Genomic DNA, 72,089 nt, shown 5'->3' with positions numbered 1-72,089 from the left:
GCGCTTCAAAAAAAATAACCCTGGCCGATCCAACACCGGGGTGTATCAGGTTTTTTTTAAGTAAAACTCCTTTTCGCGTTGGCGGCCTTTGGCCGCGCTTCAAAAAAATAACCCTGGCCGATCCAACACCGAAGTGTATCAGGTTTTTTTTAAGTAAAACTCCTTTTCACGTTGGCGGCCTTCGGCCGCGCTTCAAAAAAATAACCCTGGCCGATCCAACACCGGGGTGTATCAAGTGTCTTTTAAGTAAAACTCCTTTTCGCGTTGGCGGCCTTCGGCCGCGCTTCAAAAAAATAACCCTGGCCGATCCAACACCGGGGTGTATCAAAAATCTTGATATATCAAGAAAAAGGGCAATGATTTATGTATTTGGGGTATAGTCCTATTTTTTATTCATTTTTATTCGTTTGATAAATGTGTAATTATGGCAACACTTATTATCTGTCAACACGGAATACTTTTGTTATTGTGCATGGAATGAAAATTGTGTAAAATATAAAATGCTTATTTTAAGCAAATAACTAAATAATTACTGGAAAAAAATAAGTAGAAACAATGTAGTGAAGTGTAAGTGCATAAAAAGTGCATAATATGAATTAAATAATTACTAGCAATCGAGAAATTGCAAGATAAAATTTGCAAAATTTTCATCTTTAAATGCAAATATCTCGAAAACTATAAGTTTGCGGCGGCAATAATTATATATTTTCTTAATCTGGAGCATCAGCTCTATCCAACCATACCACTTTTAACCCTGAAATCGTGGGATCGTATACTAAAACCGACCCCAAGAATGAATTAATTTTTAGTTAAAATTTTAAGTTTAATATTTTTTCGGTAATCAATTGAAGTATTCTATCCAAGTTAAATATGAATTGTTCATTATAAAATATTATTATTTTATATTACAAAATTACGTCGTACATACAAGTATGTACATTCGTATGTAGCATGCGCTACTTCGTGCAGCATAAACCTACTTATTCGACTTCCATTTCTGATCGTTGATTCGCTTTGTCACACAGTAAATGCCGTTTGGTTGTGGTCGTGCCCATCCCTGATCATAAGCCAGTGGTCGGCATTTCTTAGCACAATTGTGCAAACTAACTTCACACGTACGCTTACTCTCTATCGTTCAGTCGTTGTCGAGCCAGCCATGGATAAATTGATCCGAAACTCTTTGATTCGAGAGAGCGCTGTCAAAGTCCACATTTTTTATAACATTTGCCAATGATGCCACTATGGAAGAAATGTGTTAAGGAATTTTTAGTAAATGTTTTGGGAGTTTGTAATTTCCACACCACCGTACGCTACTCCAAACAACATATTAAATTGGATCTATTAAATATTACAATACTATTTACTAAATTACATTACATTTCGCAAGTATGATATATTTTTTATCATGCAATAAATTGCATCTAAAACAATATCAAAATAGGCACAATTTATGAAAAAATATTTCTAAATTTCACTAAATAACCATATTTTTCTACTAATTAAAATTATTTACGAACCTGGATCCATCCTTCTTCTTGTTGGGGAAATTGAAAAACCGTCGCGCTCCTACGCATCCAGCCACACACTTATTTTTAGTTCTCGGCATTTTCCTATAATACTGTTACAAAAGTACAGTAGTATTAAGTTGTATTTGTATTGCTATATGCATCCCTTATTATGAACAATAGCTGTAGGTATATGGAGTAGCATTTGTCTTGTTGTAGACATCTGGCGCCGCGGCTGTCTGCTTGTCGAACAATAGACATCAGGCGCCGCAGCCGTCTGCTTGTCTACTTAAACAATTGCTGAGTCTGGCCCCCAGCTGTCTGCTTGTCTACTTAAACAATTGCTGAGTCTGGCGCCGCGGCTGTCTGCTTAGCTGCATTTGGCGCCGTATAGCATTAATTATGTTCTTGTAATTTCCAGACGCAATATTCTAGAAGAACACGTCGGCATCAGCGAGAAGTGCGTGGCTATATAAGCCGTGGCAGCGCCAACGTAATCAACCAGTGCTAAGAGTAAACTGCTATAGTGTAGACGAGTTGTAAAATAAAGAGATTTTGTTGAAGTGAATTAAACGGCTTTTGGTTTAATTAAACCAAAACTAAAACTAGCAAGGAGTAAATTCGCAACAATACGTTAGGAAAACATAATATATTTATATACATGTATTTACGATGGCTTTAATAATACACTTACCAACTTTATTTTTAGTAAAAACACTTATACACTGTATTTTTAATAAAAAAACCTAAACACTATATTTTCATAACACAATTACTTATGTACTCCACAATGAAAAAAACGAACTGATTTTGTCAGTCATTTTTAACGGGATTTTGTCTGGCAGTTCATTGTTTTGCTTGTCACCTGATTCGTAGCCCATGAACTTTCAGTATTGCCATACCAAACCGTGAGATCATGGGCTCTCTCGAAGCTCGAGAGGAGTTTCGGATCAATTTATCCATGGAGCCAGCAACGAATTAACATCACGCAAGGCTATAGCGCAAAACCAAATGTGCCCTGCGCGAAATGTTTTATGATTCTAAATGCCTTTGGTTCCATGCAATGTCTTTTATGTTCCCAATCTTTTAAAGATAATAGGGAATATATCCTTAAAGACATTTTGTTAATTTTCATTATACTATTAATTATTTGGATTAGATGCTTAATTTTAATTCCAATTTCTCACTGGGCTACTTTTTTTCGTGCTCACCAACACGGTGACAGATCCTCTCATGCCGACCACTGTCATAAGCACACAAACAATTCGTGCATACTTACATATGTAAATAGCATTGATCTGATGAATGAAAAACATTCGTACACGCTCAACAGCCGAATAATCACACTGTTCGGATCAGCCGATCAAACTTGCATGCGCTCACATTTTCGTTGTTGATTTTAAATTCACTCGCGTGTGTGCGATTTTTTGTTTCACTCCGAGTTTGTTCGGCTCGTCTTCAATATAATGATTTCGGACGCTTGCTCATTCGGTTCAACAATCATTGTTTTGAACAAGAACAACACTCAACTCGCAAAAATCAACTCGTATGATTTTACTCATGCGCGCAGCGAGCGGCACTTTTTCTGCACAGATGAAATGTGAGAAGAACGAAAACAAAAACAAGCTACAACAACAAGCTGCAGTTCGTGGAACGCATGGGGCTTGCATAGAAATTGTTACTGTACATGCACGCTCACATCGTGTCGTCTTGTCGCTAATAGTTTACTCATAATCGATCAACTCAAATTGAACCGAATGATGCTTTCGTCAACGCATGCTCATTTTATTGAATGGTGACTTTTGTTCTGTGAGTTGAATTGAGTGAGAAATTTTGAACCGAAGACTCAAGATCCTCGGAATGATGTGTACGGCAAAATTAGTTGATTTTTACTCATCGCTCTGTTTTTTTCAGTGAGTTGGGTTGAATGAAAAAGTTCGCGTATGAGTAAATCAAGAAAATAGTGATTTTTGCAGTTCTCTGATAAGTACCTACATACGCATGTACAAGTACACGTATTAGGGTGTGCCTAGTTCCGCAACATTAGGACATAAGAAATATTACTTAATTAAAGCAAAAACCAAATTTAAAGTAAAATTGATTCTATCGCAAGTATTTACTAAAGCTAATAAAACTAAAATTTTTTGTAAAATAATCAATATTCAAAACTCTATTTACTTAAAAGAGTATTCGGTTTGAAGCAATACCCTATCGCCTTATTTAAATCAATTACACTGAGTGGGAAAATTTACAGATAAAAAATTTAAATAAAACCAAAATGGTTAATAACGCAACAAATAAAATACACCTGTAGGAGCTACACGCTCAAAACAGGTTGTTTAATTCATTTCCCAAAGTGACAGTTTATTAAGATACTGCACTAGATTTGCCTCTTCACCGATTTTTGAAAACTCTGAATCGTTATTAGAAATCAAAATTCAAAATCTTGAAAACTTTTGGACTCTCCTCCAAGCGGCTCACGACGCCATTCTAGATTCTAACGATTCAGATATACATAATTTTAAATAATCGGTGAAAAATCTCAAGCTTTTTTGAGAAAACTGATTAATTGGGAATGCGTGAACCGAATATACGAAATTGCCTGTGCCGAGGAGAAAATGAAATAGCGACCGCTCGCGAATGTTCTTCTTACACAATTGAATTCTTTATTCCAGGAATTTTATGACTTAGCCTAAACCTTAACCTAACGGCTTAAACTAAGGGGACGCGTAAATATGTTTTTATAAAAAAGGGGTAAGTAGAATTCAATTCGTTACATTATGGTAGAAAATTATGGTGAGTATATAAACAGTATTATTAGGGTGAGTATAATATAATATAAAATAAACTTTAACATTTTAATTTAAATATTTAATATAAATATAATTCATATACATTCGTTTAGTATTATATTTAAAAATAGTATTTATGTTTAAAGGATGTCGCTTGACGCAACACCGGCCGCCTTGACAGGATCATGATCCTTCAACGTTGATGGGTAGCAGGGCGAGCTTATGAATGGGCCGCTTGATTGTGCCTGCTTTCGTTGCCACGTCTGCCACTCGCACCTTGCCGTCTTGCCCTTCTACGGTTGCGGCGACTCGTCCTAGTACCCACTGCTGCGGTGGTGTGTTGTCTTCGTGTACGAGGACGAGGTCGCCGGCCTGCAGATTCCGCTCCGGATGTAACCATTTGTTCCGCTCTTGAAGGCTCGTGAGATACGTTTTGGACCACTGCTGGCGTTAGAGCTTCTCCATCGTTGGGGTCTTGGCTCAACGGTGCTAGTGGACGCGAGTTGAGAATGGCTTCCACTTCGGCTAGTACTGTTGACAGCTCTTCTGCGGTGAGAAGAGCGTTGCCGAGTGTGCGAACTACCAGGTGTTTGGCGGATTTCACCGCGGCCTCCCATAATCCGCCGAAGTGCGGCGCCCTGGGTGGTATAAAGGTGAAGCTGAATCCTTCTTCTGCGGCGAATTCCTTCACTTCCGTTGACTGAGCTAGAAATGCCTCTTTCAGCTCGCGCAGCTTGCGGTCGGCGCCGACGAAGTTGGTTGCACTGTCGCTGTATATTTTCTGCGGAATCCCTCGGCGACCAATGAACCTTTTGAGGGCGAAAATAAATGTAACGGGTGATTTTTTTGAGGTTAGGATTTTCATGCATTAGTATTTGACAGATCACGTGGGATTTCAGACATGGTGTCAAAGAGAAAGATGCTCAGTATGCTTTGACATTTCATCATGAATAGACTTACTAACGAGCAACGCTTGCAAATCATTGAATTTTATTACCAAAATCAGTGTTCGGTTTTTTTTTTTTTTCGGACAAATTTTGTTCAGCGATGAGGCTCATTTCTGGTTGAATGGCTACGTAAATAAGCAAAATTGCCGCATTTGGGGTGAAGAGCAACCAGAAGCCGTTCAAGAACTGCCCATGCATCCCGAAAAATGCACTGTTTGGTGTGGTTTGTACGCTGGTGGAATCATTGGACCGTATTTTTTTCAAAGATGCTGTTGGACGCAACGTTACGGTGAATGGCGATCGCTATCGTTCGATGCTAACAAACTTTTTGTTGCCAAAAATGGAAGAACTGAACTTGGTTGACATGTGGTTTCAACAAGATGGCGCTACATGCCACACAGCTCGCGATTCTATGGCCATTTTGAGGGAAAACTTCGGACAACAATTCATCTCAAGAAATGGACCCGTAAGTTGGCCACCAAGATCATGCGATTTAACGCCTTTAGACTATTTTTTGTGGGGCTACGTCAAGTCTAAAGTCTACAGAAATAAGCCAGCAACTATTCCAGCTTTGGAAGACAACATTTCCGAAGAAATTCGGGCTATTCCGGCCGAAATGCTCGAAAAAGTTGCCCAAAATTGGACTTTCCGAATGGACCACCTAAGACGCAGCCGCGGTCAACATTTAAATGAAATTATCTTCAAAAAGTAAATGTCATGAACCAATCTAACGTTTCAAATAAAGAACCGATGAGATTTTGCAAATTTTATGCGTTTTTTTTTTTTAAAAAGTTATCAAGCTCTTAAAAAATCACCCTATATTAGTCGATAAGTCAGAAACTAATTCTAAGTGTACTGCTTTCGAAGTAAAGCACACAAAAACAGCAATATAAGTTTTCACGGGTGGTCGACCACGTATTTTTAATGTTGTATATATTGGACCACAAAAATCTACGCCACATATAAGGAAGGGTCGTAGCGCTCGAAGTCTTTCTGATGGCAAGTTTCCCATTATTTGGGTTTGCAGCTTCGGCTTGTAATGAAAGCAGTGTGTGCAGTTTCTTACGGTTCTACTGCATGCTTCTCTTGCATAAATCAGCCATATACATTCTCGAAGAAGCCCAACCAGCGCGTTTGCTCCAGCATGGTGATTTCGAAAATGCAAGAACTGTAAGTAAGTCGTAACGAAGTGCGAATTTTTATATAGCAATAGTGGAAATTTGGCATCGTATGGGAGAGGTGCATTTAAAAGGCGACCTCCTACTCGGATTAATGTGAATGATAGCGACATGTCCGAGTACTCATGCAAGAACGGATTTAGTTTTTGCAAGTTTGCCGGTAGCGTGGTGTCCTTAGTCAGTTTTTGGATTTCATTTGCAAATTCCGAATTTTGAATCACTTGAACAATTTTCAAAAAACTCAAGTGCAATTCGTTAGATGTCAGATCCCTACCCTCCGTAGGCATTTTTGGTCGTCTGATCCATCGTAGTAAATATGCGACCACACGAAGCAATTTTCTATTAGAAGATAATTTTTCAATGAGTTCCAATATTGGATTTTTCTCTGTGGTCGAAATTAATGTAAATGCATTTTTCTTCTTCTCTAACGCTTCGTCTTCTGGTGAGAGCTGGAAGTGGGTGTTAATTGGCCATAATGCAGGGTCTTCTAGGAGGAACTGTGGACCGCCAAACCATATTGAATTATTTAATTCGTCCACGTTACAACCCCGAGACACTTGATCCGCAGGATTTTGTTTCGTTGGCACATGTCGCCAATGTACTTTGTCGGTCAACTCTTGGATTTCGGACACTCTATTTGCGACGAATGTTTGTAATGAGGAAGGATGTGTTTTTATCCAATGTAAAACAATTTCGGAGTCTGTCCAGAATGTAATTTTTTCGAAATGTCGATTCAACATAGGCGCAACTCTTGACCATAATTTTGAAAGAAGATGTGCTGCCGAGAGCTCAAGACGCGGAAGAGATTTGGTCTTCAGCGGAGCCACTCTAGACTTTGCAGTAAGCAGCATACATTTAATACCACTAGCAGTTTGGCTTCATATATATGTATATGCAGCATCCGTACGCTCTTATTGAAGCGTCGGAGAAGCCATGTATTTGGCAGATGGCACTCGTTTCTACGTTCACGTAACGAGGAATGCTAATTAGGTTGGCTTTGAAATTCTGCCAGCTAGTGTCGAGGCGCAATGGAATCGACTCATCCCAATCTAGTTTCTGAATCCAAAGCTCTTGCAATAAGATTTTTGCTTTGGTAACTAGTGGGGCTAATAATCCAAGAGGATCGAAAAGGCGAGCAGAAACTGATAATATGTTTCGTTTAGTGGCTCGCAAATCATTAAAATTGTCGTCTAGGACAAATCGAAACAAATCCTCTTTCGGCAACCAATGGATTCCCAACGTTTTTGTAGAATTTTTGTCATTGAAGCTTAATGACTTTTCAGTGCAATCACTGCCGAAAAATTTAGGGTGGTTCGAAAACCACTTCGTTAAGGTGAATCCTGCCGAGTTTAATATTTTAACTACTTCACTTCTTATAAGATCTAGAGACTCAAAATTTTCAGATCCTGTCAATAAGTCATCGACATAAAAGTCTCTTTTAATGGCCAATGAACCGAGTGGGTACTTAGTTGTATTAGCATCGCTGAGCATTTGCAAACACCATGTTGCGAGAAATGGTGCAGGCGCAGTGCCGTAAGTGACGGTGTTAAGTCGAAAAATTTGAATATGCTCTGAGGGATGCTCTCTCCACACAATAAGCTGACAATTTCTGTCTTCTTCGTGCACCATTATTTGGCGGTACATTTTAGTAATGTCTGCCGTTAAAGCGTACTTGTGTAAACGAAAACGAAGAAGAGTTGAATACAACTCTTCTTGGATGGTTGGGCCTACCATCAAAAGTTCATTCAATGAAATTTGAGATGAAGTACGACTCGAAGCGTCAAAAACAACACGTAATTTGGTTGTTGTGCTTTCGGGTCTTAAAACGCATTGATGCGGACTGAAATAGTGTGGCTCACTAGGGATCTTATTGTTTGTTGGGCTCATGTGATCCAGTGCTTTATATTCATTCATGAAGTCCAGATACATTCTACGAAGTTCTGGATTTTTCAATGTTTTCCTCTCCAGGGCCTGAAACCGCCGAACTGCGGTTTCATAGGAGTGACCGAGTAACTTACGGTCAGATTTAAAGGGCATTCTGACTTGAAGCCTTCCTGAAGGCATTACTCCAGTTGTGTTAACGAAAAATTTTTCACACTCTTTTTGTTCAGGTGCGAACTTGTTGCCATTTGTTTCTGAAGGAAGTTCCTCCAGAGCCCAGAATTTTTGGACTACTGAATCTATGGACGTTAAGTCGTCTTCAGTTTGGCATAATGTGCTAGTTGCTTCGGGAGGAGGACTAAGATTGCTGACATATTTGCCAGACACAATCCATCCCAAAAGAGTTTTCTGCAGCGTTGGTTGATTAGGGCCAATTTTAATTTGGCCAACCGCTAACAGATCAAAAAAGGTTTCTGCACCCAATAAGATGTCAATCTTTTGGGATGTGTGGAATTCTGGAACCGCCAATTCAATATTGCGCGGAATTTTCCAACCATTAACATTAATGGTATGGTCTGGATGATTAGCAGAAATGCATCGCATAATCCAGAATTCCGCCGAAAATTCATAACTATTAACGCGTGACTTAATAAACGCGCTTAATTTGGCCCCGACTTTCGTACTGGAATTTCCAATTCCTATAATATTTGAGGTCCTGTTTTGGCGACGAATCCGCAGTTTTTGGGCCAAATCCTCTGTCATAAAATTGACTTGTGACCCTGAGTCCAGTAAGGCTCTTGCAGGTAGGTACGCTCCACAGCTGGTCCTCACCAGAATAACTGCTGTTGCCAACATTACCCGATCCGGCATACTCGATGTATGCATTGCATGTGTAGTTGTTGTTGGTTGCGGATGAGATTCAGCAGCAAAGGAAACGGGATACTGGTGAAGCAACGTATGATGGGATCGATTGCACACGCGGCATCGATCCGCTCTGCACCTGGAAACCGTATGTCCCTTACGCAAACAATTTATGCATAAGGGCACCGATTTGACATACTCAAATCTCTGTTGCACAGAGAGAGTTTTAAAAGTGGGGCAAGCAGATATGTAGTGGTCCTTTGATTTACACTGCTGGCAAAGAGGCTGCTTTGTATTTGTAGCTACTAACGACGGTTTGGTCCTGTCCGATTTGGTTCCTGTCATGTGACTCGCGCTGATTGCAGCTCCGGGTTTCGTTCTCGAACATGACGCTCCTTCTGCTGATAATTGCTGAAATCTTCTATTCAGGGTGGCTTCACAGTCCTTCCATAAAGGTAGCTTGTCGTAATCCAGCTGTTCTTCCCACTTTGATCGGGTGGCAGAATCCACTTTTGTCATGACCATGTGTATGATAATCGCATTTGTAATTTGTTTCTCATCGCCCAGCGATAGCAATGAGTCATACACAGCCGACACTTCATCGATCATCGCTCGCAATGAGGGTGCCGGTGGCTTTTGGATAGTTGGCAACTCAAAAAGTTTCGAAATTGTTTTGAAAAATATCAAACATTTATTATCGTAAACTTTCTTGAGGCTTGCCAACGCCTTCGGATAATTTTCATCCGACATTTGAAACGCTTTTACCGTACCCAGAGCCTCTCCAGATAGACAATTAACCAGATGGTTAAATTTTTCAATATCTAGGATATTTGGATCATTGTGAACCAGACTCTCAAATAAACTCATAAAATTTTTAAATTCGGAATACTCTCCTTTGAATTTCGGCAAATTCATTTTTGGGAGCCTTGAGCTGTGAGATGTTACGAAAGATGTGTCCGCAATAGACGTTCTACTTTTTGCTAAAATTGTTTTAATTATAGATTTTGTTTCTACAATTATGTCCTCTAACTCCCCTCGGGCCATGTCGTCTTCATCAATCTCTTCAATTTTAGATTGACACTTCATCAACTTTTCACTGTGTGAGTTTAATATGTCGAGACGACATTCCAACTCAATTGGATCTAACGACATGGTTTTTTCCAGAAGGCCCGTCTTTGTACGCAAAATGCTACTTTTCGCCACCGTCCTTTGACGCTTTAATGATTTTAAATCGATCAACTCCTTACTTGGAGAGAGGTTGGCGATAGTTGGCTTTGGCTTGCTCATTTTTGTTTGTTGAAATTAAAATTTCGAAAACGAACGATAAAGGTTGGCAACAAATATAATAGGAATCGATTACGAAAACGAAAAAAAAAATATCGATTTCCAATTATACGAAAGCCTAACCGATAATTTTCGTAATGAGCACAATGTTTTTTGAAAACGAGAAATTGAAAACTGTGTGAAAACACTGACCGAATTGTAATTTTTTTTCTTTGCTTTTGCAAATTATTAAAAATTGCACCTTAATGTTTAATATGTAAAATATACTTTAAACGCTACCGCAAATCGTTTGATCCCCTTTGATATGTAAATATATATAACGTATGTATATACTCGTTGCTTTGCCAATTTTTAGAAAACTCAGAAAAATCGCACCTTAATGTTTAAGTGATGCGATCATAGACGCTATCACAAATCCCTCTATCCCTTTTTCTTTTACGTCAATATATGTGTACGTATGTATGTATATACATACGTGTCCAAATATTATATATGTATATTGTATATAAGCATATAAGTAAAAAGGGAGAGTCAAACACTGAAAGGGTGCAAATGTGAATTATTATTATTTATTTTCTCTGTTTGCACCACTTTCAATGATTCGCACTCGTTACCTGTTGTGAATGCGTAGGCGTTTTGCCTGCGTTCACTTCCCTGGTGCAGAGGAGGCAACGGCAGCTCATTCCCACGAAGCTAGTAGGTGTTGACCACTTTCAATGATTCGCACTCGTTACCTGTTGTGAATGCGTAGGCGTTTTGCCTGCGTTCACTTCCCTGGTGCAGAGGAGGCAACGGCAGCTCATTCCCACGAAGCTAGTAGGTGTTGACGCAGCAGAGATGTTGTTAGCAGCAGCGATGTTATAAGCGGCAGCGATGTTGTAAGCGGCAGCGATGTTGTCAACGGCAACCGATGTTATTAGCGGCAGCGATGCTTTCAACGGCAAACGATGTTATTAGCGGCAGCGATGCTTTTGGTAGCAGAGTTAGAAACAGTACGGTGTAGTACAGTACCTTGTAGAAAACGGCAAACTTGTGTACAAAACGACAAACGATTTTTTTTTTTTTTTAAACGGGTGTTCAATAAATACTTTTATACCGGCACTTCACTTTGTATCAAAACGGGACGGTGATTTTGGTTTGTACACTACGGCAGATTTTACGGAATTTTTTAACGGGTGTTTAATAAATACTTCTATACCGGCACTTCACTTTCAATCGGTACTTTAAGTTAACGGCACGAAAAAACGGGTTTTTCTTTTTGGGTTTGTAATTTGAAAACAGTAATAAATTTTTTATTTTTAACTTTTTACAAAACTTGTATGTGAATATAAATTTCACCACTTTTGCCAAAATACAAATTGAAATATTTATGTGCCTTTATTTTTGCACTCCACTGTACTCACTACCCGTTTTGAACTTGCCGTACGTATATGTACATATGTAGATTTGTACATACGTGGTTTCTTTACCGCACTTGTTTCGAAAATTCTTTCGCACTTAGTTATACATACTTATGTGTATGTGCATATATTTTGCATGTACATAAGTATGTACCGGTAAGTATTGATGTATGTATATATGTACGAATTTGTGCATTTGCCGAATGGAATTTTCCGCACTCCACTTCACTTATTTCTTTCTTTTTAATTTTTTAAATGTTAAACGTTCATATGCTGGATATTCTTTTTATCCCACTATCACTGCTTATGTACATGTACGTACATACATATATGCACATATGTATTTATATTTTCACTTTCACAGTAATAATTTGTTAAACGAATTTTTTTTTTTGTAAATTTAAGCACGTTTAGTACACTTTTTATTTTAAGTTACTTTTTTTCACTTTTATTTATTTAGACCGACGACAACCGACAATCGTGAAACCAAACGCGCGCGCACAGGCAATTAAATTGAACCGAAAATTGTATATGTGTATATTTGATATCCACGAAAATTGTCTTAAAAATGTTAATAAAAACTTGAACTTTTTCTTTGTTAAACTTTTATCACGCTCGGGCGCCATGAAAAATCTCAAACTTTTTTGAGAAAACTGATTAATTGGGAATGCGTGAACCGAATATACGAAATTGCCTGTGCCGAGGAGAAAATGAAATAGCGACCGCTCGCGAATGTTCTTCTTACACAATTGAATTCTTTATTCCAGGAATTTTATGACTTAGCCTAAACCTTAACCTAACGGCTTAAACTAACGAGACGCGTAAATATGTTTTTATAAAAAAGGGGTAAGTAGAATTCAATTCGTTACATTATGGTAGAAAATTATGGTGAGTATATAAACAGTATTATTAGGGTGAGTATAATATAATATAAAATAAACTTTAACATTTTAATTTAAATATTTAATATAAAATTAATTCATATACATTCGTTTAGTATTATGTTTAAAAATAGTATTTATGTTTAAAGGATGTCGCTTGACGCAACAATCGGCTTACGATATTTACGAAAACTGCTTGGACCAATATGAAGAAACGAAAGCTATGATCACCGAACAAGTAAAGCTCATTAAAGCAATCGCACCTACTCCCCACAGTAGAGTAGAGCTGCCACAAGAATACAGTCAAAAGGCAAGTTCAGGCATCCAACTCGAGTTGCCCGCATGTGACACAGAAACCTTTTACGAAGGTTATGAAGAATGGCCGTCCTTCCGGGACATGTTCACGGCCGTGTACATAAACCATCCTCAATTATCACAAGCGCAAAAATTGTATCACCTCCGATACAAAACAAAAGGTCAAGCAGGCATAATAATAAAATAATGACGATAGTTTCAATACGGCTTGAGAAGCTCTAAAAGCTAAATATGAAAACGAAAGAATACTGGTCGATAAGCAAGTAACGACACTAATGAACTTGCCAAAAATTAAAAAAGAAACAAGTGTAGAATTCATCTAACTAGAATCCACTGTTTCTAATTGTATGTCGGTTCTATCGACACTTAATATCCCCACAGACAGCTGGGATCCTATTTGGTTAACATTTGCACCGCCGCATTACCAGAAAAGTCGTTACTTCTATGGGAGCAATCGCTCTCATCACGAAAAAAGTGCCCAACGTGGCAACAAATGAAAGATTTTCTCACAACCCAATATGAAATTGCGGAAAGGTTAGAAGAAAAAATACTCATAGTTAAGAACAAACACGACCAGAATGAAAGCTTAAATAGACCCCAAGTTAGTAACAAAATCAATTCAAACAAAAACTTTTACAAAACGCAATCGTTCACATCCGAACAAAAAAAACATACGTCATGCGAACTATGTAAAAGAGGGCATAAACTTATATCTTGCCAGAGATTTAAAAACTTAAATATTAACGAAAGGAACAACTTTGTCAGGTCAAAAAGACTCTGTACAAACTGCTTGTCCCATACACACAATCTTAAAAATTGCAAAAGCAAATATAATTGCTTATATTGTCACAAAAGACCCAACTCAATGCTTCATTACAGCACATATCCCATTTCACCCCAAAGAAGCGCTTACTCACAAAGAACCACGGGTTTAATTGCAAAAGCAAATCCCGAAAACCAAAATTCGAAAAATAGCCAAGAGACACCATGTTACTCAAAGGCACAAAAATTTCAAACACTCAACAGCGAAACACAAAGTGGACTAGTTACAGAACTAGTTACCACCAAACCAACTCATGGTGAGAAAAAATCAAATAAATACCTTAATTCACAATTAAGGAAATTTCAAGAGATAGGGAAACTTCCCCTAACATTAAACAGAACTAAAGAAGATCAGTATTTTGAGGACTTTTCTAAAGCCACAACTACTCGATCAAATAATGGCCGGTACGTCGTACGACAACCACTAGAGCCACAATTTTCGACAAATCGATAAAAACAAATAATAAACACAGTTGTATCAAAAGTCGAAAAATCGACATTTTTTCATAAATTTTCAAATCGAAATAAAATCTTAAACAAAATTAAGGTTCAACGAGCACCATACGCCCAAAGCGATAGTATGACGCACCTAGACTTACAAAAAGCAAAGGTCGTTCTTATCATTCTGACATAAGCGCTCCTCATAAGAGTAGTGGATGGAAATCTGTTGTAAAATTTTAACATTCCGCTTCAAAAAAGTTGCTAGAATTACCACGATAAAATTCGAAATGAAGCCGTTCCCAATTCACGGCCATTCTCTCGCAAGTTCCCTCTATTGTCACAGTCGTAACACCAGGGCTAAGGAGTACCCATTCTGGCCATATCTGGCCACGCGTGGAGATACTATCCTTCACTCATAAATCGATTATAAAAAATGCACAATTGTCGATAACACAGAGAAGGCAAATAATTAACAGCTAGTTTAACAAACCAATATTAAATAATTCTAAATAAAATCACAAATATTAATTCTATCAAGGAAATGAAAGCAAATACATACCAAATATGTTTAAAACTAAGTCCGTTTTTAGCATTCACTTGTAAATTCTGCACCCTCGGGTACTCTACCAGAAGTGCTCCGAAATACATACAATCGCATATATGTCACATGCGCATAATACTAGGCAAAATATTTGCATAGAGGGTCCAGTATGTTTAAATGAGTTAAGCCTCCCCCACTCTATCCGCGAAAAACTGGCGCACCCTAGCACAACCCACCACATCATCACCAATACACCGCACCGGGGGACACATTAGATTTCACCACAGCAGATGTCAACTATCAAAAGGATTGGATCATCGCTGTTTGTCTTCACATTCGTTTATACATTCGCTGAGACGTTCGACATAATTCGTCACACACTCGTCGCTGAGACACTTCGCTTATCAATTTTTGTTGTTTCTACACCCAACCCGCGCGCTGTAACATTAAATCGGATCAATCCTGCATGCGGCGTTCAACAATTAATTCGACCGCGATAGTGCTCATCGTCTAATTTCCACCTGATACCCTTCATTTATTCTATCGAATCTTGGCTGTAGCAAATGCCTTTATATACTTACATATGTACTTATTATACACATTTATTGTTAAATGATAAGTATCAAAATTAATCCAAAATCCATTGAAAATTTAAAAGGTATTTTTTCTTGCCCCCGCCCAAGCAAAAGTAATTCTTAAAAAAAAAAAAAAAAAAAAAAAAAAAAAAAAAAAAAACATTAAACAATTAAATCGGCCACGTGAATACATAATTGAGTGCCCAGTGGTCACCTTTCGAGCAAGGTCACTCGATGAAGAGAACAACATTAATTAATAATGAGTCAAGAGCTCTTTTTACACAAACCCAAATTTTGAGTTATTAAATAATTCAACAAATATGACAACTTTGAGCGTGCAAAATGTCAGTTCTGATAATGAATTGAGAAACGAAAGTGATAACACAATGCAATGGCAACCTGTGACTAATAAAAGACCTTAATCAGGCTCTCCCACTATTGATCTAAAACGAACAAAAACAAACAACAATACAAACTTAGCAGAAGGCTATAACTCTATTCCAACAACTCAACTCAACAACAATAACATCAGCAGCAATTCCAACAGCACAAACATGTTTGCCGGCCTACAAGACGGATAGCAATAACATAATGGATCAAAACATAGAAGAGAATGCGTTAAAAGTAAAGATACCCCTGCCAAATGCATTAATTGTTTACAAAGCCACCCAGAAAATTACAAGGGATGCAAAGTGTACCAAAACCTTGCCAAAAATTCTAATATGACTGATAAAAGAAACAATTTCCCTTCACATTCCCATGCCCCTCTTAATTTCCCCCAACTGAATAATTATAAACAAACAGAAAATGTGTATGCCAACCCAAATATATCATATGCCCAATGTGTTCAAAGTAATTTAAATTCAGAAAACAACGTTCTTGAAAAAATTGAAACCTTACTTTCTAAACAGCTTGAACTTACGCAAATTTTGTTTAAATTGATGTCCATCTCTGACTAATCATACCGAGGAAGTAAAAATATTCCTAAATACAAACAATATAGACATTTTCTTTGTGTCTGAAACCCATTTCACAACTAAATCGTACTTCAAAATCATCGGTTATGATCTTATATGTGCAAACCATCCCATGGGGGTTCCGCCATTTTAATCAAATCCAAGCAGAATACCGATATAAGTATATGCAATAACGGCGATAAGCCAACCTTAATTTTCCAAAGCTCCGATAGGTTTCCGGGATGGGAGGATGTGCTGGACCTCACGCTATCAACAGACACATACAGTCTCGTTGTGGATACCTGGGGGATATCCGATGAACCTTCCATGTCTGATCACTCCTGGATACTCTTCAGCATTCGCGAGAAATACAGTACTCCCCTCATATATCGGAACCCTAGAACAACAGCGTAGGAAAAATTTACCGGTATAGCAACAAACTGCCTTAAAAAGGGAGGCAATAAGAGTATTAGTAATCCTCAGGAACTAGATTCAGAAGTAGAGAAGTTGGAAAAAAACCTAACCACAACTTTCAATAGTTGCAGAGAAACCGCAAGGCTGAGCAAAATGCGATCTAGATTAGGGCGGAGGGAAATGATTGGGTCTCCTCGGCAAAAGAGTTTCTGGAGATACTTATTACAACGCACTTCCTCGGGAGTCAGCAAACACCTTTAACGAGGGTTCAACCAGAATCACTGATAAACACAGCTGATTACCGAGGCCAGATAGTAGACAAAAGCAAAATCAAACATGCCATACATAGTTTTGCACCACTTAAAGCGGCAGGTCCTGACGGGATTATGCCCATAATGCTGCATACTGCTGGTGGAACCAATGGTTCAAAGGCTTGAAAATATATAAAAAGCTAGCATTCAACTATCTTACATCCCAAGAAGTTGGAAAAGAATTAAAGTTGTGTTCCTTCCAAAACCAGGCAGAAGAACACACGAGAATGCCAAGGATTTTAGACCTATAAGCCTCACCTCCTTTATCGAAGTCCCAACATGTGTACATAAAGGGCCGATCAACCGAAACTGCCCTTGACGAGGTGATAGGTGTAATTGAAAAATCACTACACTACAAACAATACACCATGGCTGCTTTTCTAGACATAGAGGGCACCTTCAATAATATAGAAGTAAATGCTATAATTAATTCTCTGACATATGGTGGCATAAGTATATGACACTTTGTCCAGATGGATACTATCGATGCTTGAGAATAGAAAGGTTATAGCATCAAACAGCGCTGCAACACAAACAAGTTGTGTGAGTAGAGAGACGCCCCAAGGAGGTGTCGTCTCCCCGCAACTATGGGTTGTAGCGATGAACGAAATACAACTTCAACTAAACGGCGGAGGAGTGAAAACAGTCGCATATACAGACGATATAATGTTGTTAGTATCAAGTATGTTTCCTTCAACAGTCAGCGAGATTATGGAAAGAGCACTACGATGGCTAAACCTATGGCCAAGAACAATGGACTAGGAGTTAACCCGAACAAAACAGAATTGATGCTATTCACAAGCAGAACCAAAATCCCTCAGTTTCAACTTCACTCTATCCCCCACAGCTAAATACGTGGGGGTGGAGATAGACACCAAACTGTCCTGGAAAACAAGCATAGAAAAATAAAGCATATACTCGCAAGAGAATCGTCAGCAATAATTGGGGCCTCAAATCCAGCATAATCATGTGGATGTATACGGCTGTCATGAGACCTATATTTACATATGGAGCTCTAGTATGGTGGCCAGCGCTAAACAAACAATACAACATTAGAAAATTAAATGGAATACAAAGAGCAGCATGTGTGGGAGTTACTGGTGCAATCAGGTAATGTCCGACTGAAGCGCTCAATGTGGTCCTGCATCAACTACCCATGGATATGTTTATTCACAAAACAGCAGCATTTGTGGCGATAAGAATAATAGAACTGGGTGGTTGGAAACAGCAGAACTACGGACATAGTGTAATCTTAATGTAGCTCACCATCAATAAATCAGACGAGAATGGAGAAGCTCAATAGGGGAGTAGGATACCATCTCAGTCTATACCGATGGGTTCAAAATGGACTGCGGAGTAGGCACGGGGGTATTTTTCTCTCTATCCGTCTACCGAACTCTACTAACATCTTCCAAGCGGAATTACTGGGCATAGAAAAAACATGCGAAGTTCTATTGGAAAACCACGAGAATATACACAAAGCAACTATATTTACGGATAGCCAGGCGGCGCTCCTGGCTTTGTCTTCGCCCATGACAAATTCCAGTATAGTCTACAACTGAAAGGAAACACTAAGTTCAATAAAAGACAAGCTCCAACTAGACGTTATCTGGGTTTCCGGTCACAGGAACATTTTCGGTAACGAAAAAGCAGAAGAGTTGGCAAAAGCAGGAGCTTTCCTTAAGGAATCCGAGGCGGAGCTAATACCAAGCCAAGCTACAATCGATCAATGGACAATTTCAACAAGTAGCAAATAACAGATGGAAAAACATTACAAAATGCATCATAACAAAACAATTATGGCCAACATATGACAGAAAAAGAACCAACAACTTATTAAAGAGGTCAAGGAAAAGTATCTACAGAGTAACAGCTACCACAACAGGGCTCTGGCCATTTGGGGAACATGCCGCCAAAATGGGTATGCCCTACAACAACATCGGCCGAGGCTGCGGAATAGCAGAGAACAAGGAAACAATTTTCCACTTTTTCTGTGAATGCCCAGCCCTAGCATTGATCCGACACAAAACACTTGGAATCCACCAAACCTTGAATGGATATCTACTAAAAGCAGTTCAGACATAAGTGCATAGCTTCATCGAAACCTCAAAATGGTTTGAGAGATAAGGTGAAACGTGATTGCAGAACCAGAAGGTTTTACGAATAGTGTATCAAAATGACACATCAAGTACTAATTGAGCCCGATAGAAAACAGGGCTGCACTCCTACCTACCTATAGTACATACCTACAGGTGAATGATCTGATGATAAGTTTGTACATGTATCAGCTGTCATAAGCAATCTAGCTATATTTTTTACTACAGCAAAATCTATTAAGTCTGGTATTTTTTTTTTTTATCACTGGGTCAGTATGTCGGCTTAACAGGAGATATTATGTCCAGGTTATTATATATATTCATAACAGTGTACGTTTGTTTTGCGTTGTAATATTCACCTGCTAGAAATTGTTGACCTAACGTTCTAAAAAAGCCTTTAAATTTGCTATCTGTAAACGAGGTGGACGGTATATAGCCGTAAGATTTAAGTCTCAACCCCGATTCTTTAGGGATATTGTTGTAGCTCGTAACTGTGCTGTAGTATGAGATTCTAGGGCATAGTGGTTTAATCGATTTCTAACCAACACTGCCATGCCATCATGCGCTTTTCCATCCGAATGATTTGTAACATAGAGTCTAAATCCCGGTATATTGAAATTATTTTTATTTGTAAGATAAGTTTCTGATATAAGCATTACATCTATTTTTTCAGACAGAAATCTAATAATCTCTCATTTATGTTGGTTAACACCGTTAGCATTCCATATACAGATACTTAGTACTCTCATTTCGTAATTAGTAAATTTTGCAGCATTTGATTTTGTGATTTTATTAAATCTTAGATCATGTTTTGCATGGTACATACACCCACTGTGTAACGTTTAAAATCATTGTTTCAAAACCTCCATTTCCAGGATTTTGCGGCAGTTGCATTTGTACAGTGTTGCCTTTCACTACATTTGCATAGCTTCCTTGCATATTATTATTCTTAAAAGTAATAGGATTTGAACTTTTGTCTGAGGTTGCAATAATTTCATTACGGTGTGTTTGTAACATTTGGTTAGGACAACCTCTGTAGTTAGCAGTGTGATTTCCTCCACAATTTTTATTTTTTTTTTAAATCCTGTTTTGAAGTAGGATGTAGAGCACCACACACCACACAGACACTGCGTAGAGTTCATACTCTTGATAGTTTGCACAATGTACTGGACCATTTCTCTTATATGGTCCCTCAAGGGTGATGGAACAGATACTTTAAATTGTAAATCTGGTGTATTTAATTTTTCTTTAGTTAGTTAAAATTTTTCATCAATTTTATTTTAAACATTGGTTGTGGTTCTTTGTTCCTGTTAAAAATATTTACTACTGATTTAATGATGAAACCTCCTTCTTCCTGTGCTTCTTTAACATTATTAGTCTACCGAAGACTCTATACCTTTTATGACAACAACTAGGCCTTTTGAGCTCTTCAGTTGTTAAGAATAGTAATTCTTGTTATTGTTTGACAAGTACTTCACAATATCCATGAAACTTTTTTTAGTGTATGTATGTTTGAGTTTTTGTTTCATCTGTGTTGCGTTTTTTCAAGGGCACAATATAAAAATTGTGCAAATAGATTGGAGGGGGTTTGGCATTCACGACTCTGGTGGTACCCTATGCATCATCGTTAGGCTCCTTGCTCAGAAAGGCAAATCTGTTGCCATTTAGGATTTCTGGCTTCTTACCATTTGGCGTGCCGGGTTCAAATTTTTTGGTGTTGACCGCTGATTTAGTTGGACTCGATTTCCTTTTTACATTTACGTAGCGGTCAATACCAGTCTGATCAGATGGTCCTTTTTTACATAGTACATTCTAACCTTGCATTTTGTTTTCCCTTGCTGTCCGGATGCTAGCTGGTACCTGCATAGTGTCTGCAGTCGGCGCATTTATTGTTGCCCGATGGTTGGTTACTACTACTTCTGCTGACTGCGCTTGCTTAATTTTCATTTCGGCTGATCGTTGCGATGACTCATCATCGCCGTTACATTTTTTTTTGCCAGGCGTTGTTTTTGTTGCCTCGACAAACCTGAAGTACTCATTTAAGGAATGCCTACGGCCTTATTGGCGAAGCGCTCAATATCGTTTTTATTTTATTTTTTTTGTTTTGTTTTTATCTATTTATTTCGTGCACTATTCTTTTATGTTTATTAATAATAATTTGTGAGCACTGATTTTTATTGACTGTTTGTTTTTATTTTATTGCTGTTGACTTCATGCCCCGATAGCAAAAATTATCAATTTCTATTAAAAAGGTACCAAAAAAGGAAGAATAGTGTAAAACAAGGGCGCAATTCCGATTGTTTTTGGCGTCGCGGTACCGTTGGAAAGAGGAGTTTTTTTCACTTAGTTTACGAGATATTCGACTTTAAAGTTCAGAAATTCCCAAAATTCGAACATTTCAACAAGCTATTTCACTACTTTTATCACACTTTATGCACATTTTTCTATTTACATTCACTGTAAACATTTAAACAAATTCACAAATTACAGGTTTTATAATTGAAATTTATATTTTAAAAATTACTTTTTACACTAGTGAGCATGGTTTATGTGCTAACAATGATGAGGAAATGGAGGGCTGCCATATGATAATAAGCAAATATGACCGATTCGCTAAAATTTTTCATTTGTTTTAATTGTGTAATTTAGAGAGAAGAAACAAGAACACACCAACAAAAATCAACCAACAAATTCAAATCACTCATATCCCATATGTGAGAATCATGACTACAGCCGGGATATTTTGCACAAAAGGATCGTATTTGCATCTTGTGGTCGCACCCCTACATACGAAAAACATATACATACATAAAGTGTGATTTTTTAAGAGCTTGATAACTTTTTTTTAAAAAAAAACGCATAAAATTTGCAAAATCTCATCGGTTCTTTATTTGAAACGTTAGATTGGTTCATGACATTTACTTTTTGAAGATAATTTCATTTAAATGTTGACCGCGGCTGCGTCTTAGGTGGTCCATTCGGAAAGTCCAATTTTGGGCAACTTTTTCGAGCATTTCGGCCGGAATAGCCCGAATTTCTTCGGAAATGTTATCTTCCAAAGCTGGAATAGTTGCTGGCTTATTTCTGTAGACTTTAGACTTGACGTAGCCCCACAAAAAATAGTCTAAAGGCGTTAAATCGCATGATCTTGGTGGCCAACTTACGGGTCCATTTCTTGAGATGAATTGTTGTCCGAAGTTTTCCCTCAAAATGGCCATAGAATCGCGAGCTGTGTGGCATGTAGCGCCATCTTGTTGAAACCACATGTCAACCAAGTTCAGTTCTTCCATTTTTGGCAACAAAAAGTTTGTTAGCATCGAACGATAGCGATCGCCATTCACCGTAACGTTGCGTCCAACAGCATCTTTGAAAAAATACGGTCCAATGATTCCACCAGCGTACAAACCACACCAAACAGTGCATTTTTCGGGATGCATGGGCAGTTCTTGAACGGCTTCTGGTTGCTCTTCACCCCAAATGCGGCAATTTTGCTTATTTACGTAGCCATTCAACCAGAAATGAGCCTCATCGCTGAACAAAACACGCGCGCGAAACACATTTCGAACCGAACACTGATTTTGGTAATAAAATTGAATGATTTGCAAGCGTTGCTCGTTAGTAAGTCTATTCATGATGAAATGTCAAAGCATACTGAGCATCTTTCTCTTTGACACCATGTCTGAAATCCCACGTGATCTGTCAAATACTAATGCATGAAAATCCTAACCTCAAAAAAATCACCCGTTATATTTATAGAATGCTGAGTGAAAAGTTTATTTTGAAAAAGCTCAACCACCATAACAATCAGACTTGAGAAACCTTTGCGGTTAAAATACAGATGTTTATCTCTTGACGGTGCCATAATCTTTACGTAAGTTCCATCAACTGCCATTCCCATACCAGAAATTTTTGATTTTCCAAAAAATATGTTTTTGCTTCTAATTCCTCGCTGGCGGCCATGTCAATGGAAATCCGTCTTGAACATAGTCTGTACTCAATAATGTTGAGTACTTCATCTAATACAACACAAAATGTCGATTGGACCATATTTATATTGGAGTCCTTTCCAATACAATGTTGATAACTGCCTGTGGCTAAGAAACGTAGACATGCAGCAAGTTTTATTTTTGGACAAAGAAAACCTTGTCTCTTGTCATTTCCAAATTAATTTTCCCATTCCCCCAAAATGTACATATATAAATGCCTTTTTGTTGATCCAAAAATTTTTGAAACTGCTTATACATACATACATATGTATGTAAATAAAATGTTGTTTTTTTAGCTTAGATAGTTCAACTCACTTATAGTCATACACTTCCAAGACATCTTTTGAAATATTCCTCAAATTTCTGCGCTCTCGACGAATGGTTACACTATTTTCATCATCACTATCACTTAAATATAATGCAATTGTATCAATTTTAAATATTTGTAAAAACGAACCAAAAAGCTAAGACAATTTATTTCATTTTTCAAACTTGATAACGTAGATTACTTAAGGCATGGTAAAGCACGTTATCGACGGTATCAATGATCGCATGAATATTTGATCGAAAATTCTTTCAGCAACGAATTCGATTTCGAAGCGGATTCAATAATTAGACCCATTATATAATAATAATACGTAATAAAGTAATAAAGTACTTAGGTTACGTCGGGTATTGCCTCGATCAGGATTATTTTTTGAGAGAAGTACTACGCGAAAGTACTTCAGTCACCTCAATATGATACAAATTTTATAATATTATCAAAAAGTTTTACTTATATGTGTATAAATCAATTATAGCTTGAAAAATGTTGGAAAGTATTTTTTATTATAGCTAATTTAAAAAAAATAATAAATATAACTAAAAAAATATAACTAAAAAAAGGTGCATGGAGTCCCTACGTGCGGAAGAACTTATATTTCTTAGTGATATGCAGAAATGCATATCATTTTGTATGAAATAAAACTAGAAAACTTAAATTCACATTTTATAAATTTATTATGCACATAAAATGAAAAATAAAGCAAAGTCTAAATGAAGGAATTTTGACTCGGAAAGTAGTTCAGTCTCTTCGTTGCGGAAGAGAATATGCAGCGTAATCATCTCTCTTTTGTTCTTCGCCAATTTGACTGCCATATTGACTTGTGAAGATCAATTTTTTGTTGGTGACATATTCATATGTGTACGCATATGTATGTTTGTATGCTTGTGCATTAGGGTGTCCGTTATTTACCAAATTGATTATTTTTGACGAGACGCCCTTTAAACTTTTAGTTTTCCATCTAAAAAAATATCAGACCATAAAAAGCCCTTAATTTTCATAAAAAACCTTGCCCCAAACACGATACGTTTCCTCTTGAAATTACATGGGATTTTGCCACTTTTTACAAACATTTTTTTTTTCTGGAACTTTCTCGTTTATAGCAATGAAAAAGTCATATTCTTATACAGAATTGAATGCTCTACAAAAAACGTAGAACAAAACAATTGAATTTTACAAAAAAAAAAAATCAATTTGCCGTAAAAGTTCAAAAATTCCAGAAATTACCCAGAAGTTTAACCTTGAATAACTTTTAAAGGGGTGAGTATATCGAAAAATTGTCCAGACGTTTTTTGTAGAGCATTCAATTCTGTATAAGAATATGACTCTTTTATTCCTACAAACGAGAAAGTTCCAGAGAAAAAAAAAATATTTGTAAAAAGTGGCAAAATCCCATGTAATTTCAAAGGGAAATGTATCGTGTTTGGGGCAAGGTTTATTACGAAAATTAAGGGCTTTTTATGGTCTGATATTTTTTTTTAGATGGAAAACTAAAAGTTTAGGGGGCGTCTCGTCAAAAATAATCAATTTGGTAAATAACGGACACCCTATTGTGCATTTATACACTCATATGAGCATATGCAGATACACAAGATAGGATAGAAGATGTATGCCTTTTAACATCGTATACTATACAAATAAATATTTTTCTTACTAATAGAAATTAACCGTGCGATTCTGTAACGTGAGACAGTCTCAAGTCTCTAAATTTGAGATTTTAAGTTAGAGACAATTTTTGAGACTTGAGACGATTTTGCTATTCTGTAAGTGACAGTCACAAAATCTATTACATTTCATCATTCAGAGATGTTTTTACACTTGAATGGAAATAAATATGTCGATAACAAATATTAAAATATCTATAACATCGTCAAAAACCATAGTTATCAATAAAAATGAAAATATATGTTGACTTTGTTTCATAATATTTACGAAATTTATGTAAAATTTATTCATTTTTAACTTTTTCGTGTTTGAGTTGCTTACAAAATATAAAAATACGACAATCGATTAATATCTATGATGATCTCTATTCAGTATATTCAAAATGACAGACAAGAACTCTTTTTAGTTTTGTGACCGGCTAACTACCAGATCTCAATATTTTGAGACTAACGCTAGAGACTATTTAGTGAATAGTAACTAGTCTCAAATTGAGACTTTGCCTCAAAATGTCTCAAATAGAGACTAGAGACTGGTTACAGAATCCCGCTATAAATTTATCACAGCAATATTATGTATATGTATATTATGTATACGTTGTATTGCTGTGATAAATTTAATTTCTATTAGTAAGAAAAATATTTATTTGTGTAATATACGATGTTAAAAGCAAAAAATTAAAAATTTATTCTGTCGAGATTCGAACCTGTGTTAGCATCTTGACTTTCCAAGCGCTTACCACCAACACCACCATTGATACTTAGGTTGCGCTGACTTAAGTATGGTTTGGTTATGCATGTAAGAAACATACGATGGTTCTAATAATTTTGTTTAAGTATAGAAATATGCTTTTCTAGAACATTTGCTTTCGCAAGCATACAGACAAATGTGCAAACGACATAATATATGTATGTATGATTGTTTCGCATTTTGCTTCTACGGCGGTCAAATTTCTATACAAAAATCGGCTGAAATGTGTGAGAAAATAAAATGGACAACTAGGGCAAATAATTTTTAAAAAATTTATTGATAATTAAATATAAATGAAAATACATGTAAATTCACTTAAATTTATTGAAATTTCGTTTCGCATTTTTCGGCACTTTCAAATTAATTAATTTAAGTAAAATTCACGACTGGAGGATGGAGTCATGTGTAGAAGTGGAGGATGGAGTCATGTGTAGAAGTTCACGCAAGTGAGGAAAGTTCTCTGATTGCCATTCACTTGGGAGTGGCCAGAAACGATTCTTTTACATGTGACTCAAGCAGCTCACGACTTCCGGTCTTTGACCAAGTATCCTCTGGGTAGCCTAAGAACATCCGTTTGAAGGCGAGCTAACGTGAGAAGGCGAAGCATCCCCTGCATAGGGTTGTGCGCTGGGTTTGGGACCCGCCACGTAAAAAAAATACCCCCAGTGAATAGTCAGAACCAGCCTCGGATGAGAGACCCCCCTTTTGATGACGACCATGGCAAACGAAATAAGGACTACGAATTGAGGGCATGCACCTGGAATGTCCGGTCCCTTAACTGGGAAGGTGCCACTGCCCAGCTGGTTGATGTCCTCGTGAAAACAAAGGCTGACATCACCGCCGTCCAAGAAATGCGATGGACGGGACAAGGACAGAGACGAGTAGGTCCTTGTGACATTTACTACAGTGGCCATATAAAGGAGCGCAGGTTTGGTGTGGGATTCGTGGTGGGAGAGAGACTCCGTCGCCGAGTACTGTCATTAACCGCGGTGTATGAACGTCTAGCTACAATCCGCATCAAAATGAGCTTCTTCAACATATCGCTAATTTTCGCCCACGCTCCGCTGAAAGAGAAGGACGATGCTACCAAAGATCTCTTTTATGAGCGCTTGGAGCGCACCTACGAGAGCTGCCCCCGCCACGATGTCAAAGTCGTGCTTGGCGACTTCAACGCAAGGGTGGGCAAAGAAGGTATCTTTGGTACTACGGTCGGTAAATTCAGCCTCCACGAGGAAACATCCCCAAATGGGTTGAGGCTGATCGACTTCGCCGGGGCCCGAAATATGGTTATCTGTAGTACTAGATTTCAGCATAAGAAGATCCATCAAGCTACCTGGCTGTCTCCGGATCGAAAAACCACCAACCAGATCGATCATGTTGTGATAGACGGAAGACACGTTTCCAGTGTTTTAGATGTGCGTGCGCTCCGAGGTCCTAACATCGACTCGGACCACTATATTGTTGCAGCCAAAATTCGCACCCGCCTCTGTGCAGCCAAAAACGCACGCCAACAAACACAAGGAAGGTTCGACGTCGAGAAGCTGCAATCACAACAGACAGCCGAACGATTCTCTACTCGGCTTGCACTCCTGCTCTCTGAGAGCACTCGTCAACAACTCGGTATAAGGGAACTGTGGGACGGCATTTCAAACTCCTTACGTACAGCTGCAACCGAAACCATTGGTTTTCGGAAAGTGCAAAAGAACAGCTGGTACGATGAGAAGTGCTGTGTTGCAACGGATAGAGAACAGGCTGCTTACCTCGCAACGTTACGATCGACCACAACACGTGCGGGATGGGATAGATACCGAGAGTTGAAGAGGGAAGCGAGACGCATTTGCAGACAGAAGAAGAAAGAGGCCGAAATGCGTGAGTACGAACAGCTGGATAAGCTGGCCGACAGGGGTAATGCTCGAAAATTCTACGAAAAGATGCGGCGGCTTACAGAAGGTTTCAAGACCGGAGCATACTCCTGTAGAACCCCCCAAGGTGATCTAGTTACCGATGCCCAGAGCATACTTAAATTATGGAGGGAACACTTCTCCAACCTGCTGAATGGCAATGATAGCACAACACCGGGAGAAGGCGAACCCGATTCCCCAATCGATGACGATGGAGCAGACGTTCCATTACCCGGCCATGAAGAAGTTCGAATAGCAATTGCCCGCCTGAAAAACAACAAAGCGGCAGGGGCCGATGGATTGCCGGCCGAGCTATTCAAACACGGCGGCGAAGAACTGATAAGGAGCATGCATCAACTTCTTTGTAAAATATGGTCGGACGAAAGCATGCCCAACGATTGGAATTTAAGTGTGCTATGCCCAATCCATAAAAAAGGAGACCCCACAATCTGCGCCAACTACCGTGGGATAAGCCTCCTCAATATCGCATATAAGGTTCTGTCGAGCGTATTGTGTGAAAGATTAAAGCCCACCGTCAACAAACTGATTGGACCTTATCAGTGTGGCTTCAGACCTGGTAAATCAACAACCGACCAGATATTCACCATGCGCCAAATCTTGGAAAAGACCCGTGAAAGGAGAATCGACACTCATCACCTATTTGTCGATTTCAAAGCTGCTTTCGACAGCACGAAAAGGAGCTGCATTTATGCCGCGATGTCTGAATTTGGTATCCCCGCAAAACTAATACGGCTGTGTAAACTGACGTTGAGCAACACGAAAAGCTCCGTCAGGATCGGGAAGGACCTCTCCGAGCCGTTCGATACCAAACGAGGTTTCAGACAAGGCGACTCCCTATCGTGCGACTTTTTCAATCTGCTGCTGGAGAAAATTATTCGAGCTGCAGAACTGAATCGAGCAGGTACAATCTTTTATAAGAGTGTACAGCTGCTGGCGTATGCCGATGATATTGATATCATCGGTCTCAACACCCGCGCCGTTAGTTCTGCTTTCTCCAGACTGAACAAGGAAGCAACGCAAATGGGTCTGGCAGTGAACGAGGGCAAGACGAAATATCTCCTGTCATCAAACAAACAGTCGTCGCACTCGCGACTTGGCACTCACGTCACTGTTGACAGTCATAACTTTGAAGTTGTAGATAATTTCGTCTATTTAGGAACCAGCATTAACACCACCAACAATGTCAGCCTAGAAATCCAACGCAGGATTACTCTTGCCAACAGGTGCTACTTCGGACTGAGTAGGCAATTGAAAAGTAAAGTCCTCTCTCGACGAACAAAAACCAAACTCTATAAGTCACTCATAATTCCCGTCCTGCTATATGGTGCAGAGGCCTGGACGATGTCAACAACAGATGAGTCGACGTTGCGAGTTTTCGAGAGAAAAGTTCTGCGAAAGATTTATGGTCCTTTGCGCGTTGGCCACGGCGAATATCGCATTCGATGGAACGATGAGCTGTACGAGATATACGACGACATTGACATAGTTCAGCGAATTAAAAGACAGCGGCTACGCTGGCTAGGTCATGTTGTCCGGATGGACGAAAACACTCCAGCTCTGAAAGTATTCGACGCAGTACCCGCCGCGGGAAGCAGAGGAAGAGGAAGACCTCCACTCCGTTGGAAGGACCAAGTGGAGAAGGACCTGGCCTCGCTTGGAATATCCAATTGGCGCCACGTAGCGAAAAGAAGAAACGACTGGCGCGCTGTTGTTGACTCGGCTATAATCGCATAAGCGGTGTCTACGCCAATTAAGAAGAAGAAGAAAATTCACGACTTAACCCGCACACGTCTTATTCGCGCAAAATTTCCAACTTTATGAAAATTGGCGCAATTATTGACACTTCAATTTTATGTAAAGTTTGAAACATATTTATATATGAATATATAATATATTTGATTTTGGCGCAATTATCGACACTTGTCAATTTGCCCAATTTATTAGTAGGAGAAAACTCAATACTTATTTACATATGATATACACAAAGAACATGTAAGAAGAAGATTTTTACTTAATATGTAAATATTTATTTGATTTTATCGCAATTATTGACACTTGTCTTAATATACAAAATTGGGCCAAAACGAAACAATGAAATACGTAATTACTTTTGCATGTCAATAGGGAAATGCCGACGGCAAAACGCAAAGGCATATATTGCACATATGTACATACAAGCGATTCCTTGGTTGATGAAAAATTGAAGCATGAGAAATTGAAATGCCGACGGCAAAACGAAATTGCTTACATTCGTACATTGCGTATGAATCTTGAAAATATCATCATAATGTTTAGGTAAATCTTTTATATATTTAAAATGAGTTATTATAAAAAAAGATCAAATTAACATTAAATAATTTGAAAAATAATAAATCAAAAATAAAAAACGTTCTACATACATATTTCCTATGGAATATCAAAGATATCATTTTTCTTCAATATTCTCTGTTTGCGAGTATCATCATGGGCATGCATACGTATATCTATCACTATTTATGTCTCTTCATATTCTCGGTTAGAATATGTGAGAGAATCGTAAAAATTTTAAAATTGCGAGGCGAATTCCGACCTACATTGTTAACAAATGCGGTGAATTCCCTAATGTGAATCTATCAAATGGAGGATGGAGTCATGTGTAGAAGTTCACGCAAGTGAGGAAATTTCTCTGATCGCCATTCACTTGGGAGTGGCCAGAAACGATTCTTTTACATATGACTCAAGCAGCTCACGACTTCCGGTCTTTGACCAAGTATCCTCTGGGTAGCCTAAGAACATTCGTTTGAAGTCGAGCTAAAGTGAGAAGGCGAAACATCCTCTGCATAGCGTTGTGCGCAGGGTTTGGGACCCGCCACGTAAAAAAATACCCCCAATGAAAAACAACAAACAGCCTCGGATGAGAGACCCCCCTTTTGATGACGACCATGGCAAACGAAATAAGGACTATGATTTAAGGGCATGCACCTGGAATGTCCGGTCCCTTAATTGGGAAGGTGTCGCTGCCCAGCTGGTAGATGTCCTCGTAAAGATAAAGGCTGACATCACCGCCGTCCAAGAAATGCGATGGACGGGACAAGGACAGAAACGAGTAGGTCCTTGTGACATTTACTACAGTGGTCATATAAAGGAGCGCAAGTTTGGTGTTGGATTCGTGGTGGGAGAGAGACTCCGTCGCCGAGTACAATCATTCACTCCGGAGAATGATCGTCTAGCCACAATCCGCATCAAAGCGAGGTTCTTCAACATATCGCTGATTTGCGCCCACGCCCCGACGGAAGAGAAGGACGATGTGACCAAAGATGCTTTTTATGAGTGCTTGGAGCGCACTTATGAAAGATGCCCCCGCCACGATGTCAAAATCGTGCTTGGCGACATCAACGCCAGGGTGGGCAAAGAAGGTATCTTTGGCAATACGGTCGGTAAATTCAGCCTCCACGAGGAAACATCCCCAAATGGGTTGAGGCTGATCGACTTCGCCGGGGCCCGAAATATGGTTATCTGTAGTACTAGATTCCAGCACAAGAAGATACATCAAGCTACCTGGCTGTCTCCGGATCGAAAAACCACCAACCAGATCGATCATGTTGTGATAGACGGAAGACACGTCTCCAGTGTTTTAGATGTGCGTGCGCTCCGAGGTCCTAACATCGACTCGGACCACTATATTGTTGCAGCCAAAATTCGCACCCGCCTCTGTGCAGCAAAAAACGCACGCCAACAAACACAAGGAAGGTTCGACGTCGAGAAGCTGCAATCACAACAGACAGCCGAAAGATTTTCTACTCGGCTTGCATTCCTGCTCTCTGAGAGCACTCGTCAACAACTCGGTATAAGGGAACTGTGGGACGGCATTTCAAACTCCTTACGTACAGCTGCAACCGAAACCATAGGTTTTCGGAAAGTGCAAAAGAACAGCTGGTACGAAGAGGAGTGCCGTGTCGCAGCGGAGAGAAAACAGGCTGCCTACCTCGCAACGTTACGATCGACCACAACACGTGCGGGATGGGATAGATACCGAGAGTTGAAGAGGGAAGCGAGACGCATTTGCAGACAGAAAAAGAAAGAGGCCGAAATGCGTGAGTACGAAGAGCTTGATAAACTGGCCGACAGGGGTAATGCTCGAAAATTCTACGAAAAATGCGGCGGCTAACAGAAGGTTTCAAAACCGGAGCATACTCCTGTAGAACCCCCAAATGTGAGCTAGCCACCGATGCCCAGAGCATACTTAGATTATGGAGGGAACACTTCTCCAGCCTGCTGAATGGCAGTGATAGCACAACACCGGGAGAAGGCGAACCCGATTCCCCAATCGATGACGATGGAGCAGACGTTCCATTACCCGGCCATGAAGAAGTTCGAATAGCAATTGCCCGCCTGAAAAACAACAAAGCGGCAGGGGCCGATGGATTGCCGGCCGAGCTATTCAAACACGGCGGCGAAGAACTGATAAGGAGCATGCATCAACTTCTTTGTAAAATATGGTCGGACGAAAGCATGCCCAACGATTGGAATTTAAGTGTGCTATGCCCAATCCATAAAAAAGGAGACCCCACAATCTGCGCCAACTACCGTGGGATAAGCCTCCTCAACATCGCGCACAAGGTTCTATCGAGCGTATTGTGTGAAAGATTAAAGCCCACCGTCAACAAACTGATTGGACCTTATCAGTGTGGCTTCAGACCTGGTAAATCAACAACCGACCAGATATTCACCATGCGCCAAATCTTGGAAAAGACCCGTGAAAGGAGAATCGACACACATCACCTCTTCGTCGATTTTAAAGCTGCTTTCGACAGTACGAAAAGGAGCTGCCTTTATGCCGCAATGTCTGAATTTGGTATCCCCGCAAAACTAATACGGCTGTGTAAACTGACATTGAGCGGGACCAAAAGCTCCGTCAGGATCGGGAAGGACCTCTCCGAGCCGTTCGATACCAAACGAGGTTTCAGACAAGGCGACTCCCTATCGTGCGATTTCTTCAATCTGCTGCTGGAGAAAATAGTTCGAGCTGCAGAACTTAATCGAGCAGGTACAATCTTTTATAAGAGTGTACAGCTGCTGGCGTATGCCGATGATATTGATATCATCGGTCTCAACACCCGCGCCGTTAGTTCTGCTTTCTCCAGACTGGACAAGGAAGCAAAAGAAATGGGTCTGGCAGTGAACGAGGACAAGACGAAATATCTCCTGTCATCAAACAAACAGTCGTCGCACTCGCGACTTGGCACACACGTCACTGTTGACAGTCATAACTTTGAAGTTGTAGATAATTTCGTCTATCTTGGAATCAGCGTAAACACGACCAACAATGTCAGCCTGGAAATCCAACGCAGGATTACTCTTGCCAACAGGTGTTACTTCGGACTGAGTAGGCAATTGAAAAGTAAAGTCCTCTCTCGACGAACAAAAACCAAACTCTATAAGTCGCTCATAATTCCCGTCCTGCTATATGGTGCAGAGGCTTGGACGATGACAACAACCGATGAGTCGACGTTGCGAGTTTTCGAGAGAAAAGTTCTGCGGAAGATTTATGGTCCTTTGCGCGTTGGCCACGGCGAATATCGCATTCGATGGGACGATGAGCTGTACGAGATATACGACGACATTGACATAGTTCAGCGAATTAAAAGACAGCGGCTACGCTGGCTAGGTCATGTGTCCGGATGGATGAAAACACTCCAGCTCTGAAAGTATTCGACGCAGTACCCGCCGCGGGAAGCAGAGGAAGAGGAAGACCTCCACTCCGGTGGACGGACCAAGTGGAGAAGGACCTGGCCTCGCTTGGAATATCCAATTGGCGCCACGTAGCGAAGAGAATTAACGACTGGCGCGCTGTTGTTGACTCGGCTATAATCGCGTAAGCGGTGTCTACGCCAGTAAAGAAGGAGAAGAATCTATCCAATGATCGCAGTCGAACCTGCACCTTCTCTATACTTTTAAGTTCTCTGGACTGACTACAGAAATGATCCTGAGAAGTATAGTCTTAACTTTCCAACGGCCAACGCAGAGTATTTCTAACTAAAATCACACAAAGAATTCGCAGAAATGAAACAGAAACGAAAGAAATAAAGTCACACAAAATAGTTGAGAATTTGCAGAAATGAAAGACAAACGAAAGAAAAATAATGCGCAAGCATACCAAAGCGTACTGTACTTATTGACTGCATTATTTTTGAGTAAAACCTTGGAATTTATTCATTAAAATCACCACTCAGAAGTCGTTTTATGCGTTGTAAGTGAGCGATTTACGAAAAAACATCATTTCTAATATGCCACAAGTCAAAATTAGAAGTGAAGTTCATAAACCTCACGATGTCAGATAAAACGATATACCTCGTCATCGCGGGTCGATTTCCAAAAAATGTAAATGAAGACTAACTACAGAAATGATCCTGTGAAGTTTAGCCTTAAATTTTCAACGGCCAACGCAGAGTATTTCAACCAAAAGTCACACAAAATGCTAAAAGAAGAAACTTATTATTTGCGAATAGCTTTAAAGTTAAAAAGATAATTCCAAAATTGATAGTGTAATGCACTTGACGTAATCTTTTTCTTCTATATTCTACAAACTTAAAAAAATCCTCAAGTACGGTAAATCAATAATATTAAAATTAAACTTAACATATGTATACAACTTACAATGACATTTTAGCTAACACAGTTGGCTGTTATAACTTTTTTGTGCAACTACTTTTCGAAATTTGCGCATTTCTGCGCAACAGCTGACACAGTGATGCTTTTCCGAACTTTCGATTTCGGCAAAGGTATCAGATTTGCTTTTTCGAACTGGTTGCATCATGCATACTGCGCAGTTTGCATTACCTGAAACGCTCTTTATGAGCCTATAATTTAATTTAATAAATTACCAAATTTGTTTGAAATCTATTTACGATTTCATCAAAAAATAACCTATAATTTAATTTAATAAATTACCAAATTTGTTTGAAATCTATTTACGATTTCATCAAAAAGAAACTGTTAAATTCTATCGAAACTTTTTTTTAAATAATGTTTTGCTTTTGATTCGTGGAAGTTTGAAGAGTATAAAATGTTCGGTTACATCCGAATTTACCCAGGTGCTAACACTGAAACCTTCTTAATTGTATAGGGTACTATAGCTTCGTTTCATTGAAAGTTAATCTTTCATCTTATTTATTTATCAGGGATGTTTACTAATGTAACAAAACTTGCAAATGAATACATTTGGAAGCAATCCTATTAAGTTCCGAATTTAGGAAAGATTTTAAGAGATAACATTTATCGAATTAATAAAGACGCATTTGGGTGTTAAATTGCGTTTTGTGAATCTTCTTTAAGGGGGGAGCCTGCTTTAGAAGCTTAAAAAAATTAAATTTTTTTTGCTTAAATCTCTTTAAAAATTATCTAAGAATAATTTCCCAATGTTACACATATATGGGAATTCGAAATATTGTTTGAAAGGGAAATAGTGACCGAGCGTCTAGCAGATAGCTTGGGCAGAAAGCGAAAAATTTGACGCGCGATTTCTCGGTTTTTCACTTGTACGATTTCTCTTAATTGGCGGGCAGGATAGAAAAACCTAAACGTCGCATGGGTTTGGGGCAAAGTTTATTATCTTTGGCATTAAATTATCTTCTATTAAAACAAAAAAAACTAAGAATTAAAATTTTTTTTTGGAAATTTTCCTAGTATAACTTGAGCATAAGAAAATATAAATCGGCTTCGATTTAGAATAGCATCCTCGGATTTCGGGATTATATATACATATAGTTGCCGCTGATTTATGGTTTTTGAGATATTTGCATTTAAAGGTCAAAAAATCAACTATTTAAAATGCGTGTTTCTCGATTTTTAGTTAAAATCCATTTATTCATAAAATAAGAAAGTGGTTGTAAAAAAGCAAAAAATTAGTGTTACCATATTTTGTAATGGAATAAAAATAAGAAAAAAGAAAGATTATGACGTCATAACTAAATTCATTATCAGTAATGTAAAATCTTTCGGAATTCTTATTATCTTGATAAATCACGGTGTTGGATCGGGCAATAAGGAGTTTAGCGCAAAAAATTGAGCACGCCCAGGTGTTGGTCCGACCAAGTTTTATTTTTTTGAAGCGCGGCCGAAGACCGCCAACTCAAAAAGGAGTTCATCGCAAAAGCACGCCTAGGTGTTGGTCCGACTGAGGGTTATTTTTTTGAAGCGCGGCCGAAGACCGCCAACGCAAAAGAACTAACCACGCCCAGGTGTTGGTCTGACCGAGGGCTTTTTTGCGGAAAACTGATGTGTTATATATTTCCTGTGATTGGGGTATTATTTGTTTTCTTTATTTCTTTTGGTTCTTCTGTAAAATATGAACGTAAGGTAGCTCTGATTATTAGTTAGAATGCAACCCTTTTGTTATTGTACGAACAAAAATAAATGAAAAAAGTTAATTGTTGAATAAAAGTAATTTTTGCACTATTTAGTATAAAATAAATGGTAAGAAACGATTTAGTGAAGTGTTAGTAGATATAAAAGTTAAAAACATAACCATAAAATTCATTATGGCACAATTCCGATTTCTTTGGCGCCGCGATTTGAAGGTACCGTTTGAAAGAGGATAGGTACCGCAAACGCCTAGTTTACGAGATATTCAACCTTAAAGTTCAAAAATTCGCAAAATTCGAATACACATACACATTTTTCACTTCAAATTAATTAAATTACACTATAAACTTTTAAATAAATCCTCATTTTACACTTTTAGCAGGTTTTTTACCTAAAAATCTTTGTTTTCAAATTTTGTTTCAATATGAGTGCATGTTGACCAAAAAATATAACCACTTTATAATAAAAACTCAATATATTTTTTATTTTTAACGCAGAAAGGAGTAGTACGTGAAAGTACTTCAGTCAGCCTGGGTATTCGCTCGGCCAGAGTTACTTTTTTAAAGTGCGGCCGAAGGCCTCCAACGCAGAAAGGAGTACTACGCGAATGTACTTCAGTCGCTGAGGGTATTCCCTCGGACAGGGTTATTTTTTCTGTCCGAAGGCCGCCAACGCAGAAAGGAGTACTACGCGAAAGTACTTCAGTCAGCCCGGGTATTCGGTCGGCCAGGGTTATTTTTTAGAGCGCGACCGAAAGCCGCCAACGCAGAATGAGAAAGATAGTATAAAATTGTAATATGTATATAAAAATGTTATATTACAATCATACAAAATATTATTATACAGGGTGGGCCATATAAAATTTTAAATTTCGAAAATAGGGCGTAAAGGAGTGGGTGTAGCGTTTGCTGTATGGCACGTAGCGCCGTCCTGCTGGAACCATACGTTGTCCAAGTCTTCCTCTTCAATTTGCTTGAAGAAAAATTCGGTTAATATTGCGCGATATCGCACACCATTGATGGTCGCGGTTCCTTCTTCATTTTGTAAGCAAAATGGTCCGATGATTCCACCGGACCAAAATCCGCACCATACAGTGATTCGTGCTGGGTGCATTGGCTTCTCGACGATTACGTGCGGGTTTTCTGTGCCCCAAATGGGACAATTCTGCTAGTTAACGTAACCATCGAGGGGGAAATGAGCCTCGTCCGAAAAGATGATTTTTCGGTAAAATTGACCATCCTCGGTCAAACGATCTTCTGCTCGATCAGTAAACTGTAGAATAGTCAATAGCGATCAATTTTGTAAATTTTAGACTTTTTACTGAATATCTGTCACTGACCAAATGGTATTTGACGTTTCCAATGTCGAAATATAAATAATTCAAATTTAAAACGTTAGATGGCCAACCTGTTATTATCACACGATTTTACTTATCTGTGTTTATTAAGTATAAATCACATATTATTCATATATTCATATATGTACTATGTATATGGAAAAGTGTTCACATATTCAATTTTAGCTTGAAAAATCTTAATCTTTAATAAAGAAAAAAGAATCACTGGAAGTACAAACAAAAAAAAAAACGCTGTGAAACGCTGAAAAATCCTTCACTCTTGTTTTTTAAAGTGTGGCAAAGCTGGTTTTCGTCGTAAATATAAACACTCTAAACTTTTTAGCCATAAATATATTACTAAATTTAGCTGAAAAATTACAAAATAAATGTGAAATGTGAGCTTATTTGAATACTTAGAATATATATTAAAATATACGAATTAAAAAACGTGAAAAAATTTAGTAAAACATGGAGAAATACCGTGTGTTCTTAGTGCAAACTTTTAAACGTGAATATTTAAAAAAATATTAGCTATTTTTATATTATTTTTGGATATTCCTCCTCTGGAGAAACTCCCCTATCCACACATACCCCATTTATACGGAAAATCGGTTTCTTTACCACTCCGCAAAGTAAAGCCTTCATTAAAAATGGGAAAAACACGGATTTTAAATAGTTGAATTTTTGAACTTCAAATGCAAATATTTCAAAAATCATAAGTCAGCGGCGACTACATGTATATATATTATTGATCTGGAGGACCTCCTCTATCCGTATATACCCATTTTAACCCCCAGATCCGGGGATGCTATTCTAAAATTTACCCTATAAATCTCTTAACAAAACTTGCAAATGAATACATTTGGAAGCAATCCTATTAAGTTCCGAATTAAGGAAAGATTTTAGGAGATAACATTTATCGAATTAATAAAGACGCATTTGGGTGTTAAATTACGTTTTGTGAATCTTCTTTAAGGGGGGAGCCTGCTTTAGAAGCTTAAAAAAATTAAATTTTTTTGTTTAAATCTCTTTAAAAATTATCTAAGAATAATTTCCCAATGTTACACATATATGGGAATTCGAAATATTGTCTAAAAGGGAAATAGTGACCGAGCGTCTAGCAGATAGCTTGGGCAGAAAGCGAAAATTTTGACGTGCGATTTCTCGGTTTTTCACTTGTACGATTTTTCTTAATTGGCGGGCAGGATAGAAAAACCTAAACGTCGCATGGGTTTGGGGCAAAGTTTATTATCTTTGGCATTAAATTATCTTCTATTAAAACAAAAAAAACTAAGAAAAGTTAAGTATGAACATATGTTTAAAGAAAAATTTGTTTAGTTAAAAACCACTTTTTTCAAATTTTAAAAAAATTTGGAATTAAAAATTTTTTTTGGAAATTTTCCTAGTATAACTTGAGCATAAGAAAATATAAATCGGCTTCGATTTAGAATAGCATCCTCGGATTTCGGGATTATATATACATATAGTTGCCGCTGATTTATGGTTTTTGAGATATTTGCATTTAAAGGTCAAAAAATCAACTATTTAAAATGCGTGTTTCTCGATTTTTAGTTAAAATCCATTTATTCATAAAATAAGAAAGTGGTTGTAAAAAAGCAAAAAATTAGTGTTACCATATTTTGTAATGGAATAAAAATAAGAAAAAAGAAAGATTATGACGTCATAACTAAATTCATTATCAGTAATGTAAAATCTTTCGGAATTCTTATTATCTTGATAAATCACGGTGTTGGATCGGGCAATAAGGAGTTTAGCGCAAAAAATTGAGCACGCCCAGGTGTTGGTCCGACCAAGTTTTATTTTTTTGAAGCGCGGCCGAAGACCGCCAACTCAAAAAGGAGTTCATCGCAAAAGCACGCCTAGGTGTTGGTCCGACTGAGGGTTATTTTTTTGAAGCGCGGCCGAAGACCGCCAACGCAAAAGAACTAACCACGCCCAGGTGTTGGTCTGACCGAGGGCTTTTTTGCGGAAAACTGATGTGTTATATATTTCCTGTGATTGGGGTATTATTTGTTTTCTTTATTTCTTTTGGTTCTTCTGTAAAATATGAACGTAAGGTAGCTCTGATTATTAGTTAGAATGCAACCCTTTTGTTATTGTACGAACAAAAATAAATGAAAAAAGTTAATTGTTGAATAAAAGTAATTTTTGCACTATTTAATATAAAATAAATGGTAAGAAACGATTTAGTGAAGTGTTAGTAGATATAAAAGTTAAAAATATAACCATAAAATTCATTATGGCACAATTCCGATTTCTTTGGCGCCGGGATTTGAAGGTACCGTTGGAAAGAGGATAGGTACCGCAAACGCCTAGTTTACGAGATATTCAACCTTAAAGTTAAAAAATTCGCAAAATTCGAATACACATACACATTTTTCACTTCAAATTAATTAAATTACACTATAAACTTTTAAATAAATCTACATTTTACACCTTTAGCAGGTTTTTTATCTAAAAAATCTTTATTTTAAAAATTACATTTTACACTCGTTTGAACCTCATTTGTTTATCAATAATTATGACGAAATGGAGCGCTGCCATGTGATAATAAGGCAATTCGCTGAAATTCTTCTTTTTCGCAAAAATTCCTCTATCCATGCATATGTATATTTTCTTTTTTAAATTTAATAATTATATACATATATTACTAATATTATATAATAATACTAGCGGACCCGACAGACGTAAACCAATCGATAGCATGTGAGTATTGTGTATTAATATGCTTTCAGAGATGTTAAATGTCGAAGCTGTGTTGAACAAAAACTCGAAGTCGTTTAGTGAAAAAGTTGGATCTTAAACTATTCTAATAACGGGTATTTATTCTCAGAGTTAATTATCTACAAATACTGAAATTATCGTAATGCCATCGGATGTACAATATTTTTGGACTTATAAATAAATAAAGTCGATGGTTTTCCCACCCTGGAGCACGCAACGTATAATTGGCCATGAGAAAAGCACGGATTTTCTAAATCTAGTCCACAAATCGTCATCGTTTGACCTTGTGCCTTATTAATAGTCATAGCAAATGCCAAGCGTATTGGAAATTGTAAACGTTTAAATGGTATCGGCGAATCTGAAGGAATCATTGGAATCCGTGGTAGAAGTACATCTTCACCTTGATGATTTTTTTTATGACTAATCGCGTACCATTACACAATTTTGGCGCACTCAAATTTCGAACCAAAATTATAGGTGAGCCAATCTTTAATCGCAGGTTATGTGGTGGCATTCCAGGTAAATCCAGTGAATTTAAAAATTCAACAGGATAGTTGACAACTTCATCTGGATCAACAACAGTGTCAATTGATTTAAATGTAAATTCATTACCAGGCAGTGACTGTTGTGTTTTGAAATTGATCGTGTCAACATCTAAATTTTTTGCAGCTAAAATAGCTCGCTCACGTAGCCATGTATGGTTTGTATAATTATATTGTATCTCTGGAAAAATACTTTGCATCAACTCTTCTTTGGTAGCCACCATAGTGCAGAAGTTTTCTGGAAGTTGAATATATTGCGTATCCCCATACAATTGAATTTCACCATTACAAATGTTTATCAATTGTTCAGCAAATCGTGACGCTGATGGGTCATTTTGGAATTGAACACGCATATTGATTGTAAGGTTTAATTTACTGACATGTCGCCATAGATAGGACTCTTTCAAACATGCATTTATTTCGTCCGAATATGTTGCTCGTGGGATGACATGCAAGGTTTGTCTAAAATCACCAGACAACAAAATCAGAGCACCACCAAAAAGCCTACGATTATTCCTTATATCTCTCAGGGTTCTATCGAGTGCCTCTAGCGGATGCTTATGGGCCATTGTGCATTCATCCCAAATAATAATTTTGCACTTTTTTAGAACTTCAGCCGTTCCTGAATTTTTTTTATGTTACACATTGCGTCGGGATTTATATGAATATTTAAAGGTAATTTCAGTGCTGAGTGGGCAGTTCGACCACCATCAAGAAGAATGGCTGCAATATCTGATGATGCAAACGCCATTGCAATGTGATTTTGTGAACGAATGCTCGCAAGTATCAGTGAGATAAGGAATGTTTTACCAGTACCATCTGGTGCATCCAAATAATAGAAACTCCCTTGTTGTGCTGCTATTGATAGGTTGATTTTATCGTATACATTTTGTTGCTCAGCAGTAAGCAATTGTTCATTATTAGCAACAAAAGTAGCCAAAGAGTTTATATCAAATTGCTGTTCACGCTGAACATCTGCTGCTGGGCGGCTCGGCGCTGGCATGCCAAACTGTATGAGCGGCGTGTTTGAAATCAGAATACAAAAGTTTTCAATAAATATTAATGCCTCATTATATATCTCAGCGGAGAATTCAATATTGACATTTTGATTGGTTATTCTAATACGATGCAAAATATCGTCACTCATTGAGTCTTTATATTTGTTCCACAGTGCAGATGCTTCAGATGGAAAACACGTTGTTAATATTATTGAAAATAATTGACGAATTTGATGCGGCGATGAGCTCAGTGCTGCATCTGCAAGCGTGAGATCCCAATGATTATCATCTTCCAATAAACGTAACTCACGACAGGCATCGAAGAAAGTATTGCATACACTACTATTAATTGTACGCAAAGATTGGAAGGATGTCGGTCCAGGAATGTTGATCAATAACAAACGTAGGAAATAGCATTCACGTTGCTTAGGATGAACTGTGTAGAGTCGGCCTAAAGTATTTGCCGTAAATATATTGTGAAATCCTGGGACTGGAAGGCCTCGTTTTCGTGGTTCCCAATGTTTTGATTGTTTATTCCATATAAAAATTTGCGCATTATGAGAACGTCGACCAATGTTTTTTTGCTCTTCCACGAAGACGTGGCATTTTTTTGTAGTAATAATATATACAATGAATCTATAAAGAGTTATGTAAAATATGTACTTCGTAATAGTAACAAATTCCAAATTTTTTTTTAAAGCAATGAACCTAATTTCACCCCAAATCGACTTAACAAATGAAAAACTGCATCCACTATTTCTATTATATGGAAAATATTTCAAAAAATACGACTTTTATTTCAAAATACTATATGACAATCTTTTCTTTTGATAAATATTAAGCGATGTGATAAAAACTTGATCCACAGATGTCGCCTTTTACTTTGGCATCGTTTTGTTTAATATACGTTTACGCCAATTTAAGGTTTGAATATTGGATACTGCGATGGTAGCGCCATCTATCAGTCAAACATTCCAAAATTAAAAATTGATTAAACATGAAAAAATAATTAAAAAAACATTTTCCAGTGGACCATATTGTAAATCTAAACCATTCCCGAATCTCCTTGAACGTACACACAAAATTTCATCAAAATCGGTCCATCCGTTTAGGAGCAGTTTCAAGGCAAACGCACGGTCAGAAGATTTATAATATAGTGTAAAGTATACCGTACAGTACGAAAACTCAAACTTTGTTTCAATATGAGTGCATGATAACCAAAAAATATAATCACTTTATAATAAAAACTCAATAAGGGTATTCCATCAAACTCATAAATGCCTCGTAAAATTTTTAAACTCGTAAAATTCTGTGCCTTATAAATGAGCTGTCAAAATTTGTATGAAAAAAAGTTTACGCGTTTCGTATAAAACTATGAGGCAAATTCGACGCGTATTTCCTTCACAAATTGATATTTTGTTTTAGTGTTGCCATTACACAAAAATAATTTACATTTAGTGCTTCAAAAAAGTAAAGTTTTTAGTGCAAGCAACACTACTTGCAAATAAAAAAAAGAACGGTCAAACATTTGTGCTTGTTGCAAAATTTTGTTTAATTTAAAGAAATAAAAACCACCAATAAAAACCAACCTTTATATAATGTGATGAGTGCATCAGTAAGTATTACTTAAATTTCTCGTGAAGATGAAAATTACAGAAATACATTTTATATTCAGGAATTAGAAGAAAAGGTCAAAGCTGAGCGCTTCCGGGCAGCACCAACACATCGTTGGAGCAGTGAGCAAACTAGAAGCCTTTTGGAGGAAGTGTGCGGAGAAATAAAAGACCGCCCGGAGTCATTTGAGGTTCGTATCTTATTTTTTTTTCATTGGCTTATAAATGCATAATTTTTTTTTATACAGAAGCCTATTGCACAAAAATTTTATTCGAAAATATCTGCTAAGTGCCCTTTGCTCGCAAACATTAATTGGAAAGTGATGAAAAGCAAAATGCGCTATTTAAAAGGAATATATATGGAGGCCGTGAAATGGCGTAGTCAAACAGGAGCTGGATTAATTGAAAATGGAGAAGAAGAAAGCGTCAAGGGTATTTTATTTTCTTTGTCTTTTAAATACGATATTAAATTAAACCAAATTTCGCAGACTACATTCAAAATATTTGTCCCTTCTTCGAAATACTGGACGAGATTTTTGGGCTCAGAAAGGGCGTGAACCCTACGGTTATAATTGAAAGTAGCAATATAGATTTCCTCTATGAAGACAGCGAGGAGGTTTTTTTATTTGATAATGTTGGTGATATTTCAAATAGTTGCTCGAGTTCACGTATATCAGCCAGTACTCCTATTCCGCCCGACACTCCACAGCCAGACGTTCATTTATCACTGGAATTATCATCGAACAATGCAAGCAGCTTCAACGGCGACTCAGAGATTGAGAATTAAAAAAAAAGAATGACATCGAAACACAGCCTAAAGAAAAAGCAAAATCCAAATGCAAGCTCTGCCGGCGTATTACAAGGAATGCTTGAAGCAAAATTGGACATGGAGAAGCAAAAATTTGACTGGATGAAAAAAACAGGAATTGGAGATGAAAAAGCTAGAAATTGAACGTGATGAACGACTTGCTTTGGCGAAAATGAAAGAGAACAAAAACTCAAAATGTACGAACTAGAGTTAAAATATAAAAAGGCATAAGAACTTTTTAATCCTCACCTATATTTTGTGTCTTTTAAGATACATATATACAAATAAAGAAGACCTTAACAGTTTCTAATGCTTTAAAATATGAAATCAAATTAAAAGTTGTTAATTTAAGGCATTTTGGTTGCTGGCTTTCGCCGACAGCAATAGCTGTTTGGCTTTTCCAAGTCATCGTAGGGTAGGCAGGACGTGAGGGTTTTGTTAGATTTTGCAGACCTAAAATTAATATACAGGTTAATTTTCTCAATGATGTAGAAAGAAAAATACTAAATTACCTGAAAAAATTTAAAAATTATTTAATGTTGACATTTCATTTAACATTTTTATTATGGCTCGTCTCTTGTGTTCTCCTTCTAAGACTGGAAACTGTTGGAATTGGTTCTCATTCACTTCATCATTGTCAAAACTATCTTCTAAATTTTCGATTTCAAATGTATCACCATTTTCCTGTTCAATTATAATGTTATGTAGAATGGCGCAAACAAGAACCCACCGGCAAGCAAGCCTTACACTTGCGTCATCTTTAATTTGGATTTTTAATTCTTTGAGGTAGTTAAACCCAATAAACAATTGCGTAAATGTTTCGTAAATCTGCGCTAAAATAAACTTATCTACAAGCATTTGAGTAAACTTACGTACAAATGTGAGAAATAAGTTTAATTATAAGTTTACTTATTTTATATTTGTAAGTTTAAAATAAATGCGTTGAAAAAACGTTTACTTACAAACATAAATGTAAACGTATGATGCAACATTGCAAATCAGTTTACATGTAAACACAAAAAGTAAACCACCGTTAGTTTTTTCGCCGACTCTCTGACGACTGTTTTTCCTTTTTTGAGTGATCGCAGTTCATAATTATTGAATTTGTGAGATGTAAAGACGTGCGTTTTAAATAAAACAGTGGAAAAGTTAATAACTAAAAATAATTAATTGAAAAATTACTTACATATAAGTAGTATTTAGAAGTGTTGGTAAGAAGCTTGCGGCGAGATATCGCGGAGTTGAGGAATAGCAGAGACAATGTTCCATCAAAAAAGATTATGCCAGCGGAACCTTTAAACACAGTGGAGCAATTTATGGAATTGGAGAGTTTACTCCAGAAGGATGAAGAATATGCTAAATTTGTAAGTAAATATTTATTGACTGGTTGAAAGCCAATTTTATAATTTCCTTTTTTTGAAGAAATCGGAACTTATGCAAAATATTAAATACGCAGAAGCGAAATTCGTCAGAACAGCTTGGCGCTCATTGGTATCCGATGAATGTGCTCAACATTTTGCTTGGAGTGGAACGTCAGACAAAAAACCTGTCCGCGTCTTAAAAGTATCTATGGCTATCCGAGGTACTTAATAATAAAACTTAATAAACTTTATATTTACATGTGTACTTATATACTTATGTATGTATATTTTTAATTTAAATTTCAGATGTCTTCTTACATGAAGTGAAGGACAATGACACTGAATATATAAGTGGCACCAAGAAGATTTTTCAGTTTGCCAAAAATAGACAAATACGGAAGCACCAAAATGCAGCAAATTAATTATTTTACCTAACTATTTTTCTATCATTTCATTTTTAAAGAATGTTTTTTAAATTTTAATTTTTAGTAAAAGTTTAATTTAACTTATCCAGAATTTTTTTAAATTCTAGTATAAGTACATATGTATATGTATATAATATATAATATTAAACGAATTAAAACTAATAAAGAAAATAATTATATATCTTTAAAAATATATCATGCGATTTATTTTACTACCATTACATAAAATCTTTACAACACCTTTACAAATACATTTGAAAATAAAATTACAAGCGGTTGGATATTAATTTAATAAATGCTTACATTTAAGTTTAAAAATAAGCGATTTTACAAGTATGTGAAAAAGCCCAAAGTAATGTAACGTTTTGGTTCTTTACAAGTCTTTTGTAATTGTTTTGTAATGAAAAACGTAAACTTTTTGTAACGAAAAGGTTTACCAGTGTAAGTTTATTTTAAGTTTATTTACAAACGCGATTTACTGGGAACCTTTCCTTCAAAATTCCAAAGCAATTTTCAATACGCACACGATACTTGGAATGGGTATTGTTGAACTCATTTCTTTGTTGCAAAGTGCAATCGTTGGAATTTGTTCTAAATGGGGTTATAACCGTATTCGTTAGTTTATACGCAGTATCGGCTGCTATCCATTTATCGCCGCTTAAATGATCCGATGGTTTCAATGCCAGTTCACAGTTATTATAGATTCTGCTATCGTGAACGCTACCTGGATATCCTAGAACCATGTGACGGACTCTTAGTTTATACTCACATACTGCTTGAACTTTTAGAGAATATACATGCTTTCGCGAAAAATATGACTCGGGATCTTCGCTAGGTTTTTCAGCTAGTTTGATTTCTGTGCCATCAACATATCCAATACAATGTGGCAATTCAAAAAAAGTATTTCTGACAATACTTTGCCGCTCTTTAGCATCAGGCCAATACAAAAGCCTTTGCTTTATTTTTAATATTGCTTGAAAGACTCGCTCAGTAACTCTTTGAATGGTGCCTCCATCACCTATCCCCAAAAAACTAGCAATTTTTGGAACTTATGCACCTTCTCCATTACAACCGAGACGATATAAAACAATGGCGAGTTGCATAGCAACGGGAAATTGTTTGCCGGAACTTGCTCCGTTAAAGAGAACATCATCTTGTATCAGTTTTAGTACAATTTTAAAATTTGCCCGATTCATTCTAACAAATTGTCGAAACCCGTTTTCGTCTAAATTTGGTACAATATCATAAAAGATTTTTTTGGATTTTGGCACAGAGTCTTTCAAGGTTGGAATCGAATAAGGAAAACTGAGGACAGTAAGTTTTGAATATGCCCATTCTTCAAGGATTTCATCTTCTACTTCTTCTTGATTTCGTTCTGTAAATATAAACGAAATCATTTAAATGCGTGCATTCTCTCGGAAAGTAACTAAGCAAACCATCACTTGATCCAAATACTTGTAACATCGACAAAGTGTTGAGTGCATTGTCATCAATATTTTCACACAGTTTTCTTTTTTCACTTTTTCGTGGCATTTTGAAAGATTTTAATTCTTTTTAATTTATTTTTTAAATAAACGCACGCACTTATACGGATATTTCTCTTCTAAATTAACCCTTGATGTTGTTTTTCAAATGCAACACTGACAGAAAAGTCAAAATACATATTTACATAGCTTTTATACGTATGAAAAAAAAGGAGCGTTCCAAAAAACTAAAGCGTAAATTTTTGAACTTATAAGTTTGTTCATTTACGAGTTTGGTAGAATACCCTAAATATATTTTTTTTATTTTTAACGCAGAAAGGAGTACTACGCGAAAGTGCTTCAGTCACCCCGAGTATTCGTTCGGCCAGGGTTATTTTTTTAGAGCGCGGCCGAAGGCTGCCAGCACAGAAATGAGTACTACGCGAAAGAACTTCAGTCAGCCCGGGTATTCGCTCGGCCAGGGTTATTTTTTAGAGCGCGGCCGAAGGCCACCAACGCAGAAGGCGAAGGATAGTATAAAATTGTAATATTTATATAAAAATGTTTTATTACAATCACACAAATATGGTTGTCAAAAGTTTTGCGGTATATTTATTGAATTTTTTTTTATTGAAATTGAAATTAATTTTTGATGACTCATGCCCAGCTCTTGACCGATGCTACGGCTGCTACTATGCCGGTCTCTTTCGACCAATTCAGCGATTTTATCGCAATTTTCGACGACAGGCCTTCCGGAGCGTGGCGCATCTTCGACCACCTCTACACCAGAACGAAAACGTTGAAACCATCGTTATACGGCGGAAATGGAAACTGTATCGGGTCCATAAACTGCAAAAATTTTATTGGCGGCTTGAGATGTATATTTGCCCTTATCGTAGTAGTACTGTAAAATATGCCGTATTTTCTCTTTATTTTGCTTCATGTTTGCGACGCTGTAACTCTCGAACGATTTAAAAGAAACGACAATCAAGCGTGAAATGAGCTTTCAAAAAAGGTATAGCATTACCCTATGCGACGAATAAATTTGGAACTACGCGCTTTCAGCGCCAACTAGCGAAAATACCGCAAGACTTTTTAGACAACCTAATATTATAGTACAGGGTTGGCTTTATAAAATTTTAAATTTCACGTAGCGCCGTCCTGCTGGAACCATATGTTGTCCAAGTCTTCCTCTTCAATTTACTTCAAGAAAAATTCGGTTAACATTGCGCGATATCGCTGACTATTGATGGTTGCGGTTCCTTCTTCATTTTGGAAGCAAAATGGTCCGATGATTCCACCAGACCAAAATCCGCACCATACAGTGATTCGTGCTGGGTGCATTGGTTTCTCGACGATTACATGCGGGTTTTCTGTGCCAAAAATGCGACAATTCTGCTTGTTAACGTAACCATCGAGGGGGAAATGAGCCTCGTCCGAAAAGATGATTTTTCGGTAAAATTGACCATCCTCGGTCAAACGATCTTCTGCCCGATCTGCGAACTGTGGAATAGTGAATAGCGACCCATTTCGTAAATTTTAGACTTTTTACTGAATATCTGTCACTGACCGAATTATATTTGACGTTCCCAATGTCGAAATATAGATAATTCAAATTTAAAACGTTAGATGGCCCACCCCTTATTATCACACTATTTTACTTATCTGTGTTTATTAATGTATTAAATTTTACCCGCGACTTCGTCCGCATAAGTTTTTTCGTTTTCTCCCGGCTGTAAGTCGCCCTGTAACAATGTCCCACTATCGTGTTCGGTCCTCAACTTCAAATCAAAATTTCTTCAAAAGCAAGCTAAGCACATAATGGATAGCTTCTAATGTTACCTTAGTAAATATAAAAAGTAAGTAATGTAAATCCTACCTGCCAACCCCCGATGTTAGACACAGTGACATCCGCAACATCGTCTGGGTAGGAAGTACTAACTTAATGTAAGTAGTATAATAATGTAGGAAGATAAAAATAAGAGGCCTTATTACTGTAGTACATTTTTGTAAACTATGTTTTTTGTTTTTCCCTTTCTCGCCAACACATGGAGATTCTGTTGACTTGAAAAACGTGAGCAAGCCACGTATAATTGTCCGTGAGAAAAACAACTCTTTTCTAAATTAATGCCGGCTACTTTTAATGTTTGCCCCCTGAGCTTTATTTATCGTCATAGCGAAGGCGATTTTCAGCGGAAACTCTTAAACTGGAATGGCAAATCTGTCGGAATTATGGGTATACGGGGGATTAAAACATTTTCTCCTTTTGCCATTCCAGTCATAATGATTGCTTTTACAATATTGCCACCGAGATGTGTTACTTGCAACCGTGTGCCATTACACAGTCTTGGTGCATCTATATTCCTCATCAAAAGGACAGGAACGCCTACTTTCAGCCTCCTGTCAGGTATTCCCGACAGTTCTAAAGAATTAAGAAATTCTACTGGGTATGATGTTACTTTTTCAGTATCAATTACAGTGCCTACAGAGAAAAACTCAACAATATCACCTCCCACGCGTGACATAATTTGCTAGTTTATCTGCCACACCATTTAATTCGTCGGCGCTAAAATTGCTCTTTCACATAACCATTCTCTATTCCTCATATTAGTTAGCGATTCGCGATAGACGAAGTTATTTAGATCATCTGGATTATGCACAACATTGCAGAACTCACGATCCAATGTAATCATGCCATTACCATCCTTTGTCATACGATCTTCTCCAATTTTAAGAAGAGCAACAGCATATTGTCCAGATTGTACATCATTGTGTAATTGCACTCTCATATTTGTAGACAGACTAAACGTTTTTACGTGCACCCATAACGTTGACGCTTTTAAACACGCTTTATTTCATCTGCAGGGGTGCCTTTAGTGATAACCGGCAAAGTCTGTCTAAAATCGCCCGCTAAAAGTACCACCATCCCCCCCATGATATTTGGATTACTCTTGATGTCTTTCAAAGTTCGATCTAGAGCTTCAATTGTTCTTTTATGGGACATGGTATACTCATCCCAAACTAATAATTTACATTGCTGCAACATTCGACCACGCTCGCGGTTTTTACTTATATTACAGACTGACATTTCTTCATGGGCTAAGTTTAATGGCAGTTTAAGCACCGAATGTGCCGTTCGACCACCATTGAGCAGAGTAGCGACTATTCCGGAAGAGGCAACTGCTACAGCAATTCCTTTATCTTTTCGGATTTGGGCTAAAAGCAAGTTTAAAAGAAAGGTTTTTCCTGTGCCTCCAGGAGCATCCAAAAATAACAAACCACCTTCGCCATCTTCGATTTTTTTGACAACATTGTCAAATACTAACCTTTGTTCTGGGTTCAAACGTGGAACAGACTCTGTTAATTGTTGTTGTAAGGAAGCAGTATCGTAATCTAGTTCCCGTATTAAATTGCTACTGATTTCCTCGGTTCTCTGTGGTCTGTTCATTCCATAATCTGATAAATCCTTTCCAGAAATTGTTTTAACCTGGTCTTGAATTTTTGTCAGACCCTCATTGTAAATTAAATCACTGTACGTGACATTGGGATTTTGCTCTCGTAATTTGCAGAATATATTGTCTATCACATCATTTTTGTATTTATCCCACAATTGTTGAGGATTTGAAAGACCACATGTCGCTACTAATGCAGCAAATAGCTCTCTCATCTTGCCTGCTGATCTACATTGAGCAGCTTCTTCCAGTGTCAGATCCCAATGGTTATCTTTCTCCAGTAATCCTCTTGCCTCACATGCCTCTCGAAATGTAGAATAATCCTGTGTGTTGTATTTTTTTAGATCATTGAAAGAGGTAGGTCCGCGCACATGGTGTAAAAGCATGCGTAGACAAAAACATTCCATGTTACTAACATGAACTGTATAAACTCGTCCTAAAGCATCTCCAGATTTGACGCCAGGCCAATCCTGAACAGAAGTACCTTGAATGCGGCGTTTCCAAGTTTTCCTACTTGCATCCCAAGTATAATACCTCGGCACCTCGACATAAAGAAGAGTTTTTGCAAACTCATCTCTGATACAAAGATCATAAAAAGCAGTGAGAGTGGTTTTTGGCGGAGTAGTTATTCGTTCGTGGAAATTGTGTTCATTAAAATAAACGCGTTCACCATTTTCTAAATGCACGCTGAGATATGTCACGGTGGGATGCCTTTCGTGCAACGGAAATCCTAACAGACACCACACGGCTTCGTTGCTGTTGACATACCGACCAGACTGATAAGTTTGTACCTCATCTACGGGATTCGCAAGATCAGTATTTCTAAAATTGAAAATAGCTTGATCACTACCCTTGTTTATATATTTGCAGATATATTTGATGGCGCGTACTGAACTGCATGCCTCAACATTTATGTGGGCGTTAAACATTTTTGATAAAATTGGTGAATAGGGGACTACCCAACTATTATCAACCGTAACGTAGCTACCATTTCGGAGCTTCGCGGTTGCTGTTCGACCTCCGTCTGCTGGCGCTCTTCTACGATACTGCGGGTATCCGTGGTCGTTGTGAACGGTCTCTTTCACTAACTTGCGAGGAAATTTTTTTTGTGCATTTTCCGTCTGCATTCCCGTGACCCTGCATGAACACTGTGGATTTTCGGGTCCGCATGGACCGTGAATCATATTTTTTACATATTTTATGACGAATAAGTCAGGGCTACCATTTGTACGCACATAAACAAACGCGTCCTGAGTTTATTCGTGTAAGTACCGCGGGCTATTTACAAATGAAGACGGTAAAAGGACCATGCGACCTAAGTTATTTGGATTTAAATTAGCGTCATTTGCAACAGCGTCTTGAAGATGGATGCAATTCTCTGCTCTTAGTTTAGTTTGATTTAATGATATGTACCGTAACCTCTCGCTTTCAACTTTAATGTACATGTCAACGTAAAACTGATTGGCCATTTGCTTGCGTCTTTGTAAAATGTTAAAGTTGTTTTCTCGTATCATCATGTTGTAGGCGTAAACATCCATGAATGAAACCTTTTTTTTATGCAAGGGAAGACTTGTTACAGGATTAATTTGAGGAACTTGAAAATGGTACCCCTTTTGTCCCTTAGTAAATATGATCGGATATTGCAACGCATTATAAAATTTATGAGTATCAGGCACCCTGGTTAATGTGTCATCTCGGGCCTGTAAAACTATATCACGGGAAGCAAACTGTTCGCCTGTAACCATGGCTGCGACTTCATTTATTAACGGTGCATTATACCACCTTTCATGTTCCCCACTTGGTGTGTGATCGGGGTGCATCACCAAACTATAATCCTCTCCCGGCATTCTTTCTAGGGCTGTTTTGAAAGTATTGATAAGGCGATTATGTTCATGCAACATTCTGTGGATTTTTAAAACAGTATCTCTTTCGATTCGTTGTATATTTTGACACCTGCGATCAGCTTCGTTTTCTTCATCGCCCATGAAATAAAGTTGCAAAAACTTTGGTTGTTCATTATTTGCGGGAAGTAAGGAACCAATCCGGTGATACACCTGTCCTTGGATGGTAAAAGTAGTGTGAAAATCTAGGCATTATGACCTCCTTATCTACACCAAATGACGTCATCTGAAAGCAAGAATTATACTTTCTAATCCTGCTTAAAAACCGGCGCGATTCTGCTCTTCAAATTCTTGGGTTCTAGCAACTTTCGCAGTTCGAGCTCTGCTAGAACTAAGACTTAGATTGGAATTACGTATGCGTGGCATATCGAAAACAATAATTAAAAATTTCTTAAATCGGTAGTTTTAAAATCTACAACGTAAGACAATTTTTTATAAAAACTTCGATAAAGCAAACCTTTTTACTTAAAACTTAAATATCTAAATCAATCAATAACGTATTGAACCTAAACAACTATGCACCTGACAAACCTTGTATACCTAAAACCACATCCTGATGTGAGCTAAATAACACTTAACCTACACATTAATTGAGAACAAATGATAGCGACTGCAAAAATAAAGAATAATACGTATCTGAGTAAACCTAGAGATATGAATGATTGGTTAAGAAAATACCTACATCTAACAGCTACCTTAACTACCTAATAATAAAAATGTAACTAAGTACTATCTATCTCCTAACTAAATTTCATCAAAATCCGTTCAGCTGTTTACGCATGATAGAGCAAAACTCCCAGCAAAAAAAATGACTAATTCAGTTTTCTACCTACTTCCTACCCCCTAAGTACGATAACGTGATCATTTTGATCTTATATCCATTTTTAGGTAACCATCTATCACCATACCAAACTTCATCAAAATCCGTTCAGCCGTTTAGGCGTGAAAGAGTAACAGACAGACAGAGTTACTTTCGCATTTATAATATTAATATGGATAAATCACATATTATTCATATATTCATATATGTACTATGTATGTATATTAGAGTGTGCCATTCTGAGGCAACCTTTTTTTTCAACTGAAACACAGGCTCAAAACTTTCGAAAATGTGTAAAAAAAAGTCACTCAAAAGATGAGCTCTTAATATTAATATTAAGAGGTGCCTATTTCAAATTTTCTGTTTTCCATATAAATTACATGGAAAAAAATCATTTTTTTTTGTGGTGGTTATTGTGCGGAGGTTTTCTATGTGCCCCGATGGCTGCCAGTAGGGATGGTAAACTCGATCCCGATTCTACTCGAGAATCGAGTTTTCTCGTTAAATAATCGTAATAATTATTAGCTTTGAAATTCAGCTTTGGCACTTTATTACAGTGTCAGACTCTGCTTCTCTGGCTGCCAGAAGACGGTCAAAGGCCAACTGACTTCTATCCGTTCGTCAGTCGTCATACTAAGGAGAATGTTTTCTGGAAGAGCAAAGAAAGCATTCTGTTGAATGGATGAATCGACAACCTTGTGCAGTTTAGCAGGTAAGTATCTCGACCTTTGAATTGCAGCATAGAGATGGCGCGAGCCATCTTTGATTGAACTGTTGAATCTTATTGAGAACCACAAAGGTGAGTAAACTGTAAGTATGTACTTGACCAAAATCTTTATTTCCTTTGTTGGTTTGTCAGTCGAAATGTATAATCTCAGAATTCTATTCGTACAGGTGAGCCAGCGAGATTTGCACATGTTACCTGGATGCATTGACGCTAAATCTGAGGAACATTGAGCGGAAATAACAGCTTCTGATATTTTATAGAGATAAGCTTGGTCTGTGCTAAGTTGGGTCGGATTAATAACCTCAGATGGTAATTGGCAGGATGGAAAACTTTCAAATTTGACAACAGGCAACTTCTCACAATCAGGGAGCAGTTTACCTATGTATGGAATGTATTTGGACTCTTTGAGACACCATCTATGTGTTCGAATAGAGCACGAAATGGAAGTTCGTTGAAATGTAGAAGACAAACAACCCACTGTAATGGCCTACCTATTCTTTCTTCTAGTTTCCGAATGGTTCCACCTTTCTAATCTGTGTTCGTGTTGATGCCATCAGCACCGACAACTTCTAGATGTTCCACATCAACTGAATTGTCTTATAAATGTTGCCATATAGCTTGCGTCTTATCCTCAGCTGACCCGGAAGGAAATATGACGTGGCCAAAGTAATGACAACCAGGTTCCGCTATAAGAGAAATATGTTCCTCTTTGACAGTGTCGCGATAGTACTTTTCACCTTCGCTGACTTGTGTAAGTGTATTGTCTTTGCGGCCGTCAAAATACAGCCCATATACAGAGTCAATACTTTCGGTGTTTTGGAGCTTAACTCCAACACTTTTTTTTTGCCCGACTAATCTTGCATTTGCCAGTGACAAAGCTAGCCTGATCCCCTGTTATCAAACCTGCTTTTTTGGCATCCAGAAAGCAGATGAAACAATCAAGGCCGCTGCTCTATCACTTACTCCAAATCTTTGGGCAGCTAAAGCAGTGTGTTGTAATACTAGTGTGTTTTGTTTGGTTTTAGAGGATGGAAGAGAAAATTCATCATCAGCATCGTTTTTGGAAAAATCCATGTGCGACGCACCTACATTGTTGTCGTCTGTATGAGAGTCTGGCTGATCTGAATGGTCACGTGTTCTAGCTGATACTTTTCTGGTAAGTGTTGATGTTCAATGACGTTTTGAAAGCTTTTCTTTACGTTAATTTTTCTTTGTAATCTTTTTTGTTTCAGGTAGATCAACACTTCCAATGCGACCAATTCTTCTGGTTCTCTGGTCCAAGAGAAATGGTTGTTCATTGATAGGAACTTTCCTTTCCTTTGGACAAGTGCAAGAAGAAAAATAAATGCATTTACAAGCAGCGATGTCAAATAATTTTCCGACAAAAGAGACAAAGTCGTGTCTTTTAGAGCTCAAACCTATTGGGTTCCTTAAAAACATTTGTTTAAGAATCAGAAATTTCTTATGGTATGTGGTGAGCATTTGTACAACTCTGGTGTGTGAAACTATCGAAATAGATGACTTTTTGAAAGTATTTTCAATCTTTTTTGCAACTATTTCTGTAACCTCTTTACTCCTAGGTTCATAGTTGTCGCCTCGGAGTCGCCCTATACGAAATCTATCAAACTGATAACACAAAAGAACATCCTGGTAAGTAGGTAACTGGGACTCAGAAAGATTGTCCGGATACATGCCAAACACAGGACATTTCTGTCTAAATTTAAATTTAGATACAGACATTTTGAGTTCTGTGTTCTGTTGAGAGAATATAAGTGAAGGAACTCGATGAAAAAATATTTATGTGGAGACCTATCCGAACGTGTCCTTTGGCGTAGGTGAATGAATGTGAGTGATAGCACTCGGCGAAATCAACGTCAAGAAGTGTGGCCGCAAGCCGATTTTCACCTTGCGCTGTGGCGCGCCGCATTTTCGCTCGTATCTCGGGAACGGTTCGTCCCACAGCCATGATCACCATTTCGGTAGCAAATAACGTGACAAATAACTTTTTTTTTATACATTTTGCCATGAGATGCGTATTTCAGGCGCTAGGTAGACAATTTTACGATTTTAGGCGAATTTCCGAAATTTCAAGGCCGGAGTTGGGGTTGAAAATGCAATCCGATCACAAAACAAAAAGTTGCATTGGAATCAGGAAGTACTAAGGCAACTTTTCCGCACTATTAAAAATCCCGAATCGAAAAAAGTCCGGAATCGACCCACCCTAGTTAGTAACGCTAAGAGAACGGCTGAACCAATATTGATGAAATTTTCAGAGGTTATTCGTTGTGGATCGAGGAAGGTTTCGAAATAAAAATATCTTATACTTTTCATTAAAAGTCGGAAAATTGGATAATTCCAAAAAGTAATTTTTTTCTATACAATTTTTTTTTCAATTTTTGTTTGTTTTGTTTTTCAATATTTCGATTTGTAAATTATTTGAATAGTTTAATTTCGGTCGCTTGCCTTTTTATTCCGGCTATTCAAAAGAAAAATTATTGAAAGTTAGTCAGTGAAAACTTTACGTGTGTTTCACACAAAGAGGTCAATTGTAGATTGAAATTTGTTACGAAGCCACCAAGAGGTCGCCCTAATATCGGTCGGTGTTCTTTTTGCCATCAAAGTATGGCAGCACAAGGCAAGGCAAGCCAAGAAGTACTCCCAAGATGCGGTGACATACGTGCGGAATTATTGATCGCGGTAAATCAGCAAGCGATCGTCACGATGTCACAGCACGACTTTTCAAACAACAGCTACGATGTTTGATTGATTTTATCTTGAAGCAACGTACATGTGGTGCTGTTGGATGCTAAATGTACTCTGTTGAGTGGCAAAATAAAGGTTTTCCGCACGCACACATTCTTCTTTCGATGATCAAATTGATGAAATCATTTCTCCGGAAATTCCTGATGTAGAGAAAGATCCAGAATAATATGAAGTGGTGGAAACAAATATGGTTCATGAACCTTGCGGACACTACAATCCTTTTTCGGTTTGTATGTCTGACAATAAATGCACGAAACACTATCCACGTACTTTTCTTTCGGAAACACAAACTGGAAATGATGGATATCAACTCTATCGGCGTCGCTTACCAGATAACAGAACATTCAGCATTTAACTTAAAAGAGTGAATATCAAAGTTGACAACACATGGATCGTACTATATTCGCCACTATTGTCTAGTTCATATTCAAAACTCTTATCAATTTTTAATATTGCAGTTTGGTGAAATCGATAAAATACGTTTGTAAGTACGTCACCAAAGGAAGCAACGTGGCAATAAAGCGCTTTGTTGGATATTTACTTTTGCAATTCATGAACGTTTTCCGACCGTTGCGCGTCTCGCAGTTAATTTGGAAATTGGCCAAATAGTGTACTTCACCCCAGAGAATACAGTATAGCCAGTGGAATCATCGCCAGCAACAAAATTAACATTGACAAGTATTTTCTCAACTTTCATCAGTGATCCGTTTGTGAGAACATTGCTCTATTCGGAAATACCTTGATATTAGGGGTATTCAGACCGAAGCCTGTAATTTGGTAATTCATTAGTTAATACTTCGTTAAAAGGCTTAACTGTGAAATTATTTTTATATTTTTATTTTATTCCGAGACAGCTGATTCAATTTTATTAAAGAGTAAAAATGCCTCAACAAAGTGCAAAATTAAAAAATTGTTAGTCTTTTAATTGAAAATTATGTGGAGCAGATCAAATTTATTACTGGTAAGTACTTTAAATTGATGTACAGAGCAACAGGAGAGCAGCTGATGTGATATTACCGAGTAAGGAAACAGTTATCAAGCTTGCCAGATGGATAGTTCGTTACTCTGTAGAACGATAGTCTGTTAATTTTACAAAAACAAAATACATGTAAAAAGCTACGGAACAACGACTGACGAATTAACAAGGCTGGTCTGAATACCAATATTATACATGGAATGCATCGTCGTAGAAATAGTTACGCAGAAAGCAAGGCCAACCAGTAGATTGACATCCAGGTGTCTTATCAACTAATGCATTAGGACGAATTTACACAATCCACCCGAGAAACGACGATTGTTTCTACCTTTGGTTGCTATTGATTAATGTACGCTGTTCAACTTTATTTGAGTCATTGCTTACTGTGAATGGTTCGATGTGTACAAGTTTTGGAGAAGTAAGCCAGCAATTACAATTGCTGGAACACGTTAATCACTGGAATGAAAATGAAGTTCGCATACTTTTCGATATAAACATCGACATTGCCAAAGACATTTTACATTGTCTTCGCTAAAAATTGGAAATGGTACAATTTCGGTTGATACTTCCGGTGGTTCGGTATCAATTCCATCTTCCCTTTATCAATTCACGAAAGATGAACACATCACAAATTTTCGGACATTTGCCAAATTATCGTAACTACGATTCCTTAAGTGCACGCGCAATGTTAGCTGCCAAAAATACCGATGTTGTTGACTTAAACTAGAAGATTCAAAGTCAAATTCCGGGAGACTTGCGCTCACACAAATCGATCGATCGTCTTGACAATGAAGACGACGCCGTGAATTATCCAGTGGTATTTCTAAATTCTTTGGACAGGCTTGGTATGCCACTGCATCATTTGCGTCTCAAAGTAGGATCCATCGTTATTATGTTTCGCAATCTTCATGCGCCGAAAGTGTGAAATGGAACCCGACTGATTGTGACGCACCTATCGAATACAAGGGGGAGAATGCTTGATTCTACGAATTCCTTTGAGGTCTAACGATTTCTCATTTAAGTTCAAACGTATTCCGTTTCCAGTGAACATTGCTTTTGAGATGTCAATCAATAGGACCTAAAGATAGTCGCATAGTGTGAGACATAAATTTGGAAATGCTATGTTTTTCACATGGCCGTGGCGTGCTCACGAGTTGGAAAACCATCTTTTCTGTACACCGGAACAGAAACCAAAAAATATTGTTTATAAAGCTGAGTTACATTGAAAAAAAAAACAAAAATGAAATGATAAATTTAACTTTCTTTTCATTTCAAAATACATAATTTCACGCAGGACAACGGGAGCGGGTTCAGCTAGTTACAAAATAAATGTGAACTTATTTCAATGCTTAGAGTATATATTAAAATAACACATAACATAACATAATAAAACATAGAGAAATACCATGTGTTCTTAGTGCAAAGTTTTGAACTTTAAAACGTGAATATTTTAAAAAATGTTAGTTATTCTTATATACAGCCCTATCACGCAATCCATCGTATCGTGAATTCGAAACTTTTGTTGCCAGACTTAATTTTGAATTTTGACATTTCGAAATCAGCTGTGTAGAAGAAAGAATTAAAATTTTGATTAATAAAAGTGAAATCGTTTATATTCAAATTGATTTTACGAACAAAATATGTATTCGCTAACGTTTTTATTTATGTTGCTTGAGGAAGAACGTGAGAGAAGTCGGCGTGATCTAAAAATTCACCGAAATCGCAGTTCAATACAGTTCAAAAATCCACAAAAACTCATCGTTAAATTCTATTAAAATTATTTTTCTAAAACAGGTTTATTAAAAACTCTCGCTTAAATAAGGCGTCCTTTACGTAAGTCCTCGATGTTCTAGAGAGGAATGCAAGTTCTTCAAGATCGTCATCTATATCTTTACTTCATCGATTATCTTCGGTTTTACGGTTTTTAGCTGAAGGAGGCTATCAGCATGGAGTGGGTAAAGACTTCGATATTCCAATGGCTCAGTCAACATTTTGTTGCATCTTAAAAGAAGTATTGGGATTGCTTCAGTCCCATTTGTGCCCTCAGTGGATAAACCTCGAGTTAAGTAACGTTGAAAAAGGTGAAGCGAAAAAGGTTTTTTTCAGAAATACGGATTTCCAGGCGTGATTTTGTGTGTAGACAGGACACATATTAAAATCGTTGCTCCAACTAAAGATAAGTTTCTCTATTATAACCGCAAAGGATACTTTAGTATCAATGCCATGATTGGAAGTTTGGTGACAAATTCGCATTTCAAACATCTTACAGCCCTATTCTCATGCCCACACAAAAGTCACCAACCTCACTACAGTGATGTTTCTCATATAGTGAGGGTTACCTTATTCTGGCGAAAATTCAAAAGCTCAAATGCTCACTATTATCACAAATATCTGTGACGTGTGAAAGCAGTCATCATACTCGTAATACAAAACATGTTTGTTTTGTTTTACATCAATATTTGACATTTTTAAAAAAAATGAGAATTGAGTATTATAATTATGTACTTTAAATATATACATATATATATAAATATATATACATATATACATATATGTAAGTTACTTACTGTCTCTGTACATTTTACTTCCTCTAAGAATGAATAAAAAGACATCTACATACATACATATGTTTAAACAATTCATTTTATTTTATTTAATTTTTGTATTTTTTTCATTTTTATTTCATTATTTTATTTTTTTTACATTTTTAATATTACTTATTTAATTTTTCTGACAATTTAGCTCAAGATGCTGCTTGGAAAACATTATGTAATGTTGCAGCTGCTCCTCAGTTGTCCTTTCCGTTTTTGTTCGCCTAGGAATAAAAGAAATGTATATATATATATATATATATATATTTAAAATTTGCAAAACTACTTACATATGCTGCTTATCCATTTGTGTGTCCATTTTTGTTTGCTTATTTTTATTAAAACAGCAAAAAGCTTTTTACCTCACATGGCTGTTAACCCTGCATTACTAACCTCAAATCATGTCGCATGGTTACTAACCATGGGTCTTATCGACCCTCATTTGTATTATCTATTAAAATCGTTTAAACTTATAAATTGCTAAAACGTATACGTCTTTTAGTATATTGTAGTATTTTATTGTTAAATTTATTAAATGATGTGTTAAAAAATTAATTTATATACTTAAATTGAAATTAAGTTTTTATTCATTACAACATAGCTAATAAAGTGAAAAAAAGTTATCCAGTCAGATTTCGCAAAAAATGATAAGTTTTAAAGATATTGACTTCAAATAAAGTGCATTTGAAACCTGAAATATAAAAGTAAAATGTTAAAAAGAAAAATTGGAATGACTAATGCAAAAATTTTTCAATTATGTAATCTTATCGGCCCAGGCTATTTTTTAAAACAATTTTTTATGCATAATATTTTACATGTTTCTTATTCTTATTGTTTATAAAGGTTTAAATATGTACAAATTTAGATTACACATATATCTTGCGTTAAAAAATATTCTTTATTTTTTGTTAATTTAAAAAGTTTGCGTGTCTGGGTCGATTCGACCCTAAGGTTAGTAATGGAGGGTTAATCAATGTTTTGCAGATATGTGACAATAAAATGAAAATACGTTATGTGAACGCTCAGTTTCCTGGCAGCAATCACATCTCCCACATATGGAATGTCAGCAATGCTCGTTATTTTCATGAGAAAAAGAACCTCGGTGGTGAACGAAACACTTGGCTTTTGGGTATTATACATACAAACATATATATTACCAAAATTCCCAAAATTTAATATTTGTACAGGAGATGCTGGATATGCCTTAGAACCATGGTTAATGACACCATTCCGTACCCCTCCCCCAGGAAGCCCAGAAGGGAAATATAATAAAATACTTGCAAAAGCGAGAAATATCGTTGAAAGAACAATAGGAGTTTTTAAAAATCGATTTAGATGTCTTCTGGGTGCTCGTGAGCTTCACTACGAGCCATGGAAGGCATCTCAAATCGTTAATGTTGCGGCAGCGTTACACAACGTTTGCATTCACTATCGCGTGAATGATGAAAGTTTAGAAAATAATTCGGAACCAAATATTTTTACAGAAAGTAATGAAATTCTTTCATCAACTTATAATGATGCAGCTTCACAAATCAGAGAAGCTATATGTGCAACACTTACACGAGTATAATATCCCAGCGGGATATGGTAGACATTGGTAAGCGAGCAAGGTAAACGATGCAGCATGATTGTATCGCTTACCCCGACCGATGAAAATTAACACGACGATGTCCTACGAAAAGTAACAGATCACCCCTTTCGCTTACCATAGGGACGAAGAATTCTTCGATGCCACAGTTAACGAAGAATTCTTCGATGCCATAGTTCACGAAGAATTCTTTGATGCCAAGGTCAATGGGAAAAATTGTATATTTGTATGAAAATAAGTATTATGTGTACAAAAACTCACCTTATAGGCCACTCACACTTTTTGTTAAAAAGAAAAATGCACTAGATTCAATACAATCGTTATAAAGGTTTTATTTTATGCGAAATGCACTTAAAAATTGTTATAACAAAATGTGTTTAACTGAACTGAATTATTACAAATTGAAATAGTTTAAAAACGTTAAATACATATTATATATGTATGTATATATAAAATATTCAAAGGTTGAAAACAGCAGGTTTTAAAAAACGTTAAATATACATATATACAGACGGGTAACTAGCGGAAAGATCTGGGATGCTGCCAAAGCGGAGATGTTGGTCGCTACTCATTTAGCCATTATGGTTTTCTTTTATTTTTGTGGCTGAGTCTCTTTTCGCTTTTTTTTCAAGCAACGAGACTTGAAGAAACGACCTTTGGCGAGCTTGATACTTTTTTGAATTTGGTGAATATACTCCGATTCGGTAAAGCCTTCAACTTTCACACATTCTACAAAAATAGTATGTTTATAAATTTGAAGCTATGTCCTTTAATGTTAAAAACAGGAAAAACTTACCAAATAGTAACCAACTTTTTGCTTGATGATTTGACGAAATAATGAAAAAATTTACTTATAAATTTTATTCTATCAATTTGTATTTGTCGTTTTTCACGTACTTACTTGACTTGGAAATATGAACACAGTAGAATTTAGCCGCATAGCTTACTTTTATGCATTACCTGGTATCGAAGAATTCTACATAGAATTTTCTTCGAAGTATTCTTCAAAGAAAAATGTAAGCGGGGAACCATTATTCCGCATAGCTTACTTTTATGCATTACCTGGTATCGAAGAATTGTACATAGAATTTTCTTCGAAGCATTCTTCAAAGAAAAATGTAAGCAGTGATCCATTATCCCGCTGGGATCCTAAATAAATATTAACACAAAATATTTATAGTTTTAATTAAGTATTTATTTAATTAATTTAATTATTTTTTGTCATGCCTTGCAATTTTTTTTCCTATACCTCTAACATTTGCTGTTTAATGGAATTCTTAGCAACTACCAAATTTTCCATAGCTATGTTGTGCCTTCTAAATTCTTCCACTTCCGCTTTTTTTAAATCATTTTGCATTTCCAATGCTCTGCCTACTCGTCGCATACGTAATGAAAGATCGTCCAACTTATCGAGAACCTTTTCCTGACATTCTTTTTGAATTGCAAGTTGTTCTTTAAGTAAATCGGCTGTACATGTTTCCGGTGGCCTAGTAGTACGTCTAGGCAGTGCTGGACTGCAGGTCACTGATGGCATTGATACCTCAGCCTCTGTCTAACTTGAGCATAAGAAAATATAAATCGGCTTCGATTTAGAATAGCATCCTCGGATTTCGGGATTATATATACATACATAAAGTTGCCGCTGATTTATGGTTTTTGAGATATTTACATTTAAAGGTCAAAAAATCAACTATTTAAAATGCGTGTTTTTCGATTTTTAGTTAAAATCCATTTATTCATAAAATAAGAAAGTGGTTGTAAAAAAGCAAAAAATTAGTGTTACCATTTTTTGTAATGGAATAAAAATAAGAAAAAACAAAGATTATGACGTCATAACTAAATTCATTATCAGTAATGTAAAATCTTTCAGAATTCGTATTATCTTGATAAATCACGGTGTTGGATCGGGCAAAAAGGAGTTTAGCGCAAAAAAATTGAGCACGTCCAGGTGTTGGTCCGACTGAGGGTTATTTTTTTGAAGCGCGGCCGAAGAGCGCCAACGCAAAAGAACTGAGCACGCCTAGGTGTTGGTCCAACTGAGGGTTTTTTTTTTGAAGCGCGGCCGAAGATCGCCAACGCAAAAAGAGTTTAACGAAAAAAACTGAGCACGCCCACGTGTTGGTCCAACCGAGGGTTATTTTTTTGAAGAAAAATAAGAAAAAAGAAAGATTATGACGTCATAACTAAATTCATTATCAGTAATGTAAAATCTTTCGAAATTCTTATTATCTTGATAAATTCCGGTGTTGGATCGGGCAAAAAGGAGTTTAGCGTAAAAAATTGAGCACGCCCAGGTGAAGCGCGGCCGAAGACCGCCAACGCAAAAAAGAGTTTAACGAAAAAAACTGAGCACGCCCAGGTGTTGGTCCAACCGAGGGTTATTTTTTTGAAGAAAAATAAGAAAAAATAAAGATTATGACGTCATAACTAAATTCATTATCAGTAATGTAAAATCTTTCGAAATTCTTATTATCTTGATAAATTCCGGTGTTGGATCGGGCAAAAAGGAGTTTAGCGCAAAAAATTGAGCACGCCCAGGTGTTGGTCCGACCAAGTTTTATTTTTTTGAAGCGCGGCCAAAGACCGCCAACGCAAAAAGGAGCTCATCGCAAAAGCACGCCTAGGTGTTGGTCCGACTAAGGGTTATTTTTTTGAAGCGCGGCCGAAGACCGCCAACGCAAAAGAACTAAGCACGCCCAGGTGTTGGTCTGACCGAGGGCTTTTTTTGCGGAAAACTGATGTGTTATATATTTCCTGTGATTGGGGTATTATTTGTTTTCTTTATTTCTTTTGGTTCTTCTGTAAAATATGAACGTAAGGTAGCTCTGATTATTAGTTAGAATGCAACCCTTTTGTTATTGTACGAACAAAAATAAATGAAAAAAGTTAATTGTTGAATAAAAGTAATTTTTGCACTATTTAATATAAAATAAATGGTAAGAAACGATTTAGTGAAGTGTTAGTAGATATAAAAGTTAAAAATATAACCATAAAATTCATTATGGCACAATTCCGATTTCTTTGGCGCCGGGATTTGAAGGTACCGTTGGAAAGAGGATAGGTACCGCAAACGCCTAGTTTACGAAATATTCAACCTTAAAGTAAAAAAAATCGCAAAATTCGAACACACACACACATTTTTCACTTCAAATTAATTAAATTACACTATAAACTTTTAAATAAATCCTCATTTTACACTTTTAGCAGGTTTTTTTACCTAAAAAATCTTTGTTTTCAAATTTTGTTTCAATATGAGTGCATGTTAACCAAAAAATATAACCACTTTATAATAAAAACTCAATATATTTTTTATTTTTAACGCAGAAAGGAGTAGTACGTGAAAGTACTTCAGTCAGCCTGGGTATTCGCTCGGCCAGGGTTCCTTTTTTAAAGTGCGGCCGAAGGCCTCCAACGCAGAAAGGAGTACTACGCGAAAGTACTTCAGTCGCTGAGAGTATTCGCTCGGACAGGGTTATTTTTTCTGGCCGAAGGCCGCCAACGCAGAAAGGAGTACTACGCGAAAGTACTTCAGTCAGCCCGGGTATTCGCTCGGCCAGGGTTATTTTTTAGAGCGCGACCGAAAGCCGCCAACGCAGAAAGGAGTACTACGCGAAAGTACTTCAGTCGCTGAGGGTATTCCCTCGGACAGGGTTATTTTTTCTGTCCGAAGGCCGCCAACGCAGAAAGGAGTACTACGCGAAAGTACTTCAGTCAGCCCGGGTATTCGGTCGGCCAGGGTTATTTTTTAGAGCGCGACCGAAAGCCGCCAACGCAGAATGAGAAAGATAGTATAAAATTGTAATATGTATACAAAAATGGTATATTACAATCATACAAAATATTATTATACAGGGTGGGCCATATAAAATTTTAAATTTCGAAAATAGGGCGTAAAGGAGTGGGTGTAGCGTTTGCTGTATGGCACGTAGCGCCGTCCTGCTGGAACCATACGTTGTCCAAGTCTTCCTCTTCAATTTGCTTGAAGAAAAATTCGGTTAACATTGCGCGATATCGCACACCATTGATGGTCGCGGTTCCTTCTTCATTTTGTAAGCAAAATGGTCCGATGATTCCACCGGACCAAAATCCGCACCATACAGTGATTCGTGCTGGGTGCATTGGCTTCTCGACGATTACGTGCGGGTTTTCTGTGCCCCAAATGGGACAATTCTGCTAGTTAACGTAACCATCGAGGGGGAAATGAGCCTCGTCCGAAAAGATGATTTTTCGGTAAAATTGACCATCCTCGGTCAAACGATCTTCTGCTCGATCTGTAAACTGTAGAATAGTGAATAGCGATCAATTTTGTAAATTTTAGACTTTTTACTGAATATCTGTCACTGACCAAATGGTATTTGACGTTTCCAATGTCGAAATATAAATAATTCAAATTTAAAACGTTAGATGGCCAACCTGTTATTATCACACGATTTTACTTATCTGTGTTTATTAAGTATAAATCACATATTATTCATATATTCATATATGTACTATGTATATGGAAAAGTGTTCACATATTCAATTTTAGCTTGAAAAATCTTAATCTTTAATAAAGAAAAAAGAATCACTGGAAGTACAAACAAAAAAAAACGCTGTGAAACGCTGAAAAATCCTTCACTCTTGTTTTTTAAAGTGTGGCAAAGCTGGTTTTCGTCGTAAATATAAACACGCTAAACTTTTTAGCCATAAATATATTACTAAATTTAGCTGAAAAATTACAAAATAAATGTGAAATGTGAGCTTATTTGAATGCTTAGAATATATATTAAAATATACGAATTAAAAAACGTGAAAAAATTTAGTGAAACATGGAGAAATACCGTGTGTTCTTAGTGCAAACTTTTAAACGTGAATATTTTAAAAAATATTAGCTATTTTTATATTATTTTTGGATATTCCTCCTCTGGAGAAACTCCCCTATCCACACATACCCCATTTATACGGAAAATCGGTTTCTTTACCACTCCGCAAAGTAAAGCCTTCATTAAAAATGGGAAAAACACGGATTTTAAATAGTTGAATTTTTGAACTTCAAATGCAAATATTTCAAAAATCATAAGTCAGCGGCGACTACATGTATATATATTCCTGATCTGGAGGACCTCCTCTATCCGTATATACCCATTTTAACCCCCAGATCCGGGGATGCTATTCTAAAATGTACCCTATAAATCTCTTAGATTTTTTTTCCGATAAAAATCGCGACCTGTATTCTGCCCGCCTTCTGGCATATGCACAAGCAAGAAGCCTCTGGCTATTGCTTCCCAAAAGCGAAATATAAAAGATTTCGTATCAAAAAATTTGCGGATCTTGTTTAAATATATAACTATAAATCCTAGAAATTTCGCCCAATCAATTATTTCTTTCCCTCCCCAAAAAACCTCAAAAAAATCAATTTTTTAAGCCTCTAAAGCAGGCTGCCCTTTTACATAACCGCATTTTTTCTTCAAAAACTCAATTAGCCTGTTCACGATAAGGTGGTTATTGGGTTATGTGATTAAGTAAACAACAACAAAATGCGTTATGACAAAATAACCAAAGTTGACCAACCTAGGCCCTTGTTTACAGATTATGTGGTTGTTTGCTTATTTCCAGTGTTAGAAAGTCGTTGGAATTTTACTAAATGGCAGCACAAAAAATAAATAAAACTAAGCGAATGGCATTTCCATTTAGATATTCTTATTGGAAATTCTGATATTAACAGCTGTTTTTTGTTTACAATCAGCAAATTATGCAAGATGTCTGCAAATTTTATACAAAGAATTTTTTGAACCCTTAAAATTCGGATTATTTAATAAGCACATACCTTCAATAGAGTCAATTTCCTGAATAGCAGAACTTATTTTAAATTCGATTATTTTGCTTTTTAAACTTTGTTTAGGCATTTTATAAGTTGGAATTTCATTGAACTAAAATTGTAAACAATGAACAGCTGTTTGTGTAAAAATAAGCAAATAACCATACAACAAAGGGTGCTCACGGAGCATAGAGGTTATTTTTAATCTAATAATCACATAACCCGATAACCACCTTACCGTGAACAGCCTAAATAATTGAGACATTTCGTGTTTTATACTTACGTTTTTCCCTATAGAAAAAAAGATAAATTAATTCGAAATAATAAAATGGCTTGATTTCTTAACTTACATTTCAGTCTGTTCGCGACTATCTTCTTGATTTGTTTCTGACAGCAAAACCGATAAAACTGGTTTCCGTGACACAAAAAACCGATACAAATTCTGTTTCGAATATCAAACCAATAATATCTGAATTCATGACACCTACTGCTCTTTTTGATCGGTTTTAATTCTAATTCCGACAACTATCTGATTCCACAACACCCTTGTATATTTACTTACCACCACACATACACATCATATATATTGAACATCTAAACTCCCTATATTTGCACCAAATACAGGATTTAAAAGTATATATAGAAAATATTTCATCTATCAAGCGGATTAAAAACAAATAATACAAATATTAATCCTTATATGGAGGATGGAGTGTAGAAGTTCACGCAAGTGAGGAAAGTTCTCCCATCGCCATTCACTTGGGAGTGGCCAGAAACGATTCTTTTACATATGACTCAAGCAGGTCACGACTTCCGGTCTTTGACCAAGTATCCTCTGGGTACCCTAAGAACATTCGTTTGAAGGCGAGCTAAAGTGAGAAGGCGAAACATCCCCTGCATAGGGTTGTGCGCAGGGTTTGGGACCCGCCACGTAAAAAAACACCCCCAATGAAAAACAACAAACAGCCTCGGCTGAGAGACCCCCCTTTTGATGACGACCATGGCAAACGAAATAAGGACTATGACTTAATGGCATGCACCTGGAATGTCCGGTCCCTTAATTAGGAAGGTGCCGCTGCCCAGCTTGTTGATGTTCTCTTGAAAACAAAAGCTGGCATCACTGCCGTCCAAGAAATGCAATGGACGGGACAAGGACAGAGACGAGTAGGTCCTTGTGACATTTACTACAGTGGCCATATAAAGGAGCGCAAGTTTGGTGTGGGATTCGTGGTGGGAGAGAGACTCCGTCGCCGAGTACAATCATTCACTCCGGTGAATGAACGTCTAGCCACAATACGCATCAAAGCGAGGTTCTTCAACATATCGCTGATTTGCGCCCACGCCCCGACGGAAGAGAAGGACGATGTGACCAAAGATGACTTTTATGAGCGCTTGGAGCTCGCTTATGAGAGCTGCCCCCGCCACGATGTCAAAATCGTGCTTGGCGACTTCAACGCCAGGGTGGGCAAAGAAGGTATCTTTGGCACTACGGTCGGCAAATTCAGCCTCCACGAGGAAACATCCCCAATTGGGTTGAGGCTGATCGACTTCGCCGGGGCCCGAAATATGGTTATCTGTAGTACTAGATTCCAGCATACGAAGACTCATCAAGCTACCTGGATGTCTCCGGATCGAAAAACCACCAACCAGATCGGTCATGTTTTGATAGACGTAAGACACGTCTCCAGTGTTTTAGATTTGCGTGAGCTTGCAGCCAAGATTCGCACTCGTCTCTGTGCAGCAAAAAACGCACGCCAACAAACACAAGAAAGGTTCGACGTCGAGAAGCCACAATCACAACAGACAGCCGAACGATTTTCTACTCGAATTGCACTCCTGCTCTCCGAGAGCACTCGTCAACAACTCGGCATAGGGGAACTGTGGGACGGCATTTCAAATGTCCAGCTGCAACCGAAAGAATTGGTTTTCGGAAAGTGCAAAAGAATAGCTGGTACGACGAGGAGTGCCGTGTCGCAGCGGAGAGAAAACAAGCTGCCTACCTCACAACGTGACAATCGACCACAACACGTGCGGGATGGGATAAATACCGAGAGTTGAAAAGGGAAGCGAGACGCATTTGCAGACAGAAAAAGAAAGTAGCCGAAATGCAAAAAATTATCACAAATGTGTTTTTTGGACTGTATCCATATGGATACATACTTCGCTTATGGTAAAGAAAAATGCTTATTATATATTCAGAAGTAAAAAATGCTAGTGGGTTTTTTGTAAGTTTTTATTTATTTCAGAAGTTATAAAACTTAAAATTCATTTATTACAATAAAAGCAAATACTGAGAAAGCTTACATACTAAAATTATTACAATATAAAAAGAGGCTAAAAGTTACAATAATTTTTTTTTAAATTAGTTCTAATGAAACTTTTTCTAAACCCGGTTGCATTGAACTGCTTCTGGAAAATATTCTATTGGAATTGATTGAAAAAACTTTTTTAACATGCATATAATCTAAAGGAAGTAATAATATTTTACTAGTAATTCAGACGTCGAGAAGCTGCAATCACAACAGACAGCCGAGCGATTTTCTACTCGGCTTGCATTCCTGCTCTCTGAGAGCACTCGTCAACAACTCGGTATAAGGGAACTGTGGGACGGCATTTCAAACTCCTTACGTACAGCTGCAACCGAAACCATTGGTTTTCGGAAGGTGCAAAAGAACAGCTGGTACGACGAGGAGTGCCGTGTCGCAGCGGAGAGAAAACAGGCTGCCTACCTCGCAACGTTACGATCGACCACAACACGTGCGGGATGGGATAGATACCGAGAGTTGAAGAGGGAAGCGAGACGCATTTGCAGACAGAAAAAGAAAGAGGCCGAAATGCGTGAGTACGAAGAGCTTGATAAGCTGGCCGACAGGGGTAATGCTCGAAAATTCTACCAAAAGATGCGGCGGCTTACAGAAGGTTTCAAGACCGGAGCTTACTCATGTAGAACCCCCCAAGGTGATCTAGTCACCGATGCCCAGAGCATACTTAGATTATGGAGGGAACACTTCTCCAGCCTGCTGAATGGCAGTGAACACACAACGCCAGGAGAAGACGAACCCGATTCCCCAATCGATGACGATGGAAAAGACGTTCCATTGCCGGACCAAGAAGAAGTTCGAATAGCAATTACCCGCCTGAAGAACAACAAAGCGGCGGGGGCGGATGGATTGCCAGCCGAGCTATTCAAACACGGCGGCGAAGAACTGATAAGGAGCATGCATCAGCTTCTTTGTAAAATATGGTCGGACGAAAGCATGCCCAACGATTGGAATTTAAGTGTGCTATGCCCAATCCATAAAAAAGGAGACCCCACAATCTCTGCCAACTACCGTGGGATTAGCCTCCTTAATATCGCGTATAAGGTTCTATCGAGCGTATTGTGTGAAAGATTAAAGCCCACCGTCAACAAACTGATTGGACCTTATCAGTGTGGCTTCAGACCTGGTAAATCAACAACCGACCAGATATTCACCATGCGCCAAATCTTGGAAAAGACCCGTGAAAGGAGAATCGACACACATCACCTCTTCGTCGATTTTAAAGCTGCTTTCGACAGTACGAAAAGGAGCTGCCTTTATGCCGCAATGTCTGAATTTGGTATCCCCGCAAAACTAATACGGCTGTGTAAACTGACATTGAGCGGGACCAAAAGCTCCGTCAGGATCGGGAAGGACCTCTCCGAGCCGTTCGATACCAAACGAGGTTTCAGACAAGGCGACTCCCTATCGTGCGATTTCTTCAATCTGCTGCTGGAGAAAATAGTTCGAGCTGCAGAACTTAATCGAGCAGGTACAATCTTTTATAAGAGTGTACAGCTGCTGGCGTATGCCGATGATATTGATATCATCGATCTCAACACCCGCGCTGTTAGTTCTGCTTTCTCCAGACTGAACAAGGAAGCAACGCAAATGGGTCTGGCAGTGAACGAGGGCAAGACGAAATATCTCCTGTCATCAAACAAACAGTCGTCGCACTCGCGACTTGGCACTCACGTC

At 37.5% G+C, this 72,089-nt stretch overlaps 1 protein-coding gene and 2 pseudogenes across 1 annotated transcript; 1 reads left to right on the top strand and 2 right to left on the bottom strand.

Annotated features, from left to right (window-relative positions):
• Positions 1-33,706: 33,706 nt before the first annotated feature.
• LOC125776001 (small nucleolar RNA U3) lies at positions 33,707-33,824 on the bottom strand (annotated as a pseudogene).
• Positions 33,825-34,045: 221 nt separating this feature from the next.
• LOC125775874 (small nucleolar RNA U3) lies at positions 34,046-34,248 on the bottom strand (annotated as a pseudogene).
• Positions 34,249-43,742: 9,494 nt separating this feature from the next.
• LOC125775594 (uncharacterized) lies at positions 43,743-44,345 on the top strand. Its single transcript, XM_049446242.1, has 2 exons — positions 43,743-43,851; positions 43,908-44,345. The coding sequence occupies exons 1-2, from the start codon at positions 43,743-43,745 to the stop codon at positions 44,204-44,206; spliced, it is 408 nt and encodes a 135-aa protein (XP_049302199.1). The 3' UTR covers positions 44,207-44,345.
• The last annotated feature ends 27,744 nt before the right edge of the window (positions 44,346-72,089 follow it).

This window comes from Bactrocera dorsalis, chromosome 1 (assembly GCF_023373825.1).
Source record: "Bactrocera dorsalis isolate Fly_Bdor chromosome 1, ASM2337382v1, whole genome shotgun sequence".
Classification (NCBI taxonomy): Eukaryota; Metazoa; Arthropoda; class Insecta; order Diptera; family Tephritidae; genus Bactrocera; species Bactrocera dorsalis.
The sequence above is the reverse complement of the archived record's forward strand: the minus strand, read 5'-3'. Positions and strand labels throughout refer to the sequence as shown.

Coding starts and splice junctions, on each gene's coding strand:
- LOC125775594 (XM_049446242.1), top strand. CDS start 43,743: ATGAAAAGCAAAATGCGCTATTTAAAAGGAATATATATGGAGGCCGTG. Junction 43,852..43,907: donor AGAAGAAGAAAGCGTCAAGG/GTATTTTATTTT, acceptor CAAATTTCGCAG/ACTACATTCAAAATATTTGT.